The sequence below is a fragment of the Glycine soja genome, chromosome 11 (genome assembly GCF_004193775.1).
Source record: "Glycine soja cultivar W05 chromosome 11, ASM419377v2, whole genome shotgun sequence".
Taxonomy (NCBI): domain Eukaryota; kingdom Viridiplantae; phylum Streptophyta; class Magnoliopsida; order Fabales; family Fabaceae; genus Glycine; species Glycine soja.
Genome location: NC_041012.1, coordinates 44,060,136 through 44,130,688, shown reverse-complemented (window position 1 = coordinate 44,130,688; position 70,553 = coordinate 44,060,136). Strand labels below are relative to the sequence as shown.

The window sequence follows — 70,553 nt, the reverse complement described above, 5'->3', positions numbered from 1 at the left end:
TTACCTTCTCCACTTTCTATAACCATTTTTTTTTTAATATTGAATTTCTTCGTAATTTTGACCCAGATTCGTGTTCTTCCAAGTTGTTGTCACAACAGTAGCGTATCTGCTTCTGGATTTGAATATTCAATTATTTACAATACCCTTTTGGGGGCCCCGGATTCAGTTTCTTTAATACAAGAGATTTTGGGGTTCCTTTGTGGGCATGCATTTCGCGTGTAATCAGGTTCAGGATTGGATTTGGATCAATGGGTTTCTATAAAGCTTGCAATTTTGGTGTAAGGAGTGCTGATTTCAGTTAAGGGGTGGTTTTGAAGATTCTTTTTTTTTTTTTTTTACTCTTTTTGGGGTTTGAAGGGGATGGATTTTATGGAAGTTTCAATCTTGCATCATGCGGGGATCGTGCTTATTGGGCTATGGATTCTCTCTGCATTCAACTGGTGTCACACGGTTGCTTATTTTGTGGCTTTGATCTATCTTTTTCTGGTGAGGATCATGGTTGGAGTTTTGGCAACTTTTGGATATTCTTTATTTGTTTATTTGCTTTTTTTGTTTTTGTTTTTGTTTTGCCTTTTATCTTTATTTTTTGCTTTTTTGATTGAATAGTTGGTGATGTGGAAAAGAAAGAAAAAATAGGGGGGGATTGGTAATGGAATCGTGTTGTGAGTTGTCTTTTTTGTTGTTTTTGTTCAAAGGGTAGAGAAAAAAGGATGTGGAATATTATTGTGTTTCTGACTTTGATCTTTTTTATTTTTCCCTTGGGAAGGTTCATGAACGTTATGTCACGAGGTTGCGGAAGAAGTTGCAGTTTGAGGAGAGGAAGCAAGCTAATCAAAGAAGGGTAGTTCTCTTGGTTTTAGTGTGGTTATTTGATTTTGAGGGGAAAATAGTAACTTAATAAGTTTTAAAAGTAAATGAACTGAACTGGGGTCAATGAAAGAGAAACTGCTAAAGAATAAATTCCTCTTTGAAGTTAAACCATTCCCTTAACTTGAAAAAGAAGCGGACCCTGAGAGAAGAGACAAATACAGAAGCGTTTTGAATGGATTAGTACAATATTACTTATAAATAAGGTTCTGTCTCTTGAATGATAGTCCAAGATTCTTTTCTTTTGTTCTTTGAAAAAAATGTTTTTCATTTGATGTTGAAAATAAAATTATGATTTACTTAAAAGGATGAAATGACTGAAACTAAGAGAATAAGAAACAATACTCCCCAGTAGGAAATTAATGTATTAATATATATTTTATATGTTTTTTTTTTGAAGTTAATATTCAGTTCTTTTAGTATCTTTTATTTTATCATTGCAAGTTTAAACTTTGAGATGTCGTATTCTAATCGCCAAGGATTGTGCTATGATGATTTACTGATATAACTTGCATATCATGTCTTTTATTGTGCTTCAGGTGCTTTCAGATTCTGAAACAGTCCGGTGGTTGAACCATGCAGTTGAAAACATATGGCCAATATGTATGGAAAACATTGTCTCTCAGAAGATATTATTCCCTATCATACCGTGGTTCTTAGAGAAGTACAAACCTTGGACTGCTGTATGATTCGTGCTGTTCGGTTATTTGTCTTTGATTGTGCTTTGATCAAACAATATGAATTTCAACCTTTTTCTTAATTATTTGATATGAATTTCATATTCTTTATGCAATTTTGATCAAGAAAGATTCAGTTTTTCCCTGTTTTGGTCCATTATATGTTTTATTTATGTGTGTGAATATAAAATTTTCACTTCAACTTCTGGTATGATAAGATATTGACATCCATGTACTATATTTGCAGAAAGAAGCTGTCGTTCAGCACCTATACATGGGAAGAAACCCACCTTTGATCACTGAAGTTAGGGTTCTTCGCCAGAGTGATGATGATCACTTGGTATGTGAAAATTTTTCAAAGCAGCATACCAAGGGAATGTTTTGTTCTGCATCTGTGAATGAAATTTTGTTCAGGTTGATTTAGATATTAATGTGTGATTCATGTAGGTTCTGGAGTTAGGAATGAATTTTCTCACAGCTGATGATATGAGTGCAATACTTGCTGTGAAACTAAGAAAAAGATTGGGCTTTGGAATGTGGGCAAAACTGCACATTACGGGAATGCATGTTGAAGGGAAGGTATGACAATGGAATTTTGATTTCATAGTGACACATTTGTTGAATATTAACATTCTTTTTCATATTATTTATTTATTATAAGTTCATGGATACAAGCTTGGATTCAGGGTTGTGCATGTGCCAGTTTTTTTAAGGGAAACAGATAATATTCTCTCATGTAGTTTGATTCTTAGAAATTATCTTTTGTTTGAAGCAAGAGATGTGTATTGAGTGGGATGGTCTTGCATTTTGTTAGTTAACATTAAAATAATTTGCTAATTCTAATTCTTATTAAAGAGAATAACTAACAGGATGATGGAGAAAGTTTACATGTTTGGTCTGAGAGCATGTTTCTTGTTTTCATTTTCTATTTTTTTAATGTAATTATAAAAATGCCACTTTTATTTTCACTTTGTTGTTGTTTTCAAAGATTTATCCTGTTCAAATATTTGTAGATAGGAGACAAAGTGAAAACAGATTTTTTTTTATACTTATTTGTGAATACAAAAATGAAAAATGTTTGTTCAAATATTTCTATATAGGAAACAAAGTGAAAACTGAAAGCAGATTTTTTTTCACTTATTTGTGAAGACTAAAAAACTGAAAATGTTTTTTCAAACCAAACATGCCCCAATTTTTTGTTATACTCAATTAAATATCCCACCATCCTTCTTAAGTCTGACATAAAGGTTGTAATTATACTTTTTAAGTTGCTTTCCCTCCTGCATTGTTCCAAGTTACTTTCACCTTTATCATTCCTTAGTTAGCAGTTTTGATGAAAGACTTGGTGAGTAATTCATTAAGAATTTAAGATATTTGTATAGTTCAAAGCTAATTTCATATATAACTAAATGCAGATTTTATGAATAGCTTCTCAGGTAGTTAAGAGAGAAAAGGGAATAAAACAAAATTTTAAATAATTTGTTATTATCATTATTAATATTATGTTATTTGTCTATTATATAGGTCTTAGTTGGGGTGAAGTTTCTCCCAACATGGCCTTTTATTGGCCGTTTGCGTGTATGCTTTGTTGAACCTCCATATTTTCAAATGACTGTCAAACCTATGTTTACTCATGGGCTTGATGTGACTGAACTTCCAGGCATTGCTGGGTGGCTAGTAAGTATACCTTGATTTTAGGCAAAATCTGTGTTCATTCTTAATGCTTTATGTAATTTGCTCATGCTGTAAGCAATTTGTGTTATCTAAATGCTTTTTTTTTTATCAGGATAAGCTGCTGTCTATTGCTTTTGAACAGACCCTTGTTGAGGTGAAGTTTGTTCTCTGTTTTATTCTCATCTTGCTACTTTTGTATATTTTACTAATGTTGGCTTCTTGGGGTATTGAAATGAGGTGATAAAAATATCAAATGTGTTAGAAAACATTTTCATCTTTTAGTTGTTTCTGCTGTTAGAAACTGTTGTAGCCTTTTTAATTATATTCCTATATTTACATGTTTGGAATTTTTGCAGCCCAACATGCTGGTTGTTGATGTTGAGAAATTTGTTTCACCACAACAAGGTAAATACATGTCACGATTTTCATAGACTTTTGCAATAACCGATTTACTTGGTAGTCTTGGTGATTCTTTTGAATAAAAATTAGATATTGTGCTCATCAACATATCATGGACATTTACGCCACCAGTTTCTGGCAATCAATTATTGTTCAAATAAAGTATGAAATGTCGATTTTACTCGTCTGTGTTGCCAAATCTTTTAAATGTAAAACCTATTTGAACTCAGAAAGTTTGCTAAAACAAGCCTCATGCATATGGATTTAGTTTCTCCAAGTAGGCATGGGGATTAACTTTTTATGTAACAGTTGAGTTGTGGAATTACTCATGGTTTCATTATAGAGAGAGTTTCGGTTGTCAGAAATTTTTGGAGAAATTTATGGTTGCCATCAAACTCTAGCTATTGATCTTCTCTCATCACATATCTTTAGTGAAGAAAGAACATTTTGATAGCCCTCTCTAAATATATGATGGCATATGCAATCCACATATTTGTTGTATTATTATATGCTTATCCATTTGTGAACCTTAATGTTATAGAGTCTTGGTTCAAAGTGAATGAGAAGGAGCCTGTTGCTTATGCAAAAGTGGAAGTTATTGAAGCATCTGAGATGAAGCCATCTGATCTAAATGGTTATCCCTTACCTGTGATTCTTTTGAGCTTCTTTTTCTTACAATTTTTATTTGTGCGTGACAAATTATAGTATGTTTCAGGATTAGCGGATCCTTATGTGAAAGGTCAAATGGGTGTATACAGATTCAGGACAAAGATACAAAGGAAAACACTTACTCCAAAATGGCACGAGGAATTTAAAGTTCCCATCATAACATGGGAGTCTGATAACGTGCTGGTTATTGCAGTTCGTGACAAGGACCATTTCTATGATGATATCCTTGGGTTTGTTTCATTTTATAAACTTCGTATTTTGTAAAATATGTATGTGTGTGCATGCACATTTAATTATAACAATTGTCTTAAGACATTGGTTAAGAAAACAAAAGGAAAAAATATTTAATGAAAAGGAAAACATGAGGGTGTTCATGGGTCTGGGTCAACCCATGATTCAACCCGACTCAATTATATTGGGTTGGGTCTTCTAAGTGTTTGGGTCGAACACAATCCAATCCAATTAAGACCGAATAATATACGGGTTAGGCAATGGGTTCTACTTTAAACCCGACCCGACCTGAATCATATAATTAAATTTATTATTATATATAAATTAATTATTAAATACAAAATGCATTAATTTTTAAGCTCACATAGTTTATTAAATTAAATAACCCATGATTTTTTTTCTTTATAAGTTGTTATTTTTATCTCTGTCTTGGTTTTATTTATGTTTTCTTGTACTAATACAATACTTTATTTCTATCTAAAATAAAAATTTTATATTAACATTGAAATCATTAATTTTATTAGTCAAATGTTATTACAATTTGATCTTTTTTGAATACATTTAGTCACTATATACTTAACTTTTGACAAAAACAAACTATTATTCTAAAAAAAGTTATTTTTTACAAAATATAAAATATTTTTTAGTTATTCAAATCCAATTAATCCAACCCGACTCAACTCGTTTATGATTGCCTTGGGTCTGGTTGGGTAACAGGTTTAGTCAAATCCGACCCAAACCAACCCGTAAATACCCCTAGAAAACATACATTATATTGAAAACATAATAATCATTTAATATTTGTTTACTGAAGAAAATGAAAGCACTTAATAGTGTATTAAATACTGCTGAACCAGTGTCCTTAGGGTGCTCATTAGCAAGACATATATATATATATATATATATTTTTTTTTTTATGACATCAATCTTGTTATCATGGAGTACATGGTAACAGTTATGTATATCTTATTATCACTGGGTACGTGCTTGTAACAAGTATGTGTGGTTACATACTGGGATATGGACTTCATTTTTTTTTGCGCTTGATAACAATGAACCAATGATTCCTGCATGTGCCACATTTGATGAAATCCTTGCAACCATGGGACAGTTAAAGAAACATTTGTCTCAATTCCCATATTCCCAATATCTTGGCTTCTGGGACTACCAGTCCCAGAATTTCAGAATCTGTGTGTCCCTGACTATTTTTTCAATCTTATATAGATTGATTTACTGAGTTGTAGTTCGGAATATTGAATGTTTCAATTTCTCATGAGACAAAAATTTCTCTACATATCTTGTTTGATCTCTTTTCCACTGCTTTGTTTGATCATTGATTATCCTTCTATCTAAATTCTTTGTATATGTTTCCCATGATTTTCTGCCACTTATTCTGTAACTGGCGTATTCATGAGAATAATTGAATGTTGTGCTGTTTTCAGGGACTGTACCGTGAACATCAATGAATTTAGGGATGGGCAAAGACATGATATGTGGCTGTCACTTAAGAACATGAAAATGGGGAGGTTGCGTTTGGCAATAACTATTCTTGAAGATAATGGAAAGGTAATTTCCCTCTCAAATATATTGGTACTTACTGATATTTAATAAAGCGAAGCATTCTGGTGAACAGAATACAAAAGAAAATGAAAATAGTATGTGGGGCACAACAAGTTCCTCCTAAGTTTTTTGACCTGTGGTTGGTGTTTGTTTGTTCGATTTCAATTTTGAATTTTATCTGTACAGGGAGTTGATACTACTACACGTGACCAGGAAACAATGGACTTTGAAGAACGAAAAATCTCCTTTGAAGCAAATGAGACTACTGATAATAGTTCCTTCTCACCTGTTCCACCTGAAAAATCTGAGAAGTTGGCAGATAACTATGAGCCTATAGACATCGACGGGCAAAAAGAGACAGGAGTTTGGGTTCATCACCCAGGAAGTGAAGTTTCCCAAAGGTGGGAGCCTAGGAAAGGGAAGAGTCGGCGCCTTGATACAGAAATTCATGGGGAGCCTAATGATTCAGTTGGCAGTGGTAATTCAACTGTATCAGGATCCTTGAACAATGACAGCAGCAGTCCTGATAATAATCCTGAAGAAAAGCATCGAATGAGAACGGTTAGGAAGGGCCTTCACAAGATTGGTTCAGTATTCCACCGGAGTAAAAGAAGGGAGGGTTTTTCAGGTTCTGTTGATGAGGAGATTCTGTCTCCACATGATAACATTAGGTCAGAGAATGCTAAGGGGATGATTGCTGTGAAGTTTGTCATGGACGAGAACATTTCCGGCTTTCAAACTGGTAAGGTTCAGGCAGAAGGGGGATCAACAGAAGGGAGTGGTCCTGAGAGCCCTGCCAGTGCCAAGGGAAATGTGAAGGATATGGCGAAGAATATTTTTAAACATGCAGAAAAATCGGCTCGTGGCTTGAGGCACGTTCTTTCTTGTAAATCAAGGAAATTGAAATTTAAAGGTGAGTCTCCAACAGTTCCAGAAAGAGAACATGAATCTGACTCTTCTGACGAGGAATCTATTGCAGCTCAATCTCCCATAGATGTAATAAGAACTCCAGTTGGTTCTCATGCTGTGGTCTCAGGTAGCAATGGTTCCCCTGGTTCTGGGGTGAACGTGGTTCAAATAGTTCCATCAAACACTAATTTGGACAATGAAGCCACAGCTAAAATCACGAATGAAAAAGATGACCCTGAAAATGCATGCTCCCCTGACAGGTCTAGCCAAGAAGTTGTTAAATCTACTGAAGTGGAGCATGATAAAGAGGAAATGGGGGCACAGATAAAAGAGATTCTATCGGTTTGTCCTACTGAAGAAAGTTTCAAGTAGCATATAGCATATTTTCTCCAGCATTTCATACCCGTGTTCTTATATACAGTCTTCCAAGTGAGTGTTTCTACAGTACTAGGCAGATTTTGATTGTAGTAATAGTCCTGTGATCGTCATAGACCGTTTTACATAAACATGTTCATGTTTCAGGTGCTGTAGTTTGTAAGCATGTAAATAACTTTATACAAGGAATAAAAAAGAATAAAAGGTTTTCAATCTAATTTTGTACTCCTTTACCATTAAGAGAGCCGATATTAACCAATTTTTAAATGGTCTATGCTGTCTACGTTATATTCACACTTGTGTTTGCTTGTAAGAAAAGGAAAACATACAACATTCAAAAAGGCCATTTTCTTAGTCCCTGTAACATGAACTTGTACTCGCCAATCAATTCAATCCTGAAAGTTTTCCAGTCAGCATTTCACATTAGATATGAGACCCATCAATGATTCGTGTCAATGAATTCAACTGTGAACTGGTGTTTGAGACTTGTGAATCAGGACTAAGGGCGTGCTTGCATTAATGTTCATAAGCCTCAAGACTAATTGAACACAATGACAAAAAATTTATGAATTTCACACCAAATCCAATTGTATATCATCATGGGGTTGTTGTTGTTGACAGGGTTTCAAATTTCGGTTTTCTGATAGTCACGGTAATTGCAGGAAATCACGAACAAAATTTGGCTGATGCAATCAAGATTACACCCAATGACTACAAAAACCTTGACATTGCGATCAAAATAGTGGGTGCTTGATGCAATCTCAATTGCATCCACAATGACTCCAAAATCCTTGACATTGTTTGTGGTGGCGAACCAATTTTTTTCAAACCTGTTAACTTTTCCACCGTTACACCCAAAAAAACCAAACTCTATACCTTACCTAAAGTTGCCAGTGTATGCTTAAACATCTGAATTTGAATGTTAATCCTCAAAAACTCCATCAATGGCACCAGCCACCCACCCATCACTCCTTTCCCTTTCAACAACACATTTCACAATCCTCCTCCGCATCCCCATCTTGGGCACAAACCCCTTCCATACCATATCCCTAACAACCCACTCAACCTCCCCAATCCTTCCCTTCTCACAAAACCCCTTAACCAAACCCTTATAAGCCCCAAAGCTAGGCACAAACCCCTCCTTCCCCATCCTCTCCACAACCCCCTTCCCCTCCTCAACCCTCCCCTTCTCCACCAACCCACACAACACCTCATTGGGACACACCCTCCCCACTTTCCTCAACCCCCCAATCAACACATTGTACACCGCCACATCGGCTTCCACCCCTCCAACCTCCATCCTCTCCAACAATTCAAAAGCCTCCTCCACCCTCTCTTTCTCACACAAACCCTTCATCAGCGTTGCGTAGGTCCGCGCGTTAGCCACGCATCTTAACTCACGAAATCTTCCAACACCCCGAACGCCGCGTCCATCTCCCCGCGCGCGCACAGCCCCTTGATGACAATGTTCAAAGTGCACGCGTCGGGGGAGACTCCAAGCCGCGGCGCGCGAAGAAAAAGCTCATGCAACGCGGCGTAGAGACGCGTGTTCAGGAGCACGTTGAGGACGAAGTTGAAGGTGCGCGTGGAGGGGGGGACAGTGGAACAATGAATTCATGTCGTGGAGGGTTTGGAGGGCCATGTCCACGCGCTGGAAGGAGTGCGCGTAGGCTTTGGTTAAGGTGTGGAAGAAGTCATCCGAGAAAGGGCGTCGTTATATTAGGGTTTGGTGGAGGGTAGGATAGGGTTGAGGTGTTGGGCTTGGGCGAGGTTGGAGATTAGAGGGGTGGAAGTCTTTGCGGGAGGGTGGAGGAAGGGTGTGTGAGGGAGGTTAAGAGAGAAATGGCTTCTGTCGGAGTCAGCCAGTATTTGTGTTTCAGACGCACCAGAGTTGCGGTGTCGGTGTTTTGGGTGGTGGAAAATTGGGACAGGGAGAACAACAACAAGAACCTCGTCGGGGTGGTGGTTTTCAGAGGAACCACGACACGAGCAAGGGTTCGTGAGATCATTTTTTGTTGTTGGATGTGAACTGGTCTTGGATTTGATTTGTATTAAGTTATGGTTTTATTGCAAGTTGGATTCATACAGGATGAACTAACTCAAACTAATTGCTACTCTGCTTGAATGGACTAAAATGGAATGAGAGTGAATTGAAATTAAAATTTAAATTAAAATAGGATATAAATCTATGGATTCAAACTCATTTTATTGTTTTTTTCCAGCTCTTTCACTGCAACTTTAGACGAAAATTTTAAATTAATGTAGAGTGTAACTCTTGATTTTATTGTTCATTTTACTGTTTTTTTTTTTTCAGTTTTCAACTCACATGTAATATATGTAATATTTTGTCATTCTAAAACGAAAATGTTTTTTTTTTAAATAAAAAATGGGATAAAAGAGAGAATGAACTTTTATTATAATTATAGGGTCTTACTAATTAGTATTTTTTGATATTGGTTAAACAATTAAAAGAGAAAATATTTATAATAAAAATTATTGAGAATATAAAAAAATTATAAACAATATAATTTTATTTATTTAAATAAAAAATTATTTTTAATTCGTTAACCGATGTCTTTAGTACATTGATTAACATTTGCCTTTATTATAAAAGCCTAAATGACTAAATCTCAACTTATAAAACACATGAATAAAAAATTAAAGAAAACTATTAGAGTCAAAATGTGTTTAAAACTATATTTTGGAGTAAATCATTGTTTTGGTGGTTAATATATGTTAAGACCAAATAACATTAAACGATTTAATGACTTATATATCAAACAACTAGAAATTTTATCAATATATTTAGAATTTTTTAAGTTTCAAAGACTGTGATAACAGTATACACTTTCATGGATCAAAATAATAATTTACTCTCTACATTTTATTATTATATAAAGTTCACATGTGATAGAATACTACTATTTATTATGAAATCTACTGGTTAAGGAGTGAGATTCACATTTTAGTAAGTTAAGATCTTAACACACTTGATTAAATTAAAAACAGATAAACTCACTTTAGATGGAAAACAATGGTAAAATGATGATAAAGGTAGCAAATTGGTATGGTATGCATTATTTTGAGTATAGAATAGTGATCTTTGCATGAAGCAAATACTGTTTTGATTCCCTTCCCTTCATCTTATTCAACTATGCATTGAGAAACAATAATTTCATTTTTTGTAGAGTAATAGCTATATACTAATATGAATGTAGCTATACGTGTTGTAACCTTTATCTATTTCCTAAAATCTTACTATAGAATATCAAGACATTGTCGTTTGACTGTACACAAACAAGTACAAGAATCATGATCAAGTTCTGTGCTTCTTCTTTTTTCCTGATAGAATTGGTTGGATTTGCAAGTGCCTTTTGAATGCCTCATTGAAAAGAAAACGAGCATGGAAGGCTTTAATGATTGGCAACCACGCCAAAATAGCAATAGGTCCAAAAAGAACTATCCCCATTCCATAATCAAATTCTCTAGCAAGTGCACGTGTGAAGTCCCACAACCCTGTGTGCTCTATTTTTGGCCTTGCAGCTTGTGCAATCTGAACCAACAAAATGTATTTCATGGATTAAGTCCAGGGAAAAATCATGGCAAACAAATTGAAAAGGTGACACTCAAGCAAGGTTGCTAAAAGTTTTATTACCATTATCAATCCCCACGCGGTTGGCATGAATGCTAGACAGCAAACGAAAATGTCCGTCAATGACAACTCGCATATAACAGAAAGAGTAAAGATGATGGCAAGAACAGCCAGGAACAAGAATGCTTTGAAAAATCTGAATCCAAGCTGATAATTAGCACTGAGTAGTTGCCTTCCCATGTTAACAGCCTGCATGAATGTTTAGTTATGTTATTAACATGCAATAGTAGTATTTGGTGGATTTTGCTGACTCAATTTCTTGAAAGAGTAAGGAAGAGGCCATGGCGAATTTACCTTCACCAAGAGGAAAATTGCAACAATCACAATCCAAGAAAGGACATAAACAAGAAAATTTTTGCTATGCTGAGAGATGTCTAGGTGATAGACCAAACCATACTGATAGATGAAAAAACGAAGAGAAAGCAATACTTCAGTCAACCTAGAGCCAAAACCTGACCAGCGAAGATGAGCTTGCTCATCGTGCCACCAAGAATGCCAACTTCTATCTTGTTGAATTCCTATACCACCCTGTTGTCTGATCCATTTATTCCACTCTTTCCAATCATCTACTGTCTTGGTCCAACTGAACCCAGCAGGGTTAAAAAGAAAAGGTGCACACAACCAAGTCAATGACATGAACCAAATGGCATATGTTATCAACACGTATGCCATGCTACTTTGATAGGACCTCCTGAACATGTTATAAACAATCAACAGCAGCAATAGCTCAAATGCCTTAACAAAGTGGCTTCTTGAATACAATCTGTAATTCTCAGTGAAGCTAGCATGGAATACAACTTTGCGCCCTGTCGGTCTGTACTTTGCACCCCCGTGCAAAAGCGTTCGGCCATAGTAATGTGTTTTCGTTCCTAGGGCGAAAGTGAAGAAAACAGCAGCCAATTGCAATTGCATAAGGACAAAGTCCTTTAGGGCAGTGAGGAAACCTCTTTCAAGTCCTATTTCCATCACCATGGGTAAGCCTGTCAGAAGTCCAAGTTGTATGAATGACTGGGAGGCAAGAGCCGTTTCTAAGGACTGTACATTCTTGATTCGAGCCTCAATGATAAGTGCTCTTTCCAATCCACTAAGAACCAGGTATAACTGCCCGTAGAGAAATACATAGATTCCTATCACTGAAATCTGTGGAGTAATTCAATAGAAACTTAGATTAGTCAAACCTGATGGCACTTTCATTTTATGATAAATAAAACATCAGATAAGCTGATGTTAGTTTCAGAATTTGGGGCATGACCTATGAATAATTTTTTCAGAATTTGTTTATCTAAGATGTAATGCTAGATCATGGAAACTGCAAACTTAAAATTTGTTTGCTTAATACAGAATGACTTGTTATCAATTCCAATATTTCATGTCATGTAGTGAAGAGTAAAATAGATAACAATAATAGGATATGCCAACAGTCCATGTAAGTAACAATGTATTGCAATTAAAAGCGGAAAAAAAAGAATATGATAGTTCAATAAATTACCAAGCTGCTGAAGTAAAATCCAACTGTAGTGAAATAGCATGATAGCATCCGGAAAAAATCAAATTGCCGCCCAAGGCGAAACATGTCACGGCTTATAGTTTGCTCACAGTTTCCATTTGCTACCTTGGCTTCAAATTTTGAGATCTGGTTTAGAGCTACATCACGACCTTTGCCAATTTGCAAGTATTCATGGTAGGAAATACATCCCCGTCTTAAAGTTGAATTAAATCCTGCGTGACATAAACACATTTTTTACATGTCTCCATTATCACAAACAACATGTGGTCAGAATATAATTTTGAAGCCATCAATTCCTACCAGCAAAAACATCCTCACTCAAGTTAATTGTTTTAGATGCTTTGCTTATTCCTCCTCGCGTGATATGAAAAACCCTATCAAATACATCTGGATGGCCATAGTGGAACCGCACCCTGAGTGAGAAAATACATTAGAAATGATAAATAAGCAAATAATAGAGTTAAAACACATCATTAAATTTTTTTTGTGATGTGATGAAATGAATGTAGTAATCCAGAGGAGCAAGAGCCTTTTGAGAAGAACAGAACAGAATATAATAAAACAGAATGAGGGAAAAATACTTCATTCAGATTTCGTATATTTATATATGCAAGAAAATCTAATTTGCTGATAGGAGTAGATGAAAATAAGGATCACCATTAATTTAATGAAGAGTAACTAGATTACACAAAAATATCCCAGCAAAGATGCCAAAGAGAAATTTGAAGTAAAAATAATTCTTTTGATTGCAGAAATCCAAATCACAAGTCTAACATTGGAGACCATTTGCTTGCATGACCAGTACTACTGCCTGTTTATACAACTAGAAAAAAAATCAAGTATATAGAAGTATCATTTCAAAATTATTGTAGGTTTGCTAAATAACCCTTTGACACTCGATGAACTTTTCCAATCTTAGTTGCTTCAGAATGACGTTTTACATTTATTACCTGAGAGGATTAGCCAGAACCCTTTGACCAATAGTTACAAAGCTGGTCTCTTGATATGACATGAACCCAGCCAGAGAAGACACACTGAAGTTAAAAAGAGCATAGAAGAAATCCTATTAGGATATTAAACACCATTCTGATATTAATGTAAAAGACATTTGTGAGTAAGGGGAAAAAGCAAGTACAGAACAAAAAATGTGACTGTAAAATAGAAAAGGAAAATGATGGAATAAAATTCATGAATATACTCTCTCTTCTGTTTTTTTCCAATATACATCATTTTGTAATTTAATTTCCAATCTATACTATTTTGGATTTTGTGCTTTGATTCACAGCACCTTGCAAAATTACAAGGTGGTGTGAATCAAAGCACAACTTTACAATTGCAGCATCTCTTTGCCCATATTCATTTGTAAGGTGGTGTGAATCAAAGCACAAAATTCAAAGTAGTGTAGATTGAAAATTAAATTACAAAATGATGTATATTGGAAAAAAGCAGGAGAGAGAGTGTATTCATAGAAAAAAAAAACCCTATAACAGTATCATGTATTATTTCAGGAAGGACGTTTATGATTAATCTATTCTAAACACATTATAGGTTTTATACATTTCTCATATTAAGGGCCACCCCATATAGCATGGAATACTTTCTTAGACTTAGACCATGTTCATGCATTGAAGGAACATGTGATTACCATTGTGCATAACATGAAAGATGTATATTATTCTAATGAAAGGAATCTTGCTCAGTTTCCCCTATTGTCATCACAATGTGTTTTTTTCTTTTATAATTTATGGGATACTAACCTTCCTGTGAAAATGTGTTCCCTTAAACCAAGTATTGTAGGAGGACGCCTTCCTTGGCGCCGAAGAAATTCTTGGAGAAGGTTTCTCATTTTAAGAGCTTCTTCCAAGTAATTATCCTGTAAAATCAGATACTTGTAAGAACATAATAGAAATGATCAAGTTTTATATACAATGATAGTAAATAGTGAAGACGTAAAAAAGTAAACAGAAATTAGGCCTACTTGGTTCATATCAATTGTTTGGAGTGCTTCACCACGAGTGAATATTATTGCATTGTTTTGGTTTTCAGGCTTCCCTTCTCCAAGATGTGGTGGGCCTGGTAGTTTTATTTGATATATTGTCTATAAAAGAATATTGAAGAACATGACTTGCGTTAGCACTATCCATAACTAGAAATTATTAAATATAGCAGTTGGATTGCAATTACTACAATTAAAATAAATTGAATAAATGAATATTTTGCTTTCAACATCTAAATCTAATCGTAGCTTTTATTTTTTATGAAGCAGTCTTCTTCAAGCAGTGTCATTGTGGTTAACATAATATTTTGGTCATAACTCTAACAACTCATGACCCTGCTGTTTAAGTGGCATTGTGACCTATTAAAATTCAACCAGCTTGTAAATACTTGCCTTAAAAGGGAAAAAATAAGTATTCTTAGGTAATAAACAAGGATTTCTTATAAGCCAACATTTCCAAGACTAATGATTTTTATGCTGTAAAAAATACCTGTTCATAACCATTGACAACTTTAACCAGTTTAGATGAATATACTTTGTGAGGTTTACCCTGCACTATCTCCTCTTTTTCCTCAACATAAGCAACACGAAGAGATGGATACCTGCAGGTAATACACGCATGCAAGGGTTATTGTCTACTTATTTAATATCAAGAAGCAACAAGACATCTTTCTCTTTTCTTGTAAAAACTTACCTTATCATCAAGTCGATCATATCTTGATAACGAGGATCATTTGAAGCCTTTTGTGATGCAAATGATTGACAGGAAATGACATAGGTGTATTTCATGTCTGCTAGTGCTTCTAGACGAGCAAACAATGCCCGGTTACCTCTTTCAGCAGTCTCATAGCCCTCAAGAATATCTGGTTTAACAGAAAACAATCATGTAATCATTTGAGTTTGTTGATTTTATTTTCTACATTTCTTTGCACCATAGCAAAATACTGGTGGATAATGTGGTTACAAACCTTCTTCTTCAGCCATGTCAAGGAATGCTTGTAATTTTAAGGCTTCTCTGTAGTACATCATCCCTCTAACTGTTGCAAATATGATCGCAATGATCAAATAATGACTTACAATTGCATGAATATCCAAATGAGAATAGCACAAAAACTGAACCTGTTCTGCTTAGTGTCTGACCCCGAAATGAAGCCCACAGTCTAAGATCTTCTGTTTTGTGTTCATCTTCTAAACTCTTACGGTTATCACAACCCATACGTTCCAAAAAATTTGTCCATTCATCTATTAAAATTGGTGCAACAATCTATGAGATAAATTCAAACAGAATGTTTAAGATACGTAAATAAATTCAAATGTTTAGTAACCTGGATATATCTTTTGCATGTAGAAGATGATGGAGTCCTCCTCTTTATCTGAACCAAGCTCCTTAAGCGAAAAATTAATGTCCTCGATGTAATGTGGAGTTATAACACTACCAATCATGTCATATATCAGACAGAGTTCTGTGATTGAACTACAACGCTAGAATAATGTTCATTGAGTGCTTTTTTACAAGTTTAAAGTCCTTATGTCCTTTATCACTGAAAGGTTTGATTCTTAGTTTGATGTGTCTTCATTGAATAAAGAAATTCTCATTATGTCATTTATGATTGATGGATAATAAGGTTGGAGAGTTCAAATTAAATAGTAATTATGAGAGACACTCCAAGTACAGAATGAATCATAAAGTGTAAACCTATAAAAATAAATGCAATGCTCATGGACATATATAATTACCAGAATGGCATCATATTGTGCACTTTTGGAGCATCAGGCATATCTGTAAACAGAGAAGTAGCAAAGAATGATATGCGCCTACGGGCATCTAAGTTTGAAGGCACATCCATCGCTGTATCTTTTACTGTAAGCAACAAATGGAAACGCTTGATCTGCCATGAACAGGATGATTATATCAGCATAGCATGAGTTGAGTTCAAACATAGTTTTGAGATGACATTTCTCATTACTATATATATGTGCTAGCATTTAAATGTGAAGTTGTGCATTTAATTACTAGTCCCTGATGAAAGGAGAATGGAAAGAAAACACTATAGAGGTAATAAACATCACCTTTTCCATCAGAGGACCACTTTCTGGCAATGGAAAATGGATGGAATTCTCTTTGGCAAATGGATAGAAATCTCTATTCATTTCCACACTGTCAAATAGTTGATCATCATTTCTAAAATAGACAAAGCCACACTCATTTTGTTCGGGAAAGTGGAACATATCCAATATTCTGTACAGATTTAGTTAGTAATTAGAAACTGAAGCATCTCAATGTAGTAAAGGCAACAGATTCTTAAGCAACAATACCTGGAATCAAACATCATCTCATTTGTTACAAGTTCAAACACATCTAGCAAGGCCTTCACAACTTTGTGCTGATGGTCTTTATCTCCCTCCATCTTATGACATTTACATCAAAATTATTAGAACTCGAAGTTACTAATTATACACATTTGTCAACACAAGTACTTAGCCTTTAGTTTAGGTCTAGGAAACAATTACCAGAAGTTCAGCTAGCTCAACAACTTTAGCATGTAGAGCTGGAAGAACTTTCAAGTTAAAGTTCTTTAGAAGACTTGTTTCTTGGATATGCTTTTCAATTTTGCTTAGTATATCACATATGATCCTAAATATGCATAAATAACCACCATATAAAAAATCATGTCAAACTTTTATAGGTTAGAAGTAAAGACAAACAAGTAACATCCACTAGGAGAGAAAATGATAAGATTCTACAGAATACAACTGTAGTTGAAGAAGGAAGATTGTATACAGATAAACATTCCATTTTATTTACCTTTTCTCAATGCTACCCACAACAAGAATTTCAAGCACGTATTTCAGTGACTGGTAACACTCTCTTACGGCATAAAACATGTATTTGTCTTTTGTAATTTTCTTGACAAGAATCTCTTCCTTTCCCTCAAAATCTTTAGCAATGGTCAAAGCTGTAGAAAACTAGAATATGTAGCAAGAGTTCATTAGTGAATAAAAAGGTGTACAGTTAATAATTCTACAACAGTGATCTCATAATATTTTGGATAAAATTTCATTACCTTATTTGCCAATAGGAAAACAGGCCAACGAACCTTAGCAGAAAACAATTCTGAAGACACAGGCATCATCATCAAATCCATCTCTCTGTTGAAAAAATCATTGTTAGGTTTTGGAATAAGACATAGCAGTGCAGTAAAGTTACAAAAAACATCACCTGTTACTAATTAAGTCTTCAAGACGAAGATGATTTACAATTTGATTCCATACCACAACAAATTTGGCAGTGGCATTTTTTTCATCCGGCAACTGCAACACAGATTAGTGTTAAACTTTAAGAGAACAGATATACTGAAACAATATTATCTTACTATTGCTAATTTAGACCACACCTTTTGAAATATATTGCTGAGGAGACCTTTTCTTTTCTTTTTACCACGTTTGGAAGATGGTGGGATAAGACAGACATTAAATGCTGAAGGTAAGGAATCAAATTTACTTCTCAGCATTCCAAGTGTCCTTATCTATTTTCAATTAGAGAGGTGAGATGACCATTTCGTTTCTGTGGGAAAAGAAAGAAAGAAGAAAACAAAAACCACAGCTTACCTCACCAAGGTGATGCAAAACACCATAAAGTCCACCAATTATTGTACAGAAAACAGAATACCAAATTTGTGTGTCCATAAAATATACCTTAATGGACATAGAATGAAATATTGTTAACCATTGATCAATATGGTTTTCTTAAAGAAAGAATCATAAGGAATTTTATCTAAACACATAATTCCTGATAGACCACTTCAATCAGTAGAGAATGTTTTTCCCCCCTATAACTTCAATGTAAGGACATTTATGACTATGATTCGAAGTTAAAAGCAAAGAAGTGTATGTGTCAGAGCAATGATTTAGACTCACAATTACTACAGGGCTCCATACAGCCACAATTGCACCTGCATTACTTTTGACTGCAGCACAATCAAACTGCTGTCAGAGACATTAACTGATTCCTTAAGTGACCAAAACAATTAGAAATGCACCATACCTTTTGGAAAAAGCTCATGCCATTCATACTTCTTTACACCAATTTTCATAATCTGTCTGGTAGGTGCTATGAGTGGTTTTATCTGCATGTATTGATATTGCTTTGGTCACTAAGAGTAAGTTGCTAAAACCAAACTAGTATATCCTCATAATTGATGTTCTGTTATTATTACCTCAAAACTGTAGCTAAACACAAATTTACATGATAACACCAATATCCAAAACAATGTGTACCTATATTGGAAGAAATTCAACATATTTATTTATATTAGGATGGATATACTAAAGCAATTAAATGTAAACAACCAGAACAAGCCAACAAGGTGATAGGATATACTTAAAAACTGAAACCTGGTCTTCTTGCATCCCCCGACCAACATAGATTCTAGGCTGTATGATAAAAAAATGTGACTCTCAAGTTACAACATCAAATGCCATGAATGACTATTATAGTCAATTACATGCACATATAAATCAGCGGGAAAATAATTTATACTTGTTTGTGAATTCTAGAACTGACTGACTAATGATGAAAAATCAACACATCAAACAGATATATAGTCCTCCCAAATGAAGGAATAAAAAGAATAGTTTTGACCAAAAGAGACATTCATTGCAGTAAAATATAATGTACATATAATGATATTACTGAAATGATGGAAGAAAAAAAATTCTGGACTCATTAAAGCAAGAAACAGACAAAAGTAGATACTGGAATGATTATTAAGATATGGCATGTTAATTGTATAAAAAATTCGTTAAAATGGTAAATTGGTCCAGCAATTCTGCAAAGTTAACACACTGTTGGAAAATATATTAACAAATAAGATGAACTTACCTGAGTCCACCAAGACAAAACTTTGCATATCTTGTAATTAGAGACCTCAATATACTTAGCAACAGCAGGGACAAAAAATAACAAAACTTCAACTGCATTAGTTGTCAGATATATTGCTGCTGCAACCATATAGGAAGTAAAGCACCATTCCTCAACCAAGCTTCCATACTTTGTGGAATAGCAAGTATATTTTCTTCTTGAATTAGCATAGCATACAGGAAGAACAATAGTCCATATAGTAGCTAAGACCAGCTTCACCACAAGTTTCACCTTTTGAGAAGATTCCATGGTATATCTTGCTTTCCACATAAAAGCAACGTCTAAAATTGCTGTGACAAAAAACATGGGAACCTTTCTTATCATTATTATATGAGAGGAAGACAGGGGCACACTATCAATATATAATGTCTAGACTGTTAATAGGGAAACTGAAAAATAAAATATAGAATCACAGATTAGCATGAGGCTGTTCTGTTTTTCTTGATCATTTGTTCATCGTTAAGATGGAATTGAATAATAGAGCTAAGTGTAACCTACCATCAATCATAAAGACTATGGTAAATAAATGTTTGCCCAAATTTCCATCCATGAGTACACTGACTAAATTCTATCAGGTATGGAATTTGTAACAATACTAGTATTAATTCTTTTAAGTACCATTGTCCAAACAAAATGCTTAACCAGAGACGGAATTTTGGATTTCCAAAGGCATTTATCAAAAATAAATTTCTCTTTATTGAAATAATAGATAGAGAAAATGGAAAAGGGATTTACAGGGATATACATTAGAGCAATCAAGTGTCAAAATTCTATTATCCAAATTGGAAGAGACAAATGAAGAGAAACAAGGAAAAGGAAAAGGGATTTCAATACTGAATCTTCTTCAATTAGATTTCATAAAAACTTTAAATTCCACAGAATGTTGAAACCATCAGATTTTTTAGAAGTTTTAGTTGAGAAATGAAATCAACCTCCCAACACAAATACCCCAAGAAGATAAAATATCTAAGGACTCAAGTGACTGGAAGTAGTCACTGAATTAGCATTGCAACATTTCTGGGGCATGCCATTCTACTCATTATAGTCTGGTCCCACAAGGAAGAAGGAAAACTGTTTTGGACAGCTGCTCTCCTCCTTAAAAAGCGGCCAATCAAAATATTTAACAGTTATTCCATATTAACAAGTTTACTTTTATTTGTTTCATCCAATTAAACAAACTTGAATGCCAATTAATGATATAAAAGAACACCATACCTTGAATAAGTTTAAGATATGCAGAGGTAATGAAGATGGTAATTATGTCCTCAAATACTACAGCATCTAATAACTGCAGTGGAGATCCCAAGTCATGACAAGCAATGATTATTATGGCCTGAGAACCAACAAAGAATTCAAATTTATAGATTATCTATCATAAGAAGCAGAAATTTGTAAATTATCAGCACTAGATTTTTGAGTAAACCTGAAGGGATAGAATAAAAAAGCTCCACATTCTATCAAAGCATCTAAAAATTTGCCAGAATGAACGGATCTCTACAAAATTTGTCTTTCCTAGCCATTGTTGTTCATGGATTTCCTCCCTTGTATCCTGTACAAGGAAAAATATAAACAGGTATATTATGTCAGCATAGAGTGGTAGTCTCTGACAGGTAGTAGAATTAGTCCAACCTTTCCTAGTGACACATGAAACAAAGAATACAAGAGAAATTTCATATAGCTTTAGTTTAATGTTTCAAATATCACTAATACAAAATCTGAAGTACAACGCATTTGAGAATTGCAGAATCACCTCTGGTTCTTCTTCATCCCTCTTTTCTCTCTTTTTCTTCTCTTTTGTTTTACCAGGTGACACAACAAGAGCATTCTTGACATCTGGTTCTGGTTTATTTCTAGGCTTTACAAAGAAAAAGTCATGGTCCAGACGCATGGGCCAACCAATTTTGAAACAATCAGGGGACCTGCATATATTGAACAGAAGAAAGGACGTGATGATATGGAAAGAAGACAACATAGACAACAACTGGAGAAATGTAATGTAATGCTGACCAGAAATACTCATTAAGATCATCATAGTTTCTCCATACAGAATAATCAGCCGCCCCTCCTTTGCTATTGGCAACTTCCTTTGGTTTGAACAGAAATTAGTTATATTGAAGAAGACAATCCAGAACAAAAGAGAAGATAGATTAGATAGTACCTGTCTTATAACGGTGTATATTGGGGTGACAACATTGTTAAGGAAAGACTCTGTTTCTCCTCCATATGCCGGCATGACCTTTTCCCATGTTGTTAAGCTGATAGCACCACTTAAAATTCCATGCAATTCATATGCCATCTTTAAAAACACAGAAAAAAGGACAAAAATAAATTTGAGAATAATCGTAGTTATTAGAATTTTTTATCATGAATGAAAATAGAGGTCGTGAGTGACTGTATGAAGCATTTATGTAACTTATAATCATATCATATTTACCAACCCAGTTTTCACTTTGAGATAAAAGAGTAAACTATAATAAACTTACTAAGATTCTATCAACAACAACGTTTGTCTCATGGATCAAACAACTCTATGATGTTCTATGGTGAGTCAAGGATTCAAGATTCTATCTATGAACCAAAATTTTATTACATGATCTTTGTTCATGAAATGTTTAAAATTCCATATGGCATTTGTAGTATCACATAAAAAGGACATGTTATGTTTATAAACTAATAGATACCTGTGGAGTCTAACATTGTTCTTTTATTTTAGAAAATGAAAAAAGAAAGAATGTATCGAGTTTCAACGTACATGATGAAAAATATAGCAGAGACATTCTGGCATGAACCGCAAATTAGCTGTCTCCCCCCATATGAGAAGGTAAAGCCCAATGTATAAAATTTTATATTGTTGGGCTTCCTGCTTCACTAAAGGTAAACTGCAAAACATGTAACATGCTTACTAAGTAAAACAGATAGAATGTTCAAACAAAACAATTTATGGTGTAAATGAAATAAATAAAACAGAAAGAAAGCTTGAAGGAATGAAGAATATTCAACAAAATAATAATAATAATAATAATAATAATAATAAGATGTATATTTAGTTACTATACTTTTGGTCAAACCTGATCAAGGTCCTTGTACTTTCATATTAATAAGTTTGGTCATCAAACTTAAAAAACATTTATATTTAGTCCTTCTTAACTTAAAAAATTGACCAAATTCATTGATATGAAAGTGTAGGTATGTTGACCATGTTTGACCAAAAATATAGGGACTAAAATTACATTTTTCCATCATCATCATAATATTAATAATCCCATAACTTAAAAAATAAAAATAAAAATCTCATAGACATACAGAGAAAGAGAAAAACATACCACCCGTCTTTTATCAGAAGAGCAAATACAAAATAAATTATTGAAAGTTACAATAGAATTAGATCAATAAACATACCGAATATTGCTTTTCCTTTCCAAAAACTTGCACCAGTTTGTATAGTTTTTGAAAAACTTTCTCATCAATTCATCTACACCTCCTTCCCCTAACTGATATATAAAAATGGCACAGTTTATATATAATTGTCGAATATGATAAAGTAAAACCAAAAGATACATGTTCAACAGAAAATACACCTTCAAAACAGATGTCTGGTTGTGAGTTTGACGAGTCTGCATATTGGCTAAGAGTAGAATAAGATGTTCCCTTTGGTTGGCCACATTGGCTTCCTAATGTCAAACACATCATATAGAATGAACAATCATGAAAGATTAGTTAGAGCAATGCTGATCATGCTTTACTGCATCATGTCCTCAAAACTGAACAACTGGGGAATTTATTCTATCCAATAAGCAGAATTATACAGAAGTAAAAAGGAAAGTGAGTCCAATTTAACTGGGAGAACTGACCTGGAATCCAAAACAATGCTGAAGAAAATCAAATAGATCCACAAAGGCTCCGTCCTTCTTGAAATCTTGCACTGGGGGTAAACCACGAACATTGCGAATAACTGCAATGGCAGCCTTAATCTGTATCAATTTTGTTAGTACACTCAGTCCATGATATTGCAATTGAGTCTTCTGTGACTTTGGACACAAGACATCAATGAAACGGGAAAATGTGAATCATTCAAGAAATATCAGACCTCAGACTTCTGCATAATCGCATGCTGAATGCATCCTTGCTCAAGTGGAAGGATGCTAAATTCAGTTTTTTTATGGATTGCATTTCCTTGGATAAGCGCCTATTTTGGAAAAAAAAAGTGAGAAACTCTAAGGAAAAGAGATACGTGGTAAATTGATTATATGCTTATTTTTTACTAAGCAGATTCCTGAAATTACTAGGAAAGGCAAGTACAAGATATATGAAAATGAAGAAATAAAAGGGTTCACCTGGGAACTAGCTGGATCTGTAACTGTCTTTAGCACCTCAAACATAACAGTAGCAATATCTCGGGCATTTATCAATCTCTCCCTTCGACTGTTTTGATATAAAACCATATGAGTTGGTTTAGTAGGCTATAAAGGCGTTTGCAAATTCGTGTTCAAAGGGAAAATGATGCACTTATAAGTCAAAGCACAGTAAGTTACCTTTGTTCTAGATCAAATGCTTTCTCATGTCTGATATAATAGTCCCTGTAAGCACGGTAAACATTTTTAAGTTCACGAATGTCACTTGTTCCCTTCTTTTTCGTAACATGCTCATCCTGAATGTCACAATTCACAAAACAACATGCAATAATTAACTTCCCCAACATTGTAAGCTAAACAATGCATCAAGTATTGTTCCCACCATCCCAGTATAATCTTATAAATGTTTCTGAACGGGGAAATTTAAATACAGACTAAATAAAATCTTTTATCTCATGCTTTTCTCGGGTATATAGATAAGTCACAACAGAAAAGCTTAAATAGATCACGTCTTAAAATTCCAGTGACTTTTTATTTAAAATATAAATCATTCTTAATTTTACTTCCACTCAGTTACTGCTAATTAAGGACAATTTCTCTTGACAGTGCGAGCTTCAACATTCTTGTTTACCTGTTCAAGTCGATGAAGTAGTGAAGTTTTGAATTGTCTAACACCCCTTCCACTAGAATTTTTGTCCAAGTTGTGTGCAATCACAAAGGCATGAACACGGCCTGCAAATTAGGTTTACTGGGACAATGTGAAATGCATATAATGATAACAATCAATAGAGAGTCTCATTTTTGGCAAGTATAGGACAACCTATAAAGCAGGAATATGTCAAATTCTAGAGAGATGCTTCATGATGGCTTATAACTTACAAGTTGAGTAAACACTCAATTCTTCTATAACATGTATACATGATTCTAATTTGTGAATTTCAACCAAAGTGAAAAGCCCAACACCTAAAATTTGCACTGTGCATGGTACAACTGTTTGCCAAGAAAAAAATGGTACTCTCCCTGTTTGGTTTACGCTTTTATTGAGATAATTTGTGCTTTCAATTAGTGCAATTTCTGGGTTGAGATTAAGGTAATTGGATAAATTGAGCCTCCTTTTCTAACTTCAATTTACTTTTACAAATATGCTAACTAATTAACTACAGTTAGCAAAAATAGCCTTCAGTGGTAATTTTATTAAGTAATCATCACCCTATTATGTAACAGGTAATAGCCCATTTAACTTGCACAACAACCACTGACAATTGTAGTTGCTCTGGGCGTGGCCTCCTAGATACCCATGTCCCACTGAGCAATCATACTTCTTTCAAAGTACATTGAAACAGCCCACTTTACACATAATCCTTAACCCAATAATTCTTCAACTAGACATTCCTAAAAATTAAAATAAAATAAAAAAGTAAAAATTCAAAGGTTTAAATAATTTATTTTGGTATTCTAAAAAAAAAAGAAAGTTGGTCTCTAAAAAATATCAAGATTATTTATTTTAGTTCCTATAAAAATTTTATTTACTTAGTTTTAGTTCCTTGTTACCCTTACACTGTTTTGAGTCCCTATACCCTATAGAGGGATTAAAATTACATCATTTTGGTAAATGCAGAGATTAAAGAAGAATTTTTTTTAACAGAGATTAAAGAAATGTGAATTTTTAAGGACTAAAATATATTAAGTTTAACTCAAATTCATATACTAAAAAAAACAGTTGCAGAAGACCCTCCAAATTACTTCCTTATAAGAAAAAAAAACACATGACACACCAACTAAAAAGTTAATTAATCATATTTAATTGCATCAATTTTAATTAAAACTAATCTTTTAGAAATAATAACATTAAATAAGTTAAAATTAATTGAAATTTTTTTTATATTTGATTTCAGAGGGAGTATAGGTCAATTTCACAAGAAACTGAATTTTTCCCAACAATCAACCAACACATGAAAGAGAGAGAGAGACTCAGATAGCAAAAAGGACTCACAAAGATAAGCAACACGAGGCTCTTCCTTTCCAAGCAAGTTGGCCACTCGAAGGAACCTTTGGATTTCAGAAGCAAAAACTGTTGGCAACCTTTCACTGTCAAACGGTTCTGGAACATATTCAACGTTGTTGCTTCCATTGGTAATGGCCAACGTGACATGGGGTGTCTCTGATGCTGATGCTGATGCTGATGCTGTTGATGTCTCTCCTCGCTCGAAATAGATGCCACCAATGGGTTCTGCAGGCACAATCTCTGACATTGCTGTGAGATACGAAACCAGCAAAAGGGTGATGACATGGATGCATGGTATATATGTTGAATCTTCTCCATAGTGTTTGCTTAGTGAGGTAACCTTTGGTGCACTTTGCTTTGTGGACTAATTTGGAAAGTTGAATGCATTCTTGCTTTTGCTTTTGGAGCTGTTTTTCATTTTGTTTTAGCTTTTGAGTGTGTGTCTGTGCGCTTTGCTTTGTGCACTGGCTGCAAAGCTTAGTGCAATTCTTTTGCTTTTGCTTTTGAAGCTGTTTTGGTTTTAGTTGTAGCTTTCTTTCCCTCTGAGATGAGAAGGAAAAAAAAAACCATAAACAAACACGTGTTCCTGACTCATTGCTTTCTTTATCAAAACTGTGAAGACTTCCTCCTATATAATATTTGCATAGTCCCAACTACGAAGACCACAAACACGAGTTGTTAATTGTGAATATAATAATAGGCAAGGATGTCCTGTAACGTGACATGCTTTGCTATAACAAATTTCTTAATGCTTAAGAAAGTGAGGTGCATGAAATTTAAAATATTGAATTCATAAAGGAAAAAGTTGCTCAGAACTTTTTGCTAGTACTGTAATTGCTATCCACCAACTATTCAACTGGTTTGCTCCATACCAATTGTTTTATAATAAGGCGTCAGCAAACATAACATTTAAGAGAAATGTTATTTGTTCAATAATTTGTATTTATACAAAAAATTTTACACAGAAAGAGAAGAGAAAAAAAAAGTGAAATGTAATTATTGACGTGATAGAGAGAAAAAAAAAGTGAAATGTAATTATTGACGTGATAGAGAGAGAAAAAAAGTGAAATATATTGTTGTATATATAAACTGTTGTATATGATTTATTTTATGAATAACACAACTCAACATTTAAATGGAAAAAGAAACAAAAAAAGTATTCATCACAACTTATTAAATCCCTAGAAATCAACGAAAAAATTATTGAAAAAAAAAGATTCAAGGGTATAAAAATCAAAACATAAAATACCTTACCTAGATATCTCAAGTGAGCAAATAATAGCTTCTTTTCTTCAGATTTTGATGACAAACTCAAATTCCTTTTGCTAGTCTGAATACCCATCAAATTTAGAGCATTAATATCAACCCCTAAAAATTGAGATTCATGACATTTGGCTGCAATGTTAATTAATTACATTTCCAGTGTGGTATTAAGGTCACCATCCTAACAGTCTAGTTCTCGATGGTCATATCCATAACGCACTTTCGAGAGGCTTGGAGTGACTAAATTTCCATGGCAGAAAGTCCTTATATTGGGACATCCAATCACACGTACTGTTTGAAGTGCTAGAAACTTGAAGTTGTAACTTACCTTGCATAAGCTTGTAATTAAGCCTTGGTAAGCCGTACAGTTTCAATTCCTCTAATTAATACCTGGGAATTGGATGACTTGTTTTTACTCTGGAGCGGTCTGTGTATCAGTGTTCTTTCATAAAAACTATCTCACGTGGAGCATCACCTTTATTCCCACTTCCGGGTATTAATTCCTCCGAGTTCGTAGAAGCAAACTCACCTAATGCATCGCCCTTCTTCTCACTTTCAACTTTCTGTTCCTCCAATTTCGTTGAAGCAATCTCATCTTGTGCATCACCACTATCACTCGTTTCAACAATGGTCTCTTTTTTACTAGACCTCCATATTTCAAGCACTTGGAGCTGTCGAAGCTCCTTAGCCACAACAACTGGAAAAACATGATGCAGGCCTAGACTTGAAGTAATTTTTATTTTATTCAGCTTGCAAAGAGAATTCGGAACTTGTTGATTAATCATGCGACTGATAAGCAGTGTCTCCAAGTTGGGGAATGCAACCTATCATCGATCAGCAACATATTAACATATATTCTAATAACTAAATGCATAAATACGTGTTGGATTCAATTGGTAAGTCTAACTCAACGATGCTCACCTCTTCTTGTCGGACAAATATCTCCACCAATATAAAGCACCCTTTAATCTCAAGATGTTGCAGTTTGACGAGTGCTCTAGCTGGCGAGGATGAGAACAAACTTTCTAACCATAAACAACCTCTCACTTCCAAAACCCTCAAGTTTTGACTGTAAAAGTGGACTGCAAGTTTGTCATCCCATATCTTAACTTGGTTTGATGCATGACAGCTTCAAAATTTCAAGGTTGGGCGTTGCAACTTATTCACATACACAATCTTATCAAATGTTATTCTACACAGTAATTGATACGGGAAAGAAAATTGCGAAGATAAAGCATATTTTTTGTATAGTTATAACAAATATCAACCACTAAGGATAAGTGTTACTTATCTTGCCTGCTAGTGGGTGGGTTCGAAAATTAAATCTATTGCCATGTATACTTTGAAACCTATGAGATTGGGTTCTGACAAAGTACAATATTTATTTATTATTTTTATTTTTTGAGAAAGCACGTACTAGTTGAATATTTTGATTTTGCATAAATAAGTTAAAGAAATTAAACAGTGAAGAAGCAATTGTATAATTATTCATGTGTTTACCTTTTGATTAAATAATGTCACGGTAGTTGATTGATCATGCTTATCAGCTGTCAATGGAAAACAAAAACTGCGAAGGGTATATAAGTTATAGAATGTAAGAGAATGCAATTTAGGGAGTGTGATCTTGGGAATTTCTTTCTCATCTTCAAGTTTTTCCTCGGATATAATCACTTCCATATCTCCACAATCAGAAATCTCCATCTCATGAAGTTGAGAAAGGTTTTTGGCCAGGGAATACAAAAGTAATTTCTTCAACTTATGACAACCTTGGACTTTAATAACTTGCAGTCTTTCAAAGGAATGAGTTGGAAGTGTACTGTAGCTTATGTCTTCCATATTTTCCAGATTGCTAAGAATCAGTGTCTCCAAATTGTGGAATGCATCGGTACTTTGGATATGTAGGTGTCTTAATTGTGGAAAACTTTCCCCCTTCCATTCATAAGACACATTATTATGGTTACCAAAATTCAATTTAGCTAATCGTAAGTCCTCAACTGTTGTGAACAACAATTGTACCCAACGATTTAAACAAATATTTGTTTTCAAAGAGTGGTCAAGCTTAAGTGTTCTTGAATTTTCACGAGCATCCCCAAACCATTCCCATGTATTGCCAATAAATATGTTGTAGCTTCGTAGCTTTCCAAAAACAAACATATCTTCTTGTAAAACTGAAATATCCTGGATTGATAAGTCCAAAGTTGTTAGCTGATTCAAATTCCTTAGCCCACCTAGACTTGCATTGTTGGTTTCACCTTTTCCTTCTTCAACCTCCCATTGGATATTACAATTACCCATATATAACTCTTCCAAATTTGTTAAGCTTGATAAAAGATTTGCAGGGATGGTTTTCAGTTGATGGCAGTTTGTTAAATCTAGCATTCGAAGACAAACTAGCTGTCCTATTTCTTTGGGGAGCTCTTGAATTTTAGATCTTTCAAGGGTGAGAATTTCCAACCTTCTGAGTTCTGCAACTATTGCTATATCTTCCAATACACATCCATACAGATTCAATGATATAAGGTTTGTCAAGAGACGAAGAGAAGGTAGTGGGGAAGGGGCAAACCTCATTCCATGTAAATTATTAACCTTTACTTCTCTCGTCCCAGAGAAAAAGTTATCGGGGATTGTTAAGTAGCCATGATTTCTTCTTAGTGATATTAGCTTCAACTCTGGGCAATCCAACTTCTTAGGAAGCTCATCGATATTATATGAAGGCAAATTAATATAATGGCATTTTTGAAGCTGATCTATGTCCCATTGCTCCATTTGTGTGAATTTCTGTTCTTCATTATTCAGGTGAGTTCTAGAGGCCATTGCTTTAGCCATGTCAAACAGCAACATGCATTCTAATATACTCAATTTCACCTTCAAGCAACAATGAAGAAGCCCTAAGATCATTTATTAATTTGTACAATTCATTTCTTCCCTCTGTTAATGTCTGCAGATCTCCATATAATCCCCAATAACATGAAAATAGTTCCCCAGAGTGGATGCGGTCTAGTCCAAATGATGCAATGAATATGAACAATGACTTTAGTTCATCACTTTTTAAATAATATGATAACAGACAAATTCCTTAAACTAGCCTTGTTCATAAAATCTTTTCAATTTTATTAAGTTTTCCTTCCAAGTAGAGACATGCTTTTTCCGCAAAGCCTTTGCTACAATAACTATAAAAAGGGACAAACCATCACAACATTTGGCCACATTTTGTGCAATAGATTTATCTTTATTGTTCATTCGGATATCATCACCTGCAATCTTCTCAAACAACTTCCAACTATCATTGTCAGATAATACCTCAAGTTTAAAATCTTTTTGAGTACCCATCTGACATTTAAGCACATTTAGATATTCAGATGTCAACACTAACTTGTATCCTTTGTGGTCATCACCAAAAGGAATCCCCACTTCTGCCAAATCAAGTTTCCCACAAATATCATCCAGAATAACAAGAATATTCTTCTCCTTTCTTATCCTTTGACGCAATTGATCCACTCTCCTTTCTTTTGTCTCTTCATCCAATTTCAGACCCAAGGCATTAGCAATTTGGCCTTGAATGTTTTCAACATCTGGAGAATTGTCTACCTCGGCCATAACTACAGCATCAAATGACCCATCTTTCTCAACTTCGCGGGCCAACTCTTTCACCAGTGTTGTTTTGCCCACACCATCAGTCCCATACAACCCAATCTTGAAGATGTTAGGATCCTTCAATGCTTGTTGAATCTCTTTCAGTGTTGATGGTTTAGAGTAAGAAATTCTATCGAAATTTCCTTCTTCTAGGACTTGATAAATCTCTTGTGTAATCTTCTGGGATTTCTTGCTGTGCTGGTGCCTAAACCGTAAATTGGGAAAGTATCTCATACAGTTTGCATGGACATCATTCTCAATTATAAGTTTATTTGCCTCAGCAACAGTGGCATCCACTTTCTTCAGCCAGATCTCCACAACATTCACAATCACTTCTCCATTTTTTGTAGCTTCATCAACAGAGTCTCGCACACTATTTTTGGTAGCCTCCAGCTTTTGGACCTCGGTTTTGAGGCTTTCAAGGTTGCTTTTATAGGAAGTTATGTAACCAAGACCAAATTGACTTGAAACAGGTTCAACTTTGGATTCAACAGTTTTAGAATCCATTGCCACACCACTTGCTTCTTGACTTCGAAATTCAATTATTGTTTTAAACTAGTAACAAAACCAAGGGATCTGTAAAACAATATGCAAGGTATCAGAAAACAGAGTATAAAAAATTACTCATGTGAGAACAATTTTTAGCTATATTCATGTGTTTATTCAATATTGCATATCTAAAATATGTTTGTAGGTCTAAAGAGGATTCTAAAATATTTTAATTTTGTAAAAAAAATATTGTTATTAACATTTTTCACACAATATAACTGTCGAGTTATAAATTAGGCTATTTTTGTGTATATGAATAGGTAAAAATTAATTTTGGATTAATTTAAGATTGTGTAGATATTTATATTTTTTTTGCTTAAATACACTTTTTATCCCAAATAAATATTTAATTTTTGTGTTTTTTTTCTAATAAACTTTTATTTTACATTAATTGTATTATTATTATTTTTAATATAGTATAAACTATAAAATGTGAGACCATATTAAGAATAATATATACTAAATTTATATTATATATTTTATTAAAATAAATTGTGTTCTTAGTGGTTAATGAACATTTAAAACACTCCAAGATTTTGGGTTCAAGTTTCCTCAAGCCTCTTTTTAAAAATTCCATCCGTAGATCAATATAATATTTGTTAAGATACTTTTGGTGTTTTTTTTTTTTTTTGCCGATGAAATTATAAAAATTGTTGTGTCTTGCATGAATTTCTATTTTTTGAAATATGGTAAATTTTCATCAATCTTTTTTTGTAAACAAGGTCAATCCAGCATGTATGTAGGTCTAAAAGAATTAAAAAATATTACAATTTTGTTAAAAAAATATCGTTTTAGCATTTTGCCCACAATAACTGTGTTGAGTATAACTATAGCATTGATTGTTTAGAGTATAACTATGTGTAATTTTGTCAATAATAAATAACAATAAAAAGGTAATAAATGATTAATATTTTTACGTCAATTCCTCCTCCTTTTACGTACGTCTCTGCAATTAGAAACAGAAATTGATCTTGACGATTAAATCTGCACTGGTTGAGATTTCTTAGGCTTACCCCACCCTAATATCGTCATCCCCCAACCAGTCTCCTACACACCCTAATTTTTTATTTTGCAAGTGAGAGTATTCAGAGTAGTGAGACGGTGAAAATGAGAGGCAATCACATAAGCTAGCATTCAAAATTAAAAATAAAATAAGGATTGAACTAAAAATATTATAAATAAAGTGGTATTTCAATAAAACATTAAATTAAAAATAAAATATAAAATTTGTTATAAGTTCTCAGGTTTAAATTGTAAAAAGAAAATTCAAATTTCATTGTTGATGTGTCTATGTAACCGCTTTTTTAAAGATGACTCTTTGGTACATTTTTAATAAGAAAATATCTTTAAAAACTAATAAAAAGACGTCAGCGTATCTTATAATTAATAAAGTCAATCCATTCATCATTTAATGCTCATAAACCCTTTTTTTAATTCTTTTACTTTTTATTCAAAGATAACAGGCTCCTCACATTTCACTATTAAATATGGTAAAGGTTAACCGGTTACGAAATAAAAGAAGAAATTTTTTATTGCAATGCATAAAAATTGTGATGTTCACAACTTTTTTTTTCATGTTTTCCTATGAATTTTACATTAAATATTTTTTATTTTAACTTTTTAATCAATATTATACTGGTGGTTAACAATACCCATTAAATATTGTCGGTAGTATGAGGTATTTTATCACGTTAATCTAAACACCTTAAAAATCGATCTGAAAGAAAATCAATACTAGCTGAGTTTTATCACGAGTAGTGCTTAATTACCAATTAAAAGAAAGAGAATCGGTGAGATTGGTCTGAACCCAATCTCGTATATGATATGGATCTAATGTAATGCAACCAATTTATTTATATAATTTTTCAGTTCATCGTCTCACACATTCAATGGATGTGAAAGTTCCGATTTAGTGTTTACAATATGAACAAAAACACAATTGTTCGTCAGAGTCACAAGTTCCAGTTTGCATCTTATGGTGCGTAAATTTTATTGCAACGAAAGTCGCAAGGATTGCTCAATTTGTCACAATAAGCCAACATTGAACGCTGTGATTGGGTCTAATAATGAAGTCATTTTATTTATATATTTATTTTTTCATCGGCTTACATACTATTAAATAGGTATGAAAGCTGTGATTGTTATAGTTAAACTTTATATTTAACATAAATAACAAACACATACATGGAACTTAATGCCACAAGCTCCATGTGCTGCGGGTGATCCAAAATGTTGTTGGCAAAGAAGTTCGCAAGGATTCTTGAATATTTCACAATGAACTGACAAGCTTTCTACCACACAATTTGGTACCACTGTCATTTGCACTTGTTTTCCTACACCAAACCATATATTCAGTCAAATACATAATTAATCTTGTCAAAATTCATAACACACAAAATAGAACTGAATATCTTGAATTTGTGAGGAGTAGTGCTTACCAGAAGCAATGAAGACAACAAGCACGAGGATGGGAAAATAAAAAGGGATTTTCATTTTCTTGATATGGGAAATAATCCTATATAGCTTTGCTTTCTATTGTGATAGATCCCATGGAAGAGAGGTATTCCTTACGTATTTATATGCTCCAAATTACAAAGAGACAAACATAAAATAAAAAACCTCCTTGACATTGTTTATGTTCAAAATAATTTTTTTTCACGACATTTTTTACAATTCTGAACGGTTTGTTTAAGGTCAGAGACGATAAATGTCCCTCGACCATTTGGTGAGATTAGTGCATTTAGTATGTATAATATTAAAATATTGTTTTAATACACCCTCTATTTCAAATTGATTTGCCTGTCAGCATTAAAAAAATCAAATTGATTGACTTTTTCATCAAATTTCAATGAAACTTTAAAAGTTTTATTCTAATTTCTCCTAAATAAATATTATTGTTTTGGAGTACTTAATAATAATGCATTTATAGAAATTAAAAAATAGAATAAGGATATTTTAGCAAAATTGTCTAATTAATTGAGCTATTAAATTTTTTTCTTAATATATGTAAATAAATATTAAATATAAAATAATTTAGAATAAAGATAAACATGATATCAGGACGTTTAAAATATTTATATACTATGTTTAATTAATTAAAGTAAACCCTTTAAAATGCATCGACCTTATTTAATGGTGAAATTTGAAGTGTGCGTTATCTTTGAAGAAATGTAAAAGTAATATTAAAAAAGACTTGACCATTAATGACTATTGGAATAACTATTTTTTGACGGGAGACTATTGGGATACTAACGTTTGTTTTGACTTTTTAGAAGATATTTTCTTCTTAAAAATTTACTGAATAACATCTTCATGAATACTTGACAATTTCATCTTGGAATTACAAAAATCTATTTTAAAATTCTTGTAGCAAAAAAAAGTTTTTTTTTTTGAAGAAAAGTAGCAAAAGAAAAGTTTCTAGTTATACTTATACTTGTGAGTGGAGTACAATTATATATTTATACTTACCCACAATTGTTTCATAGTACTCTATCTGAGTGTCGAATTCATAAGAACTTTATTTGTATTTAAATTTAATTTATAAGAGATAAGAAATTTAAATGTAAAATTTAAAGAAAATAAGAGATAAAAATGATAAAAAAAATGTAAAATAGAAGATTAGGCGATAAAGATAAAAATGTAAAGAGATAAGAGATTAAAAGAAATAAGAAATGTAAAAGATAAAAATAATGATGTTTAAAGATAAATTCATAATTTAAATATGTTGGAGTCTAGCGTGCCAAAACTAATGACGTAATGTTAATAATTTTCTCTATCTAATGATATGATGTCTGTTTCCACCCACATCTACTAAGACAATATGTATTTGGTTTCCTGCATGAAGAGCTTAATCTATCTATTATTTTCTCCCAAATTTCTTTACAAAGATAAAAATAATAAATCACATAAAGATTAGAGATGCATGAATTGGGCAAAACGGGTATCAATCTATTTATAGCAATAATTTCATTTAGATACTCTTTCTAGTTCTTTAAAAAATAACCATTTTTAATGCATTATCCCCTAAATACTATATGGATGACTAGACCATAATGAACAATTAAGCATGGAAAGCAATAGAAACATGATTGCATTAAATAGATCATAAGAAATAGTTATATTACAAGAGTTGGTATGTGAGACTCCCAACAATGGGGTTTAGTCTCTCATTGTAGGTTTTACACTTTAGGAGTTGATATGGATAAAGAGAAGCAGTTAATGAACATAGAAAAAAGTTTCCCTTGAGATACTCAGCCTAAGGTAGCTTAATTTTCACGTGACCTCGCGCTTAGTACAGACTTTTGCGCTAAGCGCGTCTTTGGGTTTCTTCGTGGGCCTTCTTTACACTAAGCGTGAGCTGACCGCTAAGCGAGGAGATACGCTGTGCCTGTCTTGTACGCTAAGCGAGCTGTCCCAATCTTCAACTTTTTTTTCCAGACTGTTCTTCCTATTTTTGCCTCAATTTTCCTCTAAAACATTTGAAATCTTCTTCTTTTGAATCATCCTAATCAACAACTACAAAGATATTAATTTCTTTATTATTTCATTAAAAATAATTGTAAAGTAAAAAAATTACAATCATTCTTAACCAAAATTGATTATCAAATTAACTCAAAATTTGTCGTTATTGTATATTAATTACTTTTGTGTAATCATAATTAATAGACGATAGAACAACTAATAAGATTTAACTTAATTGGTTAAAACAATGTGCATGAGTTATTCCAAATTAAACTCTTAATATCTATCTTTTATTATAATAACATTAATAATAATAACAATTTAAATATATATAAATATTGCGCACGCGCAAGACATCTAAGTGAAAATTTGGAGCTTTGAACAAAGGACCAAGGGTGTTGCTAGGTGCACCAAGTGTTATTGCTGGTGCACCCAGCATCACTTGATAATGCCAAAAATACCCCTCCACTAGTAATACATGCGGATCAGGGTGATCCGTAAAACACCCGCGGATTAACTTGATCCACGAAAGTCTCATGCGGATCAAGTTGATCCGTGTAAGACTCACGGACCAAATGCGGATCAAGTTGATCCGTAAGTCTTTTACGTATCAATTTGATCTGTAAGCCTTATACGGATCAACTTAAAGGGCTTACGGATCAAGGGTATTGTAGTTCTTGGTTCAGGAACTTTTCTTCGTCACTGTGGTTGAAAAAATCGAAGCCCCTCTCTCTGCAATAAAGTGAAACACATCAGAGAAATTTAATTCAATTCAATGGATGCGAATCACGAGCAAATTGTTGTTGACGTTGGATCGGTGGTGGAAGCTGTTTCTGCTGATGACGGTCATGCTTTTCTCTACAACATCGAAAGTCTTTGCGTGCATTACCATGAAAATGTAAACGTTTTTCTCCTCTAACGTTTTTTCAATTAATTCACTGTGTCGGTTTCTTCTTCTTTTTCGCGCATTTCCTGCGTTTTGTAACTGAGCTATTCAATTTTCCATTTTTTTTCCTCTTCTGCATTTAATTTGTATTCAATTTTCCATTTTTTTTCCTCTTCTACATTTAATTTGTATTCAATGCACCATTTTTTTCCTCTTTTGCATTTAATTCGTATTCAAAGCACTATTTTTTTCCTCTTTTGAATTTAATTCGTATTCAATGCACCATTTTTTTTAACTCTTCTTTTTCCTTCCTAATTGCTCCCTCAACGTTTATGAAGTTTTAAACATTGAGCTTTGTTTTTTTTTTCTTCCAAAGTCAAATGCGTTTGATTCGTATTCAATACTCAATTTTTTTTACTCTTCTTTTCTTCTTTCTTAATTTACTCGGTGAACGTTTCTGAAGTTTATTGAGCTTTGTCTTTTTTTTCTTCCAGAGTCAATGCGTTTAACTCGTATTCCATACTCAATTTTATCTACTCTGAAGTTTAGAAGCCTTACAGATCAACTTGATCCGTAACAAATTTACGGATCAAGTTGATCCGTGAGCAACTTGCAAATCAACTTGATCCTTAACAAACTTGCGGATCAACTATGAATCAACAAAACCATATGCAAATCACATTATCACCTACGCAGATCAAGCAGAATGAGTTGGGTGCACAAAAAATACTTTAAATATACTCGGGAATATTTTTATCTTTGCACGTAGGGTGCTAGGTGCGCCAGCAATAATACTAGGTGCACCTAGCAACTCTCGAGGACCAAACATCATGATAATTGTCAAGTCTTTCATTATCACAAAATAGTATTCTTGTATTACAATTAACTTGGAGTAATGTTCTTTTACATATTTTTTTTCAAAAATACAAATATAAAAAATACTTTTTAATAATAGTATTTTTTTAAAAAAAATTGTTTTAGAAACTAATATCTGATTTTGATTTTTCAATTTCCAGTTTCTATTATTTTGACTAATCGCTCATCACATCTACCGCCCAGCTTGGCCAGGTAATTTGCATTATGATTACCTTCCCATAGAGTATATATAGTGTTAGACCAATAATTTATGAAGATCTATCTATGGTGTTAATAAAAATAAAAAATAAAAATTAAGCTGATGAGTTCATCCACACACCTAACCCATTTACTTGCCAAAAGAGACAGGATAAACATATTAATAATATGATATAATCCAATCTGTTTCGTCATCCCAATGGGTGATCCAGGTACCATTATTTGATTTGTTGTTTAATTAGAAATTGCACTTAAGTTTTACATTCAACCAATAAGCTTTGATGTGTACACGAAATTAATTAATATCTAATGAAGTTTTAGAAAGGAAAAAAACAACAACTTACAGGAGGTAAGAATTTTAATTTAAAAATAAAATGTATGTTGAGATTAATGGTATTTTTCTGTTACAAAATTGATGGCATTAAAATCTTTTTTGGATAGGTAAGGTATGCGAATATATATACCTGATAACTTCAGTTGGTGGTAGATACTGTGAAGGAGGCAATAATATACAACCTTTATCTCTTGCTGAATCTTGATCCGGCTGAAAAATTGAAGAGGCAATGCAATTGATTTTAATGATTTAGGTGATGCTACTTTATCGAGTAGTAGTATTGGCTCTGTGGTTAATGGCAGGATTAATATTCATTATAAATATATGAACCTTTGGAGTGAAATATTCAGAAAGCATAAAAGAAAAAATAAAAAGAAAAGTAATTACCACTAAATACACTTCTGCTATTATGCTTCACTCTGTATTGATCTCTACAGAAATGTCCCTCAACTCTTTCTCTCTTCATACTACCTATTCATTTCACTTCTTTCTATTGTTTCAGGTCAATGTTCAGCAGCATGTAATAGTATAAATATAAATATATAATAGTTGTTTTCTTTCCCACTCTTTTGTTGGTCCTTACACATTTTATTTTCCTTGGTTGTATTGTTTGGAAAACAGAACAATGAGTGACCCCAAAAATATATTAAAGATAAATAATAAATTAATGATTTAACTTTTCAATTCCAACTTGTTATTAAATTTTATTTTTCACTTTAAAGAAACAAAATTGTTCTGTTAATTTTATTGTGTTTTGTTTTAAAAAAAGATATTTTGTAAACCAATCTTAGAAACGGTTTTTGAGGAGAAAATAAAATAAAAATAAAAAATGTTTGTTAACTTTGCTTTTAAAAAAATGTTTGAGATGAGAAAATAAAATTATAAGAAATAAACTAATTTTAGTAAATTTGTTTTCAAATCATATATGTTTTTAAAACAAAATAAAGAGTAAACTCATTTGATTTACAAATGAATCAAAGGATTCAACTAACAATCTAAAGCCTCTCCTCATGCATGTTTTCTATCATAACTTGTGCTTCCGGTAGCAGAGAAAACAAGATGAAAGGCATTATATTCTTCAAAAATTGGTGATGTACTACTACTACTCCTGCTGCATAATGGCAATGCCAAATGATGCTTGGATGCTGGAACAACCTTTGTGTGTGTGTATATATATTTGTAAGTATGTTACCGTACCATTACAAGCTTAGGTGCGTGAGCCTTTATTTTAGTGTATATACCAGTTTAAGATACTAAAACCTTTGTGATTTCTTGTGTATAGATCTTTCAATTAGAGAAAAACATTGCAAGGAGCTTAAAAATAAACGACAAAACATTTAAAAATGCAATTATAAATATTGTTTCTCAAAAATGATATTTAGACGGTTCACCACTTTGTAAAACATAACTGAAAAGAATGACGTACACACCCATAGTTGTTTGATTCAGTTAGTATAACATGGTCTGCTTGCTTTGTTCAAATGACTATTTCATAACATTCAATGAGCATATTGTCATTGCCTCATTGGTAAAATAAGCTGTAACTGTTGCATTTGCCCGATATCCAAATTGCTATGGAAAAGTTTTATTATTTCCTCTATTTTCTTTTTTCATTGTTTGAGGGATAAAAAACTGTCACTCCTTATTTTTTTTTCACTTTGTTCTGCTCAATAAAATTTCTTGTCTCAAACAAATTATTTAGTTCGGTGAGAAGAAATTATCGTAGTGTAAGGTTGACACATGTCTAAATATTGTTATTGGTTACCTGGTTTTACCAGGAGCCTTTGGAACTGCAAATTGCAAGGACCACGTCCTGATTTCTGCAGGATAACACACCTTGCTTATATGTAAGTTTAGTTATCTCATTTTCTTTTAACTCAGTTTATGCATTAATGTTTTTGGATTCTAACTGTAGGCTGCACCAGACAAAATGAGGAGTTAGATGTCATGTACTTGTTTAAAAGACAGTTCAAGACTGTTTGTAATGGTTTCTACTGATTTATGTTTGTTTATATTCCAGTGACCTCAGTTGCATGAATCAATTCCTACTAATAAGCTTTCAGACAATATCACAACCATGTAAGAACCTCTATTGCTTAAATAATAAACAAATTTGGTCTTGCATTCAATTATTTGGTTTCCCGTTGTGGATATTTTCCTCTTATGTTAAGTGGTTGGAGAAAATCTTCAAAATATGATTACATGGATTGCATATGATCTTATTGTTTTACCTATGGGGATGTGTGCAGTGACTTATCAAACAACAAACTACCTGGAACAATTCCATCCAACTTTTCGGGTCTTCCATGTCTTCAGAAATTGTAAGTTGTCTTTTGTTTCACCCTTTCTTCTTCTATGTCAAATTGAAACGTATACCGTTTGTATAAACCAAATAACACTAAGTATGTATCACCTTAATTATCTTACTTACAAAATGTATTTTGTTGTATTTCTTAACAATACATTATTTTTAATTTTTTAAGTTCTAGTTTTATGAAATATGCTATAAAACAAATAATTTTTTTAAGACATATTTTCTTATGACAGGTAAATTGCAAACAATTCATTAAGTGGCAATGTTCCTTGTACCACTTGGAATCTTGGATATAAGATTATTGTTTGTTGACGTAACTTTATTGAGTAAATCAGTATAAACCCTTATGTTCTTTTCTCCCTATCCTTTCCTCTCGTGTTTTATTGGACGAAGCTTTCAAACTTGCTTTAAAAGGTTGCTTTGCAAAAGGTTTTTATAATTGCACATGCATATAATTCAATCTCTCGTCTTGTATGTTTATTGTTCTTTTAACTACTGCTACCACCTTCTCTTTTCATAATGCATTGGAAATTTGGTTTTTAATTCATGGTGGAACGAGTAACGTGTTTAATTTGCATAAACATTAAACAAACTCCCAAACCTATCTATCATGTTTTCGTAAATCAAATATGGTTTTATGGTTTTTCCCAATATTTTTCTAAATCAAATAATGTTGGTGGCAACTCCATTTTTCTTAAGAATTTTTGCTATTTCACCTCGATCTTGGTCGTGACACTAGGTTTGTATCTCTGCACAATTATAGAGAAAGTTTTTATTCACGAAATAGATCAATAATCTCTATAAAGGTGATCAAATCTCGGGAATAAAGGAAAGAAAATACATGCACAAAGATAGGAAAATTAACTTCCACTAAAATTATCATATAAAGAATCAAAAAGTGAAAAAAGGGATTTTAGCTAGACATTGAAAAGTAAAAGATAAAGGATAAAGAGAAAAGTCCAATAATGCTTGAAGAGATGTGAGCTTCCACCCTAATAGTCCTCATTGTACCAATAAAATTGCAAGAGGAAGAGAGAAAAAACACTAAATGACGACTCCAAATTAGAGGATTGAAAAGTGATCCCCTAATCCTCTTTTGTTCTTCCGTTTTGTTCATTTTCCCGCTAGCTTCAACTAAAGCAAATGTCAAAAGCTTTTCTAATCTTCCTTTAATTCCTAAAAATATTAACAAAAGAAAAATAAGAAAATCAACATTGATTACACTAGAAAATTATATTAAAAACAAATAACATTCTCCATTCTAAAATTCTTAACTTATTTATTTGAAGACAAAATGAAATAAAATCATAAAAAGTGACTAAATATTCATTAAAGGTGATTGGAAAATTAGACAATCTAAAAAGTTGTCAGTAGATTATATGACGCATGTTCGTGTAAAGTGATATGCTTTGCCATATCTAAGAAATTTCTTACATCTTAAGAAAGTTCACACAAGATAAAACTCCATGAACTTGGCCAATTTTCATGAACTATTTTGGTTGGCTTAAATTTTGATTAAAATAGCCACACGCGTTATAGCAACAGCAGATATAAGTTGTGTTTTAAAAATAATGGCACATTCAACCAAGTAATTAATACATACAACAAAGGTGCATGGAAATGTAAGATATTTAGTTGACGAAGAAAATATTCCCTGAAACTTGTCCTACTAGAGTAATAAAAAAAAATAATGTGAAGAACGATTAAAACAATAATGTGAAAAGGAAGTTAAGAAAAGAAAAAAAAAAAAACAATCTGATGAACGATTAAAAGAATAATGAAGATATAAGAATCAAAGCACAAATATAATAGCCATATCTCAATACCTCCAGAGTTCTGATGATGAATTCCAATCTTGTTCTGTATTGTGGAAACTAAGCAATAAAAAAAAAAAAACAGAGCATTATTCTTAACTGCAGAAGTTGGAGTAAGAATTGAAGTTGGGATCTTGAAGTTTTGTTGACGAGCTCAATACCTTTTAGTGAAAATTGTTCTAGTGGTAGTATTAAGGTCGTCATCCCAAAGTTCTTTTGATCCCCATTCATATAGCACCTTCTTGAGCCTTGGTGTGGTTAATTTTCCATGACAGAAAGTCTCCATCATGGAACAGGCATCCAACTGTACCATTCGTAGTGATTGAAAATAGAAGTTGTAATTTCCCCGGCAAAAGCTTGTGAGCCTCGGTAACACCATCAATAATAATACCTCCAATTTCATAAAATAAATTTCACGTAATGGTGCATCATTCTCATTCTTGCTTCCATAAATTTCCTCTAGCTTATCACAACAACCTATGCTTAAAAAGCGGAGTTTTGGTAAACTTTCGGCCCTTGATGGCGTTATAATATTTACCACTCCATGACAACTACCTACATCCAATTCATCTAAATTCGGAAATAGCACGGAGGGCTGGACTATGGTATTCATATTATCACAGCCATCTACTGATAACCGTGCAAGGTAAATATTCGTCATATCAGAACTATCACTTTCTTCAACAATATTCTTTATGACACAGCGCTTCATATCAAGAGATTGGAGCTGCCGAAGCTTCTTAGCCACAGAGATTGGAAAGACATAATCAAAGCCTTCACAGTCCTCAAAGATAATTCTTTTCAGCTTGGAAAAGGAATTTGGAGCCAGTTGATTAGGCCATATTGACTTCAAATCACACATACTCTTGATAACCAACTCCTCCAAGTTTGGAAGTCCAACCTACAATATATTTATTCCAGTTGAATACATAAGTGTCGTATCTACTTTAGAAGACAAACTACAACTATAGTTACATTATTATTCCATTCTGCAATGTTTAATTACCTCTTCTTCTTCTTGGACAAATATGTCCTTCAGCATAGAGCAATTAACAATCACTAGTCTTTCTAGTCTGACCAGTGCTCTAGTCACAGAGGATGAGAACAAACTTGTTAATCTATGACAGCTGTAAACTGACAAGCTGGTCAAGTTTTGAATGCAGGAATAGACTGGAAGTATATCATCCCATATTTTACATGTATTGATGTAACGCAACTCTAATGTTTCAAGTTTAGGCATCACAACCTATGGAAATACACAATACTAGGTATTCATTAGGTGATCTCAAATTAGTAGGTGGCATAGAAATTTATGCAAAAGTATTGTGATGAAGTACACAATAATTTGTTAAATCGAACACTATTAAGAAAAAAGATTTGAATATATTTAAGCCTGCAAAAAGAATTGAAATAGTGAAGAAGTCGTAAATCATGGGTTTACCTTTTTATTAAACAGTGCCTGCAGAGGAATGGGTTGATTGTCTTTCTCGACTGTTAATGGCAAACAGAAACTCAGGAGCATAGGTAATTGTCTTAATTTGACAGAATGCAATTCACAGAAAACAATCTCGGAAACTTCTTTCTCATCCTCTTGATTTTCCACTGCTATGATCTCTTTCATATTTTTGCATCGAGTAATTTGCATCTCACGAAGTTGAGAAAGGTTCTTTAAGAGAGAATACAAAAGTAGATTCTTCATCTCATCACAATCTACAACCGTAATAACTTGAAGTTTTTCAAAAGAATGTGCTGGAACTGGACCATAGCATATTTCTTTCATATTAGATAGATTGAAAAGAACCAGAGTCTCCAAATTAGGAAATGCAGAATAGGGAGTCGACATCTCTGTTGAGTTAATGATGTGCAACAATTCATCACTTTCTTGGATATGCAGATGTTTTAGTAGTGGAAAACCATCATTCAATTGATACACATCCTTAACATCCTTTAAATTAGCAAAGGACAAGTCCTCAACTGTAGTCAATGATATGTTTGTCCACAAAGAGTCTGTGAGCTTAAGTATTCTTGAAGTTTCATGATCACCACCCGACCGTAGCCTTACCCACATATAACCAACTGATATGTAGTATCGTTCGAGCTTTTCAAGGAACTCCAAGTCCTTTGGCAAAACAGAAGTATCTTGGATTGATATCTCTAAAGTTGTCAACTGATTCAAATTCCATAACTCACCTAAACTTGCATTGTTGCTTTCACTTTTTCTTCCTTCAACCTCCCATTCGATAGGGCAACTCCCCATGTACAATTCTTCTAAGCACGTCAAACTTGATATAAGATTTGCAGGAATGACTCTTAGTTTAGAGCATGTTGCTAAATTTAGCAACCGGAGATGAGTTAGATGTCCTATTTCTTTAGGGAGCTCTTCAATACTAGAACTTCCCAACTGGAGAATTTCTAAATTTGTGAGTTTTGCAACCATCCTTATGTCTCCTAATTCACATCCACAAAGATTCAATGTGCGAAGGTTTATCAAGTGATAGAGAGGAGGTAGGAAAGGGTTGAATGACATTCCATATAAACTCAAAGTCCTCACTTCTCTTATCCCATAGAAAAAGTTGTCAGGGACTTTCAATTTACCATGTCTATTTTCAAGTACAAGTAGCTTCAACTCTGGACACTCCAACTTCTCGGGAAGTTCATAAATATAAGACCAAGGAATGATAATATAGTGACACTTTTGAAGTTGATCTACCTTGGGCCAATCTTTTATTATTCTGTACCTTGGAACCACATAAGTCGGAAGAAACCTAGATGCAATTGATTTAGCCACGTCACACACAACATCATGCATTCGAATGCATTCAGGGTCTTCAAGCAACAATGAAGAGGCCCTAAGGTCATTTATTAACTTGTAATACCTGTTTCTTGCCTTTGTCAATGTGCGCAGGTGACCGTAAAAGCCCAACCCCCAACAATATGAAAACAACTCTTCTGTGTCGATCTCATTTATGCCAAATGAACCAATGAATAAGAATAGTGACTTCAGTTCCTCGTTCTCTAAAAAATTATAACTCAACTCCAGACTAGGATGGACTTTATTTTGCAACTCTTTATGATCAAAACTCTCTAGTTGAATTAGGGCATCCTTCCAAGCAGTGGCATCCTTTTTTCTCAAACCCTTAGCCACAGTAACTATCAAAAGGGGTAAACCAGCACAACATTTGGCCACATTTTCTGCAATTGGTTTTATATTGATTTCTTTGACAACATCACCTGCCATTTTCTGGAACAAATTCCAACTATCCTCCTCCTGTAAAGCTCTGAGATCAAATTCTATTTGAGTTCCCATCTTTATCAGCACATTAAGATCTCTAGAAGTCATCACTAATTTGTAGCCACTGTGTTCATCACCAAAAGGAATTCCCACTTCTGTCAAATCAAGTTCACTCCAAATGTCATCTAGAATAATTAGAACATTTTTCTTCTCTCTTATTCTTTGGCACAATTCTCCTGCTCTTTCTTTCTCGGTCTCTTTTTTCAATTTTTTATTCAACGCATCAGCAATTTTGTTTTGAATTTCTTTCACATTTGGAGAAGAGGTTATAGTGGCAATAACCACAGCACCAAATGAGCCATCTTTCTTTACTTGCCACTCTAACTCATTCACAAGTGTAGTTTTACCCACGCCACCCATCCCATGCACCCCAATCATGTACATTTTAGGATCCTTCAATGCTTCCTTAATCTCATTCAGCACTGATGTTCTGGAGTCCAGTGCTTCGTAACCTCTATCATGTTGGAAAATAAAATAAAAAATGAAAGAAAATAAATACGAAGAAGATGCACAGTCTTGAATTAAATAACAAAATAACAGTAACAAAATAAATTTAATTGACAACACATAAATAATGCATTATATCACACAATGAACACAAGGAAAAATTAAATTAAGGGAAAGAATTAAATAGCCTGGGTTGAAGCGCGTAAACGTTATCCTTAGAGAGAAAACGCCCCCACTGCACGGGTAAGAAATTCTGATTGCGCTCCTCTCCCAAGATACGACAACCCGTTGGTTCCGATCGTGTGCAGCGAAAGGATCCCCGAACCTTATGAACACCAATGCTCTTGCTCTCACAAAAAATAAGTTTTTTTATAGGAAAAGAAAGAGACAAATTTTTGGGAGAAAGAAACCAGAGCTCTCAGTCTGTCATTTCTAGAAAAGAGGAAAGATATATATATATATAGGCATTTTGCAACAACAAAATATGACCGTTAGAAATATGACAGTTGGAAAACCAACCTACAGTTGTCACAACAAATATAACAAATTAGTTTGACTCATTAAAACAAAATCTTAAGAGAATCTAAAATAAATATTATTTTATAAAATAGAATTAATATATATATTTATAAATTTTAAATTAAAACACAAATATTTACCAACATTCCCCCACATAATTTAAAATTTTAAAATATATTTTCTAAAAGATAATTTGTATAAAAACATAAGAGAAAGAGCATGTAATATTGTATTTCGGTATAAGGAACCTTCCGGGTTTGAGCCTTATACCTAGTGTTTATGAACTTCCATCCGAGAAAAATGTAGTGACTTGATTGTCTTGAACTACATATTCTTTAATCGGACTTTAGTACACAACACCTACAATATTGGTGTTCAATTAGGTTCTAATCAGTGGTAGCGCGTTACACGGCCTTGCGCTTGTATCTTGTTTCGTGAGTGTCACTTAGAGATTAGTCCATATCTCACAGTGGCGGCCCCACCACCACACTCACTAGGTGAATCCTCAAAGAGTGGGTTGTGACCCCCACCCTTACAATAATTGTCATCGGATTCATTAAGAGGTATTTTTTTTTTACCAAAAATACACATATATAAATACCTCAACCTTAATATTGCCACAATTTATAATACATCTCGTCATAGGAATGAGAAACGGAACAACTCCGCCAAATTTCATTTTGGTGTACTTTAGTCAACAAACAATTTCGTTGTTACCCGTTGAACTCCATTCATGGGATCACCAATCACATGGAGACGGGTGTCCATTGTTGTAACTAAATAATAGGCTTTAATCTCATTCCCCTTGACGACTCAAGTACTTGTTGACATGTCAACCTTTTTGTAAGCGGATCCGCAATATTATTTTTTGACCTGACAAAGTCAAGAGAAATGACACCATGAGAAATCAAATTTCTAATAGACTTATGTCTCACTCTTAAGTGTCTTCTTTTTTCATCAAAATTTTGTTTGTTACTTTAGATATGACAATTTGACTATCACAATGCATTGGAATTGGAGGTATACGCTTATTTAACAATGACAAATCACATAATACATTTTTAAGAAATTTAGCCTCACTAGTAGCAGTATTTAAAGCAATAATTTTTGCTTCCATGTGAAATAATAATTTGTCTAATAGATTTTCATGATACTGCACAACCAGCTAAAGCAAAGACATGACCTCTTGTCAATTTTATTTCATCAAAATCAGAACTTCAATTTTGTATCACTAAATTCCTCAATTACTTTCCAATCTACCAACTACATGTGCAATATCAGACAGGCCTAGAGAAGTTTGTCAAATGCAACAAAGAACGGATACTTTGAGAATATTTATGTGAAGAAATTCCTTTACTCAAATTTTTTTTTTTAAACTTGATGGATGAGTCATAAGGAGTAAAAACATGTTTCGCATCAAAATAATTAAACTTCTTCAATAGCTTTTCAACATACTAAGATTGGGTAAAAGTCATGTCATCATTTTTCTTTATAAGTTTAATACCCAAAATCACATCTACACAACCAAGGTCTTTTATATCAAAATTGATAGACAAGAAAAACTTCACATCATTTATGAAATTCATTTACTACCAAATATCAATATGTCATCCAGATACATAAAATGACGCATCCATTATCATCAAATTGTTTCACATACACACATTTATCACTAACATTAATTTGAAAATCATACAAAAGAATAACTTGATCAAACTTGTGTGTCAATGCTTTGGAGCTTGTTTCAAACCATAGATTTAACAATTTATTTTTTAAGGAAAAAGATTTTCAAAGAAAGTGACATCTCTAGATTGCATAATAGTAACATTAGAAATTCCAGTCACTTCTGAATTAACAACTAAGAATCTACAAGTAATATTATGTAAAAAATATCCAACAAAATATAATTAATATTTTTTTTTTCAATTTTCCTTTTCTTATTAATAGGGATATTAACCTTTACTAGACACCCCCACACTTTAAGATATTTCGGATTTGGTTCTCTTTTTCTCCATAGCTCATAAAGATTTTTCTTTTGTTTATAAGGTACTCTTTTAAGAATACGACATGCAAAATATAAAGTTTCACCAAAGTGTTTATTTTATTATTTTTGTGTGTTATATTTTCAGAGGCTTATCTTTTATCAATGAGTTATAAATAAAGAGACAATCAGTCAACATGTAACAACAAAATACTTGCAGTAGAAATAATAACGTTAAACAATAAAAATTAAAAACCAAACAACAAATGTCCTGATTTTAAAGACTTGTGTTCACAGGATCATTTGATCAAGTAAAAGATAGTTTTCTAATCATATAGGAATGAAATTAGAAGTATGCTTTTAGTTTTTCACATAAACTAATTCTAAAAGCATTTTCTCTTCAAAACCATCATTAATGAAGAAAATATATTTTAAATTTCAAATTATAAGAAAATATTTTTCAACAATCTCTCACTTATGTAAAATTTAAGGAAATAAAATAATATAATAAAACATTTTTAATGAAGCATAATACATTGTGTCTTCGTCCATTAATTTTCCAGACTTACTAAAAAGGAACTCAATCATATCCATTATAGATATTTTGATACAACATCATGCTACTGTAGAAAAGATTATGCAAGAAGAAAGTATAAAACATTTTCTCTCTAAAACAATTTTTCTCTCTAAGACTGTTGGAAAATAAAATAAAAAATGAAAGAAAATAAATACGAAGAAGATGCACAGTCTTGAATTAAATAACAAAATAACAGTAGCAAAATAAATTTAATTGACAACACATAAATAATGCATTATATCACACAATGAACACAAGGAAAAATTAAATTAAGGGAAAGAATTAAATAGCCTGGGTTGAAGCGCGTAAACGTTATCCTTAGAGAGAAAACGCCCCCACTGCACGGGTAAGAAATTCTGATTGCGCTCCTCTCCCAAGATACGACAACCCGTTGGTTCCGATCGTGTGCAGCGAAAGGATCCCCGAACCTTATGAACACCAATGCTCTTGCTCTCACAAAAAATAAGTTTTTTATAGGAAAAGAAAGAGACAAATTTTTGGGAGAAAGAAACCAGAGCTCTCAGTCTGTCATTTCTAGAAAAGAGGAAAGATATATATATATATATAGGCATTTTGCAATAACAAAATATGACCGTTAGAAATATGACCGTTGGAAAACCAACCTACAGTTGTCACAACAAATATAACAAACTAATTTGACTCATTAAAACAAAATCTTAAGAGAATCTAAAATAAATATTATTTTATAAAATAAAATTAATATATATATTTATAAATTTTAAATTAAAACACAAATATTTACCAACATATCAGATGACGTACGCGTGACTTCAGCAGGAACACGGTAAGAAATTCTATCAAATTTTCCATTTCCTATGACTTCTGAAATCTTTTGTGTCATTTCTCTAAATCCCTTGCTCAGCTGGCATCTTGTCCACACATTGGGAATTAGTCCCATACAACATCCTGCTTCTGCATGCCCTTCAGTGTCAATAAGTTTCTTTGCCTCAGCAACAGTGTCACTTGCTTCCTTCAGCCAGTTCTGTACAATATCTTCAATCTTTTCTTCATTCCCTTCAGCCTCATCAACACGGTGTTGCATACTTACTTTAGTATCCTCCAGCCTTTGAGCCATGTTTTCAAGCCTTTGAAGGTTCTCTTTGTAGGACATTAGGTAACCAAATTGGCTTTCAACAATTGGAGAAGCAACTGAGACAATAGTATCCATCGCCACCCCCTTGCACTTGCTGTGAATTGTAACAAAAAACAGCAACTATAATTAATCAATAAATAGTTAATTATGTACATAAATGCCAGCTTTGTTCAGCTCTATAATAATCCATCATTAAGTTAACTCATAAATCATAATAATACACAAAAATAAAGATAAAACTTGTAAAAACTAACTACTGACAATAATAATAACAGAACCTGTGTAATGCTGTAACAAAAAGTGTGTAATTGGTTGGCTATTAAAAAAAATGTGTTTGGTTAGTTGAACATTAAATTTTTTTCCATTTGTTATCGGTCCTGTGAAAAAGACTAACAAAAAATGAAAAAAAATTGTCAAAGAACAAATATAAGATTTGCTAATTTATGTTAAGGATAAAAAATAAAGTTGTTGTTTTATTGGGACTCAATACAAAGAAATTTTTTATCATATAATAAACACAAAATTCACGTATTTATTAGAGATAAAAAAACAATTTTTGCCTTCTTTTAATTAGCTCATAACTTATTTGATCAGCTTATGAATTTAATTCATTAAAATAAATATTTAATTTTCTAATTCATGACAATTTTCCAAATACAACCTTAGTAGTTTTTAAGTTAATTATAACTTATTATAATTTTTTTATCCTTGATATTTTACAATTTTTATTTTTTAGAAGCAAATAAAAAATGTTTAATAAATTCTTTTTCAAATCATGTTTTCAAAACTAAAAAAAAATATTTTATTTTATTAACCATTTCATGAAGTTTTTAAAATCAATTGGAATAACTTAAATTTTTTTTGGTACATGAAAATTTGAATATTTTAAATTATTTCTTATAAAATATTGATTTTAATCCATACACTTAAAAATAGTACTTCACCCTTACCTTACATAATCATCGCATTATTTTTGTTTCATTTAAATATATTTTATGTTTATGCAAAGATATAATAGTTTTTATTCTTAGTGCTTGTAAAGAAAAAATGTTTTTTTAGAATAAGTGATTACCTCTGTCTTTTAATTTGCTGGGCATTGCTATATTAATTGTAAAATCCTAAAATTTTCAATTTTAAAAATTTATAATAATCATAATATAGAGAAAATAAATTAGTTCAATAAAAGCTTTAGTGAACTAGAATACATAGAAATAATAGTAAAATTATGAAAGAAATTCAATTTTTCTTTAAAATAAATAAAGTCAACAAAAATCAATTAGGACTAACTATAGTCTATGAGAAATAGTTAACTAAATCAGCTCATTGATGACAAAATGAGAAATAAGAGTTAATTTTATTAGATGGGATTAGCTAAAAAATAATTTAGCTAGAACTAGAGTTACGAGTCTAGAACAAATAAAGACTTAGATTAAGCGACATTAAGTATTAATGATGTCAAGGTTAGATTAAGACACCTAAGAACTTGGACCTCAACCCAATTATATAAGGCACAAACCAACCCTAGGAGACCTTGAGTGGTGTGCCATCTAGCATAGAGGAGAGGGGGTCAAATTCTCTCATTCTCTCTTGACTTGGAGACCAAGTAGGGATCATTGGGGGCCAATTTGAGGAGCTTTCCTAGATAATCGCCATGGAAATATTGTTCTCTTCATCATCTCTTTCCATTCCTAGACTCAATATCTCATTTTTTTCCTTTTGTTCATCTCCATGGAAAGAGCTTTCGAAGTGCTCTTTACTCTCTTCCCCTAAGCAAATTTTGCGGACTTCAAAGAGGTATGCGGGGTTTTCTATCTTTCTTCGTGTTATTTGATTGTTATGGAGCATGGCTCTATAAAATGGGTCATTGTGACCTTTGGGTTGCTCTTCTGTGCTTGAAAAATTGAATTATTAATTTATTATGTGTATTATGGGTCTGTTTGCTGTACAGTGAGAAGAGTGATTATTTGTGTGTCTAGACCCCAAAAATGAGTTCCTTGGATTGAAAAACCTTGAGATACATGTATATTATGTTAGGGTTAATTTTTAGAATCATTGAGTACCAAATTTTGATGTTTTGATGCTGTTTTTGTACTGTTATTGCTTACTTACGGGTTTGAAATTGTGACATTCGAAAAATTGATGTTTTAATGTCTAAAATGAGTTGGGCCTTATGATGTGGTTACGAGATTTCATGAAAACAGAGGATTATGAGAGTTCAAAAGGGTCAAGTGATGATTTTTATCCATAAAAATTTTACCTTGTAATTTATCTTGAGTTAGGAATTTAATGTAGTTCATTTGTTGACCTTTAAAGTGATGAAAATGGATTATTTATGCAAACTTTTAAAGCTGCGGAATTTTCTGCAAAAACAGAGCATTATGACGTTTAACATTGTGGTTTAATGATGTGTGAACTTTTCCAATTGATGAAAATTAATTGTTATATTAATTGGTCATTTTTCTATGACTTAATGTGATGTTTTAGTGGCTTAAAATGATGATTTCATAACTTTTTGGTGGGCTGCAGTAAATTAACATTAAAAGAAGAATTTGAACTTATTTTAATTAGACCTAAATGAAATTCTACTCATGGAAAAGTTTGGGTAATTTCCTCCTAAGTTAGGTAGCTTAATTGTACTGCTAGTAACTTGAAACTAGTTAACTCAACGAGTTTTAAGAATTAAATTAAGATAATTATGTTGGTCAAAAAAACAAGGTCTATGTGCAGTAAAAAAAAAAGTAGTAATGTTCTAATGTTGTGTATTTGATTCCAAATGATTAGAATTAATTGAGGTGTCAAATAGCTATTTTATTAATGCAATATGACATGTACTTATGACTTAAAGGAGATGGTTTTGGAAAAATGTGTAATTGGAAGTTAAAATGTGTCTTAAAAGTGAGTTTTATAGCAGGTTTTGTTGCAGCTGAATATGCAGAACATAAAACACGGTTTTTCTCTCTTTAATGAGTTTTAAATGATGTTTTACTTGAGGGAAAGTTTGGGAGATTTTCCCCTTAAGCTTGTTAATTAATCTGTGCTTATTAGAAGGTTAAAATTAGCTAATTAAATGGGCTTTAAAGGCTAACTTCAATTAATTATAGATGCTGGAAAAAACAGAGTATTTTACTTATCTTTAATAACTTTTTTTTTTGCTCAGCAAAAACTTATCTTTAATAACTTAACAATGTGTTTTCATGATAAGAATTACTACCTCTGTTGTTTTTTATCTGTCTTTTAAGATTGTTTTGTAGTAACCAAGAAATGCAATAAGTTTTCTTGATTCTAATAAAATAGTTATGGAGTTTCCTATTTCATCTCTTTCTTTTTCCACTTCACATAAATACATATGTAAATTAATTAAAGATAAGGAGTAAAGGTAAGGGTATAAATGATAAAAGAGTAATTAATATGATCTTAAACTTTCAATAATTTTGTTAATTCATAAAAATACATTGTAAACTACACTATCCTTATGGAATGCATAAGATCCCTTGATGTTGTGTTCAATTTTTACAGATAAAAAAAATAGAATGCATAAGACCCAAAACAAAGGTGAAATGGAAGAAATCTAAGTGGTGCAAGGACGCATATGATTAATGGATACTATCATAAAACTTTCATAATTTTGTAGCTGTGAATTAATAAATATGAGAAGCTTAGTGAGGAGTGAAGAATTTCATAAAGACTTAAAATAATTTATGTTATGCATTGATTGTAGGACAAAAACAAAAACATAGGAATTTAGTCCTTACTTTGTTTGTTGTATTGATGACTACTAAAATTGCAATGAGGAATCTATCTAGTACAACACGAGTAGGAGTTGAAAATGATGTGTGGGTACCAATCATCAAATGGAAGTGATCTATGGTGTGAGACAAGTGACAATGATGCACGATACTGTGAAGGTAGCATGACTTTTTGTGCAATGGTGTGAATGAAATGTGACCAATTAAGGTGCGAATGAGGAGTGCTTGTTAAAGCATGAAGGTCGTAAATAGCAAAGTATGTCCAATGAGGGCATGCCCCTGTGAGGGCGATGTGATATTAGTGTTTAAGATGACGATTATAATGGTATATCCATTTTCCCTTTTGTTTTCTTATCACATCACGGTACCAAATTAAATTATGAAATCCTGCCATATATGTTTGTGAAGAGGAGACATCCCTAAATACAATCCTAGTGATGAGGGACAGCAAGAGAGCGTTTGAGCCTGTAGACGAGTGGGTGGCTACAGATGGTACCTGAGGTATGAAGGTGTGGGCCAAAGGGTCCTTAGGGGATCAAAGAGCACCAGATTCTGATAACTCAACGGGGTTGGGGGACTCACATAGTGAGAAATGTTTTATGTGCTTACATATCTTAGCATTTATCTTACGTTTTTCATTACTTAGAACTTTATTTTAATCACTTTTATGCTAATATAACTATTAATTAGGAGTGAGTTTAGTGTCTTTAACTTCTAAGAAATTTTATTAGCTTTTGATGTTTTATTGTGGGAAAAGAAGAAGAATAAAAGATTTTGGAGTTGGAGTGGCTCACTCAGCGCGTCTATACGTGCTAAGCGCAAGCAACACAACAAGGAAGGTCACATGACAAGCATTTGGAAGAAAAGAGGCCAATTGGAAGTTCTTGAAGGCGCTCAATGCGTCAATACTTGCTAAGCTCATTGTTTTCACAGTGAGGATTTGGGCTCAGTGCAACATGCTGGGCTAAGCCCACGGCCACTTAATCTAATGTTGCTTTTGCATGTATGCCACATGTTGGGCTAAGCAAGCAGACGATTATGCAATAACGACAACGTAGTGCATTTGGCCCTATTTAAGCTCCATGTATGCAAATTGAAGGCAAATTTGGTTGGGGGAGCTATCTAGGGTTGAGGTGAAGACTAGGAAGCTCTCCCTTGCTCTTCATGGCTTCCCTACCATTTCTCATTATCTATTTCATCTATTTTCTTCTTTTCTTCTTATGATTATGTAGTTAGATTTATTCATTTTGGAGATTGATGTAACTTAACTCTTTTTTATGTTTACATTTTAATTATTAATTAATGTTTATTATTCATTATTAAGTGTTATCTTGTATGCGTTAATGTTTGTTTCAGCTTGATCACCTTTTGTTTGGTGTTGTGGTTTGAATTGTCATTGAAAAATGCTTTTGAACTTAGAAATGGAGAGGAACACCTAATGGATTTTGTGTCTAGGCATAGAGCAAAGCTTGTTAGTCATCTTTTAATTCTTGTTCTTAAAGGAGTCATTTGGTTAGACTAGTCAATAGATGGATAGTTTTGTCAAGGGGCTTAAATTCTTTTCATCCAAGGGATCAAGGTTTGAGTATTTTTATAAGTTGATGATAATGGTTGGACTTTGAACTAGAAGAGTAACCTTTCTTTGCACAAGGATGTGATATAGTGAAATCAATCTCAACTCTTGTTTTGTGTTGTTTTGCCAATTTTTACCACATTGCAAGTGTTCATAAAAATGCCAAAAATAGTTTTTAATTATTCATGTTCTTGCAATTTACATTTTCGCATTTTAATTACTCTAAATTCTAGTCTTCTTTTATAAAATATGGGTAAATTGAAAATTATTATTATTAGCATGTATCATTTTTCTTTAGTTGACTCAATTGTAAATTATATTTATTTTAAAGGGTGTAAATATAGATTTATGTTAGTTGTATAAGAATATCTTATTGATGAATCATTCTTGTGAAAATGAAATATAAATTATGATTCTAAAATTTTGATTATGTCAAACTATATTGTGAAATGGTCTATTACTAAGTTGAATAAGGTTTTGTTTATGAGCCTTTCTTGACATGTTTTAATGAGAAATGAATTCAAATTTTGGTATTTTCAATAAAGAAGAAAAAATATATACCATTCTATTCTAGAAAGGCTAATTTAAATATTTAATATTAACTTATTTTGCAAATTTCAAAAATAATAACAAAATCCTTAATAAAAAAATTAGCCATGTTACTTTAGTCCTTAAAACAAAAAATGTCAAATAAGTGGTTAAGTACCTATTTATTATCATTTTATCCGTAAACATATATGAAAAATGCTAATAACGCACTTTCTAATATTCTTTTGAACATATTTTTTATTATTGACTAAAATTTATTAAAAATCATAAACTTTGTGGCTTCCATTTTATATTTGATGAGTCTACCTTTTGATTTTTATTGTGTTACTAAGTCTTCTCTAAATTATAATTATAATTAAATTTATATTAGTATAGAAGGTTATTTTTAAGTTTAAAATTAAAAGATATATTCTCTTCGTTCTTATTTATAATACTCAATTATTTAATTTATCAAGATTAAAAAAATATTAATTTAATTAATAACAACTTGTCTTAAATTTATAATTTTTTTAAAAAATTATATTTGTCATGAACACAATGTTAGGATTTACAAGGCACTCACACATAATATGGTCAACCAACTAAATTAAATGCATTAGTCTTTCTTTTTCTAATTATTTGTTAATATATTTTCATGAAATCCTTAATTAACCTCATCCTAAGACAAAGAATAATGATTTTTCATTAATAAAAGTTATCTTTCTTAAAAAAATAATTATAAAAGATATGAAAACCTCGTCCTAATTAAGACAAAGGATAATGATTTTCAAAGACACGTAGAAGATAGATGTGCGGTACCTGATAACTTCAGTCGGCGGAAGATAATGTTAAAGAGGCAATAGCAGGGCAGGTTTCACCTTGATAGGCAAAATAAACTCGTAAAAACGAAGCTCAACAAGAAAAAACACCCAAATCAACAATAAGAATAACATCATCTAGATCCCAGCTAAGGGAGGAGTATTTAGTCATGGCTAGCTAACCTTATTAACATCTCTCTCTCTCTCTCTCTCGATCATGAAAGATTCAGAAATTAAGCAGCAAAGAAAAATGACCTCTGAATATGAACTCTATGTATAGTTGTGGCTTTGTGCAGTCAGCTAATAATAGCTTCTCTCTTGTCAGCTCATTTCATATTAAAGTCAGCCTTGCTGGTATGCGTGGCCGCCTTAGAAAAGATAAATAATAAATAATTGAATTCTTTAACTCTAATTTGCAAAGTTATCATATTTGAACGCATCATCATCTCGATAAAGATAGTAGTAATTCAAGGACACTCCAGTCAATTATTAATTGATTAATATCATCTCATCTATATTAAAAAAATTTAAATAATTTCATAATTTATAAATTTATATACTTAAAATTTAATAAAACTTAACACGTCTAGAAGATAAATTTTGAAGTTGTCTAAGAATCTTGAGTAATATTTAAAAAAAAAAATTCAGCATACCCTCACAAACATATTTAAATAATTTATTTATTAAAACTACCATTATACTGATAGACATATATATAAAATTGTAGTGAATATAAAAGCAAATTTCATGAAGATGATAAATTTTTACAAAACTTATTTTATTTAGATAATATAATTTTTCTATTCATCTCATTATTACTTTGATAAAAAAAATCATTTTTCAAACTAGTAAGACTACTAAATGAGAGGACAAATGCAAGTTTTACTCTTAGATAACAATGTAAGATAAGAAAAAGATGTCAAATTGGAAGTGACCAATGAGATAATTTTGCTTATTTCGACCATATTTAGGAAGAAAATTCTTGTCCAGATATTCTAGCCAACCATGGAATTAACTCTAGGAGTTTTTTTTGTGGGATGTTGTCTCAAGTTTAGCCAACCTTGGCAATGTTATTTGGGGTAGCCATAGGTGGTTCTCCTGGTCTTGTAATGGTTTCGGCCTAGTCCTTCCATTTTTCATCTTTGTTCCTTTTGAATCTATTAATGTTATTTGGGGTGCTCTTTGTTGGACTGGTTTGGAAAAGGGTGTGAGCATAATTAAAAATGTTTTTACTTCCTAGTTGGTTCATTCTAATTTTATAAAAAAAAATCAATAAATACTGATATGAAATATTTATGTTAATCACTAAATAAATAAACATAACTTGCGTATCTGTTTCATTTTCCTAAGCACCTGTCTTTCCTCTAATCTCCCTCGAGGGTATGAAGCAGCACTCCAGAACCTTACACAAACGTATCACTAAGTTGAACCTCTTCCAGTCCAAGCTTAATCAGAGCCATAATAATGACTCCATAAACAGTGGTGGTAAAGGCAGCAAGTTTTTTATTCAATGCAACACTCAGATAGCAGAGAATGGACGAAACGGCAACGTCAAAGAGGCAGAATCCATATTCCACAAGATGCCCATAAAGAACACTGCCTCTTGGACTGCCATGCTCACTGCCTTTGCGCAAAATGGCCAAATAAAAAATGCCCGCAGATTGTTCGATGAAATGCCTCAACGAACCACTGTCTCATATAACGCCATGATCTCTGCTTATATCCGCAATGGTTGCAATGTAGGCAAAGCTTATGAGCTTTTTTCAGTGTTGGCTGAACGCAACTTGGTGTCATATGCTGCCATGATCATGGGTTTTGTTAAGGCAGGGAAGTTCCACATGGCTGAGAAACTGTACCGTGAGACCCCATATGAGTTCCGGGACCCTGCTTGCTCAAATGCATTGATAAATGGGTATTTGAAGATGGGTGAAGTAAATGAGGCGTTGCGGGTTTTTGAGAACATGGGAGAGAGGGATGTGGTGTCTTGGAGTGCCATGGTTGATGGTTTGTGCAGGGATGGGAGGGTAGCTGCTGCTAGGGACCTGTTTGACAGGATGCCTGACAGAAATGTGGTTTCTTGGAGTGCGATGATAGATGGGTATATGGGAGAAGGTTTCTTTCAAGAGGGGTTTTGTTTGTTTATGGATATGAAGAGGGAAGGTCTGGTTGAAGTTAATTCCACTACAATGACTATAATGTTTAAAGCATGTGGAAATTGTGGCAGGATGTCAGAGGGCATGCAGATACATGGGTTGGTTTCACGCTTGGGATTTGAATTTGACAATGTTCTGAGTAATTCTGTTATTACTATGTATTGTATGCTTGGTTGCACAGACATGGCAGATAAAGTATTTTGTACTGTGAGTGACAAGGACATAGTTACATGGAATTCTTTAATTTCCGGATATATTCATAACAATGAAGTGGAAGCTGCTTATAGGGTGTTTGGGAGGATGCCTGTGAAAGATGTGATTTCTTGGACGGCCATGATTGCGGGGTTCACTAAGAGTGGAAGAGTTGAAAATGCTATAGAACTTTTTAATATGTTACCAGCAAAGGATGATTTTGTTTGGACAGCTATTATATCAGGGTTTGTGAATAATAAGGAGTATGAGGAAGCTTTGCATTGGTATGCTCGGATGATTTGGGAAGGATGCAAGCCTAATCCGTTAACTATTAGCAGTGTTCTAGCAGCTTCAGCTGCTTTGGTGGCACTGAATGAAGGGCTTCAAATTCATACTTATATTCTGAAAATGAACCTAGAGTATAATTTATCTATACAGAACTCTCTTATATCATTCTACTCTAAGTCTGGGAATGTAGTTGATGCCTACAGGATTTTCTTAGATGTCATTGAACCAAATGTTATCTCTTATAACTCAATCATCAGTGGGTTTGCACAAAATGGCTTTGGTGACGAGGCTCTCGGTATCTATAAAAAGATGCAGAGTGAAGGCCATGAACCCAACCATGTTACTTTCCTTGCTGTTCTCTCTGCCTGTACTCATGCAGGACTAGTTGATGAGGGGTGGAACATATTTAACACCATGAAATCACATTATGGAATTGAGCCAGAAGCTGATCATTACGCTTGCATGGTTGATATCTTTGGTCGTGCTGGTTTGCTAGATGAAGCTATTGATTTAATCCGTTCAATGCCATTTAAGCCCCATTCTGGAGTTTGGGGGGCTATTCTTGGTGCAAGCAAGACTCACCTACGTCTCGACCTTGCTAAGCTTGCAGCTCAACACATTACTGACCTGGAGCCTAAAAATGCAACTCCTTATGTGGTATTATCTAACATGTATTCTGCTGCTGGGAAAAAGATTGATGGTGACTTAGTAAAAATGGCCAAGAATTTAAAAGGAATAAAAAAAAGTCCGGGTTGTAGTTGGATTACAATGAAAGATAAGGTTCATCTGTTTCTTGCAGGGGATCAATCACATGGTAGTATTGAAGAGATAAAAACCACAATACTGACAATGGATAGGGAGATGCAGTGGTTGTATCATTGTGGGTGCTGACTGACAGTCTTGTTTTCTTTCTCTTACAAACATAACTTCTCAATTGCCGGCTGCTGCGATGTCATCATTGCCTAAGCTAGCAGGCTCCTTTTTCAACAAGATATTCTTAGATACACCTGGTGTAAGACCATTCTCTTACTCCACACACTGCTTCATGTGTGTCATTTCTGCAGTGTTGAATCCTCATTCTCTCAGACTTCAACTACTGTATTGATTAGTACTAACCGCCTAAGTCTTATGATAAGTATCTTGGAGATTTCAAAATTACAAATTTTAGTCTCTTCTAGTTGATATGATATCATATTGGTATATGGCAACAGACAAAATCAGATGTATCAAAGAAGCTCTCCTATTCTATCATCATTTATTGTTATTTTCTGGTTATCCGTTATCTTTGATTATCTTACTAGTGCTTGGGTGTTAGCCTGAGTCTAAATTACAACCTGATGCATTTACTGTGATGCTCGCTAATTTTGCACATTTTACTTTTTCTTGAATCTTCAAAACAACTGTTTTAATTGAAACTTCATTTACTCCATGGTCATTCTGTGCTTACTAGTTTTGGCAGCTAATAAATACTGTGATGATTATTTGCACTTGCAGGTGCAACTTGTAAAAATGGATTAGGCTACAACCATCATACCGTATGGGATTCATTAAGTGTGTGTTTGGATTTAAGTTAAAAATGTGGTGCACGTGGTTCAATGCAAATCCAACGGATAAAAGTAATTGAAAGTAAAAGCAAGGGCGGTGATGCTTCTGCAAATGTACATTTGCAACCTTATACCCAAACACACACTAAATTGAAGCTGAGGAAAAGACAATAACCAATAAGGTCCTCATGCCAGTGACCACATGATGAGAAACACCAATACTGCATTGGAACCAAGGTTATTTCTTTTCTTCAAAACCTGTTTCCTTCGTGGTTGTTTTTTCATGCAGGCTGGATCAACGCTACATCTTGCATTTCCAACCCCATGTCAAAGCTCTCTTCAGCCATAGGCAGATTAGAGAACTTTGATACCATATCAGAATTTGGAGCCAAATTAACTTGATGGGACCAAACGTCATAGAGTTCAAATCATTAGAGAGGATTCATATAGAATGTCATTGATATGTATAGAATAAGATGGTAGAATAAGTGGTGAACATGTATTTATAGAATGCGAGAACTATGCAATTGGACTCTAAGATAACGATGCTAACTAAACTAATAGAACATATGGCACAATACTGACAGAAAAATAGGCAAGAAAGTGAATTGAAGAAGAACGATCTAGTATATGTAGATTATGTTTAAATTTTACAATATTTTAAATCAGAATTTGACTTTTCTTAGGTGAGGATGTATAGCTTAAAGAAAATGTTAATTTCACAATTTAAATTTGAATCTAACTCCATCTTTAAAAGCTAATTTTATAGGGGAGCTTTTGGCCATATTATTAATAGATATGAGATCTTCATTCTTCAACACTAATGTATATAGGAAAAATGGTTTCTAAAACATGTAGAAACGAGGTTGATTACTTGTTTTTCCAAATTTATCTTGTTTTGTATTCAATTAAATGCTATTGTTTACATGCTATTGGTTTGAAAGAAAAAAAAAAAAAAAGTTACACACATTGCCTACTGCAATTTCTTGCAACGGGGGCTTCGTACAATCAAAATAACAGTCTTGATAAGTTAAAATATAAAATACTATAACCGCTAATAAAAAAATTAACAATTATATTGTTACAAAATATTTGTTTTATAATTTAAAATTTATAAAAATATATTACTTATATTAATTTTGTTTCTATAAAATAAAATATTTATTTTAGAATCTCATTGTAATATCATATGTCATGTAGTTTAACTTTGAGATTTTGTTGTTGTTGATGTTGTTTTGCACGTTGTTTTGCATCCTCTTTCCATTTGTTTCTTTTTTTATTTTAATTTTCTAGCACATGTAAGATTGTAAGTAAAAAATACATACATGTACAGAAAATTATAAAATTGTTAAAAATCTCAACCATTATTTTTATAATCCATGGCAAAATTATAATTTATCCTCTAAACTACAACTTGCTCGCCTCATGAAAAGAGCAAGATATACTTCTAACTAACCAAGTACACGCCAGAAAACAAAACACCCAACTCTTACATTATATCATTATCATATATAATACACATCGCGTGCATAGACATAATATTAAACACAACACCAAACACGTATCTCACAAACTAAAAGACTTTCTCCCTAAAACAAAAAGACACAAATTAGGTAACTAATCATCTAATATGCATAGTTGCATACAGATGGGACTAATCGTGCAAGTTTTGGTTTCACACCAAACAAACATGGAATCTCGCACCCAATCCACGTGGGTGCCTCGTGCGCATATCCCTCTCATGAACAACTTGCACATACGTGCCTTGTGTCAGTGCCGGTGGTTCAGTACATGTATAGGACGCATCTTCGATGAACCTTTCGAAAGAGATTTTGACACCACACCAATTATTTTGCCACCGTGATTGTAAACCACTTGACATATGATATTACAATGAGATTTCATCATAATACACATATGATTCATACATCAAAATGACGTTCACAAATAGTTATCTTTATGTATACATTGTGAACTGTGGTATTTATCATGAAATAAACTTGACAAGATATTATTTGTGAGGAATAGAGGTATAATCAGCTTTAACGGCACACCACACATATTATAAAGTAAAATAAATTTTTTAAAAAAATTGAGATATTTAATTTAATATATAAAAAATTGAAAAACTTTTCAAATTTGTTAGAGTTGAGACTTCAGAACCAAGTTTAAGTTAACGAAGGTGAATTTTTTTTATTTTGTATTATGGGGAAGAAAACTTTTTTCAATAAGTAATATATGTGCATATATGCGATTCGAACTTAAAATTACTTATTAGAAAAAAAACAAAAACTAAAACAACCCTATATCTGTTTGTGGTATCAATTGATCAATTGCTAGTTCTTATTGGATTAAAGTCGAACCCAATTTAACTGATATTTATTCAATCAACTACAGAAACAATTTAAATATACTTAATTGGACCAGTCATGACTTAGATTTCTGGTGCTGGTCCAGTCTAATTCTAATAATACTGATTCAAACGCTTCATATATAAGTCTAAATCGCATGGGTATCCCATTTCGGTGTTTATGATCGAGGGTACTTAATAGTTGAGTGGGGTATTCGATACTCCTTTATCATATTCCAATTCATCATTCCTTCAATTGTATAATAAAATAGAGGTCGCTCTTTGGTACAGGATGTCCACTCAAATGAAACGGTAATTTCATTCTTCATGGAACTATTTGACATTGAAATATTTCTTATAATCAAGAATCAAATCATTTCACATTCTTTTCTAACATGGTCACATTGCGCGGTTTACAAACATAGCCGACACTCCTACAAATAATTTATTACGGGTGGCTCCTACAAATTCCTTTCAAAATTGCATTTCATTAGGTGGGCATATTGTCTGGTTCTGATGCCCCACTGTTGCAACCATTAGTGGGTGCATTATGGCTATCCTAATATATACTACCATATATTGCTCACCTGGAATGCCTTGATCTGTTGCTCGACAAGTAGACATCAATGGGTCAAAGATTTCATAATTTTTTCCAACACAATTATATATATGAATATATTATCTTAGTACAATTATATGAATCTTATCCTTCATTACATTATTAATTATTGACTGGCTTATAGTATCAACAAGCAAATAAAGCAACCCCACTTGGTCTTAATTAGCGTACCATGCATTTGCCTATATAAAGGACCATTCTTCACCTTTGAAAACCATCCTGCATCTTCCACTACCTTAATTGCCTCTAGTTCTCTCACTTTAACTATTTTCATAAACCAAAGATTAAAAGGGTCACTCCTTTCTTTTTTACATAGTTACATAACATGTCTTCCTCAGAGGGTGCCTTTGAATTGGGAAGTGAGTTCTCAGAAGCCAACAATGTTCTTCTCATGTCTCTAATGGAAGAAACACAAGAAGAAGAGTACTATGGCGATGAGAGACTTGTGAGCATGATTCAGTCATTGGAGGCAGAGATCACTGACACTGAAATAGGTCAAATGTATGAGATGGGACACGTGGATGGTCAAGACTGCTCCACGTCAGTCAGTGACCCTAATCATTGGGTTGACATGGAATTGATCTCTTCCTTGCCCTTTGATGAGATGAATGCATGGATCCCTTCTGGATATGAAATGATGGAGCATGCAGCAATGGAATATGAAGCTGGAACTGGCATTGATGATCTTCAATTGTGTTATGGAGCTTTCTTGGATCAACAATATAGAGAGAATCATTATTTGGCACTAGGGCCAAGTGATGCAGTATTCTGAAACTAATTTATACACGTAGTATTATATAAGGAACCAGAAGAGAATATCCACCAAAAATACAGGAAACAGAAGAGAACATGGACTACTTTGTAATTAATTTGTGAAGGAGTCCTTAATTAAGTACATGTTAATGTCAAACCTTTTAATTTATCTTCTGTTTACTTTTTCTCCCTTTACTTTCATGCAATTACCTAGCTGAAAATTAATTAGAATGAATCTTCCTTAGTTCCTCGATCATTCTTGCATATAATAAGAAATAGTACGTACTGATCCTTGGAGAGCTTTCTAAAAAGGGAAATAATGTTTCCAAGCATAATGTATAAGCATAATGTATGTAGTTGTGTTAAATATTTAAAAGAATTTTTTTTTACTCATAATAGTCTTATTTAACCCAAGCATAATGTCTCCAAATAGAGGATACATGTTATATTTACCAAAAAGGAAAACTAATTTTACAACTGATCCTTGGAGAGCTTTCTAAAAAGGAAAATAATATACTTTGAGTTTTATAATCTATATTTCCTCTCTTTATAATTAATTTTTTATTTCTCTTTGTCCCATCATTTATCTCACGATATATTTTTCCACTTTCACAAACACACAAATATATATAAAAGGGATGTATCAAGTAATTAAAAACCCTTGTTGTGAAAAATGAGAATTATAAACCTAAAACATATATACAATATCGATAATAAGTCATTACATATTTGATAGTATTTATATACTAGTTAAACCCATTAAATTTGTGTACCATGTACTAAATTTATTAGTAAAGAAGGCATATTAATTGGTGTTATGTTATTCGTGAGGCAAATTAGGTGGTTGACTCGTTGACCAATTAAGCCTGCTCTTAGTTTCATACTAGACTTGTATTTGAAAAATATCAGTGACATTCTTTGATTTTGACACATTTTTTTCTAATACTCATTGTAATCAATTGAAAATTGTCAGAAATCACTAATCTTAATAAATCTCACTTTTTGTATAATTATTCTCTATTGATTTAGAAGTGTTTTTTTCATCAAAATTTATGATTTTTAATAAAATTTAAAATGATATAGACAGTTAGAAAATGTTATTAGCATTTTTTTTAAGAGTTTAAATGGGCAAAAATTAGTATTAATGGTCAAGATTGTAGATCTAGAGAGAGACTTGCACATGAAAGAGAAACTAAACATGAAGATGAAGGGACAATTCTATAGATGTCACGGTTTCACTAGTATCATTAGGATTCATTGTATCTAATTAAGGTTCACTTTTATGTCTGGTGAATCATCATAAATTTATCCTAAAAACATCTTGATGAGTTAAGAAAAGAATGTTTATTCACAAATTTTATAGTTTCAACTCAAAGTAACATAAAATTTTGTTGGCACAAATATGGATCAATTTATTTTTTGAAAGATGTACGGATCAATTATAGACATGACTCTAGTAAGATTCTGAACATGGTAGAAAAATTTCAGGACGTGGTAGAAATATTTATTGGGTTTAACTAGTTTATAAATATCAAATATTACATAACTTATACTCACTCCTCTCATACACTCAACAGACAAATCAAAATCAATTAAGGATATTTCTCATTCATTTCTTTCATGTTTTTCCTTTTATTTTATTTCTTGGCAGTGGGCATATATTGTCTGATTTCTAATGCCCCTGCACTTTTGAAACCATTATATATAGTGGGTGCATTATAGCTAGCCTAATATACCATATATATTGCTCACCTGGAATGCCTTGATATGTTGCTCGACAACTAGACACAAACGGGTCAAAGCATTATTTTTTTCCAGCACAATTACATGGATAATATATCTTAGCACAATTAATGAATCTTATCTTTCATTACATAATTTAGTATTGATTTGGCAACAGGCAAAAGCAACCCCAACTCGTATTATTTAGGATACCACATATATATGCATTTGCCTATATAAAGGACCCTTTTTCACCTTTCAAAGCCATCCTACATCTTCCACTGCCTTAATTGCTTCTACTTCTCTCACTTTAGCCATTTTCATAAACCAAAGAAAAAAGGGTCGCTCACTTTTTTTTTCATTGTAACCTAACATGTCTTCCTCAGAGGGTGTCTTTGAATTGGGAATTGAGTTCTCAGAAGCCAACAATGTTCTTCTCATGTCTATAATGGAAGAAACACAGGAAGAAGAGTACTATGGTGATGATAGACTTGTGAGTATGATTCAGTCATTGGAGGCAGAGATCAGTGACACTGAAATGAGTCAAACGTATGAGATTGGACACGTGGACGATCAAGATTGCTCCACGTCAGTCAGGGGCCCTGATCATTGGGTTGAAATGGAATTGATCTCTTCTTTGCTTTTTGATGAGATTAGTGCATGGATCCCTTGTGGAGATGAGATGATGGAGCGTGCAGCAATGGAATATGAAGCAGGAAATGGCATTGATGATCTGCAATTGTGTTATGGAGCTTTCTTGTTGGAGCAACAATACAAAGAGAATCATTATTTGGCACAAGGGCCAAGTGATGCAGTATTCTGAAATTAATTTATATACGTAGCATTATATAAGGAAACATTACTTTGTAATTAATTTGTGAAGGTGTTCTTAACTCTTAAGTACATGTTATATTGCCAAACCTTTTAATTTTATCTTATGTTTACTTTTTCTCCCTTTACTTTCATGTAATTATCTAGCTGAAAATTAATTAGAATGAATTTTCCTCCGTTCCTCTCGATCATATTTGCAAAGAATAAGAAGGCTTAAATATTTTTTACTTTTAGAATTTAGTGTTTTTTTTCAACCTTGCCAAAAAAAATTTATTCAAATCCTTATAAATTATGTTTAAATTTGATTTTAGTTTTTATATATTATGTTTGTTAATTTTTTTATTTTTAAACTATTTTAGATAATATTTTTTCACCGTTTAAAGTACTATTTAAATCATTCTAAAGACCAAAGACAATAAAAACATAATTTGCAATGTCTAAAATAAAAAAATACAAGGATAAAAGAAAAAATACTAAATTACAAAGAATAAAAATATATTTAAATTTTAAACATAATAAGAAATAATAATGATTTATTCTTAGTAACTTATTGTTTTTATTTTTAATTTTCTTAACCTAAACTAATTTTACAACTATCATGGATCGTATGCACGGTACCAATAATCATGATTTCAAGTACTAAGTATATATCCAACTACATTAAATATTCAGAAAAAAGAAATTACCACTTATAATATAATAATACTCATACATGACTTAAGTAAGAATGTCTGAAATATATATATATATATATATATATATATATATATATATATATATATTATTTAAAAAAACTAATTTTACAAGTGATTCTTAGAGAGTTTTTTCTATAAAAAAAATAATATACTTTGAGTTTTAGAATTTATATTTCTCTCTTAGAATTATTTTTTTTATCTCTCTCCATCACATTGTTTATCTCATTATATATTTTTCTGTTTTCTTTTTCCACTTCACAAAGACACAAACACATATATACACATGTATCAAATGAGAACTTTTCTTGTTGTAAAAAATAGGCAACATAAATCTAAACATTTATACAAACATATATGGGTGGTCAAAATTAAAAGTTTGTTAGTAATCATATGATTGCTTAAAAAAAGTTATGTGCAGTTTTGTCTTAATCTTGATAATTCAAATAATCTAATGGTTTATAAGAAGAGTATTTATATATATATATGATAGTAAAAGCTATATATATTTGTAAGGATGTAGTATCTCTTATACTTTATTATGGCAAAAGAAACCCTAGCATGCCTTACTACACATGGCTTGGTGTGACCAATGAGGAATCATGCCTATATATACATGGATTGTACTCTTTAACTGACTTATATTGTTCCCTTCTTTTTTTAAAGAATGGCGTGCATGGTCCCTTTCTCGCGTGCCAAGGAAAGGTGATATCTATCATGCCTTAACCACACGTGTAAGAAGACTCTGGGTTTCTTTGGTTTGGACCTATGGTTTTGGGTCCCATACAATTTTGATGTAATCTAGTGATCATGTTTGATCTAAGATGGGTATCCTGATCAATCGATTACAATACGGTTTAGAGGTCGATCAATGTGCGATCGATTTAGAGGTTAGTCAATATGCTTAGGTGATTACTCCGGGGTTGAGCCTTAATTGATCTTGTGTTCAATAAGCGATGACTTATAATCACTCTCATACACGATACACAGATCTAACTCAATCAATAAGAATACTTCTCATTCATTTCTTTCGTTTTTTGCCTTTACATTTCAATCATTTATATATTAGTTAAAACATATTAGTTACATTACTCCGTTCAAATACGCACTTTTCTCGTTTTTTATTTATTTTTATTTCTTGTGTTACTTAATTATTGGCATTAAGTCGGCATATATATTGTCTGGTTTGTCTGATGCCCCCACACTGTTTCAACAATAATATAATATTATAGTGGGTACCTTATAGCTAGCCTAATACCATATATTGCTCACCCGGAATGCCTTGATCTGTTGCTCGACAAGTAGACACCAATGGGTCAAAACATTAATTTTTTCCAGCACAATTATATGAATATTATATATCTTAGCACAATTATATGAATCTTATCTTTCTCATTACATAATTTATTATTGATTTGGCCTACATGCATTAGTTACAACCAAAAGCAACCCCACCTCGTATTAGTTACAATACAATGCATTTGCCTATATAAGGGACCCTTCTTCACCTTTCAAAGTCATCCTACATCTTCCACTGCCTTAATTGCTTCTACTTCTCACTTTAACCATTTTCATAAACCAAAGAAAAAAGGGTCACTCCTTTTTTTTCGTTGTAACACAACATGTCTTCCTCAGAAGGTGTCTTTGAATTGGGAATTGATTTCTCGGAATCAAACAATGTTCTTCTCATGTCACTAATGGAAGAAACCCAAGAAGAAGAGTACTATGGCGATGATAGACTTGTGACCATGATTCAGTCATTGGAGGCAGAGATCACTGAAACTGAAATGGGTCAAATGTATGAGATGGGACACGTGGATAGTCAAGATTGCTCCACGTCAGTCAGTGATCCTAATCAATGGGTTGACATGGAATTGATCTCTTCCTTGCCTTTTGATGAGATGAATGCATGGATCCCTTGTGGAGATGACATGATGGAACATGCAGCAATGGAATATGAAGCTGGACATGATATCAATGATTTTCAATTGTTTTATGGAGTTTTCTTGGAGCAACAATATAGAGAGACTAATTATTTGGCACAAGGGTGTGATGCAGTATTATGAAATTAATTAAACTGTAGTTTTTATATATATGAAACAGAAGAGAACTTGGATTACTTTGTAATTAATTTTGTGAAGGTGTCCCTAGCTAAGTACATGTTATTGCCAAACCTTTTAAATTTTATCTTTTGTTTGCATTTTCCTCCTTTACTTTCATGTAATTTCCTAGCTGAAAATTAATTAGAATAGATTTTCCTCACTTCCTCGATCATACTAGCATATAATAAGAAATAGTACTGATTTATTTACTGACTTAATTATTATTATTATTTTTTCTTGAAATTATAATTTTCTTTTTGTCTATGAGAAAATAATAGAATTAACCCAAACTAATTTTACAACAACCATCTAGTGCGTGGAGCCACAATGATCACAAGTTCAAATACTAGATAGACAACGGCATTAAATAAATTTTTTACTTGACTTAATTGAGCAGAATTGTGTCCAAATGGAGACAATACATGTTGTATTTATCAAAAAGGAAAACTAATTTTACAACTAATGCTTGGAGAGATTAATAAGAAGGGAAATAATATATTCCGAGTCTTAGAATTTATATTTCTTTCTTTTATAATTAATTTTTTTTTATCTCTTTTTGTCACGCCATTATTTTTTCTCTTTACTTTTTC

The 70,553-nt window shown here is 32.6% G+C and overlaps 9 protein-coding genes and 2 long non-coding RNA genes across 18 annotated transcripts in view; 6 read left to right on the top strand and 5 right to left on the bottom strand.

Moving 5' to 3' along the window:
- The window catches only part of LOC114376860 (C2 domain-containing protein At1g53590-like), a 7,744-nt gene extending 147 nt beyond the window's left edge, over nt 1–7,597 (top strand). The window contains exons 1-12 of one of the 5 annotated variants that reach the window (XM_028335166.1): nt 1–486; nt 767–841; nt 1,407–1,550; nt 1,792–1,884; nt 1,992–2,123; nt 3,069–3,221; nt 3,331–3,372; nt 3,575–3,623; nt 4,159–4,251; nt 4,333–4,516; nt 5,960–6,083; nt 6,291–7,597. The exon at nt 1–486 is cut by the window's left edge and continues 147 nt beyond it. In XM_028335166.1, coding sequence (XP_028190967.1) covers nt 361–486; nt 767–841; nt 1,407–1,550; nt 1,792–1,884; nt 1,992–2,123; nt 3,069–3,221; nt 3,331–3,372; nt 3,575–3,623; nt 4,159–4,251; nt 4,333–4,516; nt 5,960–6,083; nt 6,291–7,358 — 2,283 coding nt within the window. In that variant the 5' untranslated portion in view covers nt 1–360 and the 3' untranslated portion in view covers nt 7,359–7,597. Of the gene's footprint in view, nt 487–766; nt 842–1,406; nt 1,551–1,791; nt 1,885–1,991; nt 2,124–3,068; nt 3,222–3,330; nt 3,373–3,574; nt 3,624–4,158; nt 4,252–4,332; nt 4,517–5,959; nt 6,084–6,263 lie in introns of all 5 variants that reach the window. The other 4 variants (XM_028335165.1, XM_028335168.1, XM_028335167.1 and 1 more) reach the window with 4 other exon arrangements.
- Nucleotides 7,598–10,406: 2,809 nt separating this feature from the next.
- On the bottom strand, nt 10,407–26,345 carry LOC114376872 (putative callose synthase 8). The gene is made up of 41 exons (XM_028335183.1): nt 25,783–26,345; nt 24,421–24,521; nt 23,970–24,085; nt 23,772–23,859; nt 23,525–23,623; nt 23,289–23,408; nt 23,016–23,108; nt 22,837–22,928; nt 22,190–22,316; nt 21,596–21,733; nt 21,445–21,521; nt 21,188–21,356; nt 20,861–20,986; nt 20,653–20,770; nt 19,399–19,727; nt 18,898–18,950; nt 18,734–18,794; nt 18,562–18,643; nt 18,435–18,484; nt 18,126–18,212; nt 17,912–18,043; nt 17,737–17,828; nt 17,582–17,666; nt 17,323–17,483; nt 17,028–17,151; nt 16,833–16,924; nt 16,587–16,755; nt 16,254–16,405; nt 15,842–15,948; nt 15,636–15,758; nt 15,485–15,553; nt 15,211–15,379; nt 15,007–15,118; nt 14,499–14,618; nt 14,278–14,393; nt 13,471–13,554; nt 12,821–12,933; nt 12,503–12,732; nt 11,308–12,153; nt 11,017–11,202; nt 10,407–10,914 (listed from the first exon to the last, which is right to left on the bottom strand). The coding sequence occupies exons 1-41, from the start codon at nt 26,039–26,041 to the stop codon at nt 10,678–10,680; spliced, it is 5,904 nt and encodes a 1,967-aa protein (XP_028190984.1). The 5' UTR covers nt 26,042–26,345; the 3' UTR covers nt 10,407–10,677.
- Nucleotides 26,346–28,545: 2,200 nt separating this feature from the next.
- LOC114373330 (disease resistance protein RPS2-like) lies at nt 28,546–29,883 on the bottom strand. The gene has a single exon (XM_028330815.1). The coding sequence runs from the start codon at nt 29,881–29,883 to the stop codon at nt 28,546–28,548; it is 1,338 nt and encodes a 445-aa protein (XP_028186616.1).
- Nucleotides 29,884–30,138: 255 nt separating this feature from the next.
- On the bottom strand, nt 30,139–31,197 carry LOC114373329 (disease resistance protein At4g27190-like). The gene has a single exon (XM_028330814.1). It carries the CDS (start codon nt 31,195–31,197, stop codon nt 30,139–30,141), a length of 1,059 nt encoding a protein of 352 aa, XP_028186615.1.
- Nucleotides 31,198–33,293: 2,096 nt separating this feature from the next.
- On the bottom strand, nt 33,294–33,836 carry LOC114373669. Its single transcript, XR_003658451.1, has 2 exons — nt 33,678–33,836; nt 33,294–33,572 (listed from the first exon to the last, which is right to left on the bottom strand). It is a non-coding gene; the product is annotated as an uncharacterized LOC114373669 (long non-coding RNA).
- A 7,188-nt stretch (nt 33,837–41,024) lies between these two features.
- Nucleotides 41,025–57,163, bottom strand: LOC114376542 (probable disease resistance protein At4g27220). Of its 3 annotated transcripts, XM_028334709.1 has the most exons (8): nt 56,901–57,162; nt 56,719–56,777; nt 49,706–50,146; nt 43,564–45,868; nt 43,129–43,368; nt 42,284–43,023; nt 42,135–42,182; nt 41,034–41,484 (listed from the first exon to the last, which is right to left on the bottom strand). In XM_028334709.1, the coding sequence occupies exons 3-8, from the start codon at nt 50,125–50,127 to the stop codon at nt 41,478–41,480; spliced, it is 3,762 nt and encodes a 1,253-aa protein (XP_028190510.1). In that variant the 5' UTR covers nt 50,128–50,146; nt 56,719–56,777; nt 56,901–57,162; the 3' UTR covers nt 41,034–41,477. The 3 variants fall into 3 exon arrangements, with proteins under 3 accessions (XP_028190512.1, XP_028190510.1, XP_028190511.1); XM_028334710.1 differs by having other exon boundaries at nt 56,719–57,163; XM_028334711.1 differs by lacking the exons at nt 56,719–56,777; nt 56,901–57,162 and having other exon boundaries at nt 41,025–41,484; nt 49,702–49,784.
- On the top strand, nt 51,553–55,127 carry LOC114376543. The gene is made up of 2 exons (XR_003658988.1): nt 51,553–51,846; nt 54,556–55,127. It is a non-coding gene; the product is annotated as an uncharacterized LOC114376543 (long non-coding RNA).
- A 422-nt stretch (nt 57,164–57,585) lies between the features above and the next one.
- On the top strand, nt 57,586–61,772 carry LOC114374957 (pentatricopeptide repeat-containing protein At1g53600, mitochondrial). Of its 2 annotated transcripts, XR_003658660.1 has the most exons (2): nt 57,586–60,362; nt 60,845–61,772. XR_003658660.1 is itself a non-coding variant. In XM_028332686.1 (1 exon), the coding sequence occupies exon 1, from the start codon at nt 58,100–58,102 to the stop codon at nt 60,239–60,241; it is 2,142 nt and encodes a 713-aa protein (XP_028188487.1). In that variant the 5' UTR covers nt 57,586–58,099; the 3' UTR covers nt 60,242–60,625. The 2 variants fall into 2 exon arrangements, 1 of the variants encoding a protein (XP_028188487.1); XM_028332686.1 differs by lacking the exon at nt 60,845–61,772 and having other exon boundaries at nt 57,586–60,625.
- A 2,298-nt stretch (nt 61,773–64,070) lies between these two features.
- LOC114375147 lies at nt 64,071–64,811 on the top strand. Its single transcript, XM_028332897.1, has one exon. The coding sequence runs from the start codon at nt 64,189–64,191 to the stop codon at nt 64,633–64,635; it is 447 nt and encodes a 148-aa protein (XP_028188698.1). The 5' UTR covers nt 64,071–64,188; the 3' UTR covers nt 64,636–64,811.
- Nucleotides 64,812–66,589: 1,778 nt separating this feature from the next.
- LOC114375533 lies at nt 66,590–67,297 on the top strand. The gene has a single exon (XM_028333323.1). It carries the CDS (start codon nt 66,712–66,714, stop codon nt 67,159–67,161), a length of 450 nt encoding a protein of 149 aa, XP_028189124.1. The 5' UTR covers nt 66,590–66,711; the 3' UTR covers nt 67,162–67,297.
- A 2,074-nt stretch (nt 67,298–69,371) lies between these two features.
- On the top strand, nt 69,372–70,123 carry LOC114375132. Its single transcript, XM_028332882.1, has one exon. It carries the CDS (start codon nt 69,484–69,486, stop codon nt 69,925–69,927), a length of 444 nt encoding a protein of 147 aa, XP_028188683.1. The 5' UTR covers nt 69,372–69,483; the 3' UTR covers nt 69,928–70,123.
- The last annotated feature ends 430 nt before the right edge of the window (nt 70,124–70,553 follow it).

Coding starts and splice junctions, on each gene's coding strand:
- LOC114376872 (XM_028335183.1), bottom strand. CDS start 26,041: ATGTCAGAGATTGTGCCTGCAGAACCCATTGGTGGCATCTATTTCGAG. Junction 20,771..20,860: donor TTTTTATTCTATCCCTTCAG/GTTTACTCAAAA, acceptor GTTGGTTCTCAG/GCCATAATAATCATTGCTTG. Junction 18,044..18,125: donor TTTTGCATCACCTTGGTGAG/GTAAGCTGTGGT, acceptor AATTGAAAATAG/ATAAGGACACTTGGAATGCT.
- LOC114373330 (XM_028330815.1), bottom strand. CDS start 29,883: ATGGCTAAAGCAATGGCCTCTAGAACTCACCTGAATAATGAAGAACAG.
- LOC114373329 (XM_028330814.1), bottom strand. CDS start 31,197: ATGGATTCTAAAACTGTTGAATCCAAAGTTGAACCTGTTTCAAGTCAA.
- LOC114376542 (XM_028334710.1), bottom strand. CDS start 50,127: ATGGATACTATTGTCTCAGTTGCTTCTCCAATTGTTGAAAGCCAATTT. Junction 45,869..49,705: donor ACGCGTACGTCATCTGATAT/GTTGGTAAATAT, acceptor CCAACATGATAG/AGGTTACGAAGCACTGGACT. Junction 42,183..42,283: donor AGAACAATTTTCACTAAAAG/GTATTGAGCTCG, acceptor TTTATTGCTTAG/TTTCCACAATACAGAACAAG.
- LOC114374957 (XM_028332686.1), top strand. CDS start 58,100: ATGAAGCAGCACTCCAGAACCTTACACAAACGTATCACTAAGTTGAAC.
- LOC114375147 (XM_028332897.1), top strand. CDS start 64,189: ATGTCTTCCTCAGAGGGTGCCTTTGAATTGGGAAGTGAGTTCTCAGAA.
- LOC114375533 (XM_028333323.1), top strand. CDS start 66,712: ATGTCTTCCTCAGAGGGTGTCTTTGAATTGGGAATTGAGTTCTCAGAA.
- LOC114375132 (XM_028332882.1), top strand. CDS start 69,484: ATGTCTTCCTCAGAAGGTGTCTTTGAATTGGGAATTGATTTCTCGGAA.